The 70,216-nt window shown below is 55.4% G+C and overlaps 2 protein-coding genes across 2 annotated transcripts; both read left to right on the top strand.

Moving 5' to 3' along the window:
- Positions 1–24,321: 24,321 nt before the first annotated feature.
- CTSD (cathepsin D) lies at positions 24,322–34,610 on the top strand. The gene is made up of 9 exons (XM_060158187.1): positions 24,322–24,484; positions 26,559–26,718; positions 28,799–28,922; positions 29,386–29,504; positions 30,927–31,153; positions 32,798–32,920; positions 33,293–33,437; positions 33,532–33,630; positions 33,710–34,610. The coding sequence occupies exons 1-9, from the start codon at positions 24,414–24,416 to the stop codon at positions 33,875–33,877; spliced, it is 1,236 nt and encodes a 411-aa protein (XP_060014170.1). The 5' UTR covers positions 24,322–24,413; the 3' UTR covers positions 33,878–34,610.
- A 4,184-nt stretch (positions 34,611–38,794) lies between these two features.
- Positions 38,795–52,373, top strand: IFITM10 (interferon induced transmembrane protein 10). Its single transcript, XM_060160919.1, has 3 exons — positions 38,795–38,872; positions 39,370–39,822; positions 52,224–52,373. The coding sequence occupies exons 1-3, from the start codon at positions 38,795–38,797 to the stop codon at positions 52,371–52,373; spliced, it is 681 nt and encodes a 226-aa protein (XP_060016902.1).
- Positions 52,374–70,216: the final 17,843 nt, after the last annotated feature.

Genomic DNA, 70,216 nt, shown 5'->3' with positions numbered 1-70,216 from the left:
ACAAGCACATTAAAGAGAGATGGGGAGACGTGGAAAAGGTCCAAAGATGTCTAGAGATGAAACGACAGTGTCCGAGACAAAAATCACACTGAATAGGGTCAACGGCAGATTAGTGAACTGAGTATCCAAATGAAAGTCAGAGAGAGAAAAGACTGAAAAATAAAAAAAGGCACAGCATCCCTGAGCTGCGAGAAAACTCCGAGCAGGACAACGAGCACAGAATCAGAATCCGCCAAGGAGGGAGGACACAAAGATTATCTGAAGAAATACCGACTGGAATGTTTCCAAATTTCATAAATCCACAGATTCAAACATTTTAATGACCCCCAAGCAAATAAACACAAACAAACTGCACCAAGATACATCATGCTTAAATTGCTTAAAGCCAGCAATCAGTAATAGAGGGAAATTTTTTAAAGCATCTGTTAAAAAAAAAAAAAGGCATGTTGCCTATAGAGGAATAAAATAAGAATGACAGTAGACATTATCAGAGACAATTCAATTTAGAATACAAGAGAGCAAGTTCTGAAAGAAGCTGTAAACCTGAATTTCTATATTCAGCAAGAATTTATTTTAAAATGAAGGCAAAGGAAAAACATTTTCAGACATCAAAGAGCTGAAAGGATTACTAAGCAGAGACCTGCACATTAAGAAATTCTTAAAGGACATCCTTCAGGCAGGAAGAATGTAACACCAGATGGAAATCTGGATCTACACAAAGCAATGACGTGTACCAGAGATGATATACATGGAGATAAACAAAAAAGAAAAAATTCTATTGAAAACTATCTTTAAAAGGGAATTGGTTGTTCAAAGCAAAAGCTGGAACAATATATTGTAAGGTCTATAATGTGATCTAAGTAAAATGCGTAACAGTAGCACTAAAGCTGGGAGGGGCAAGGAGAAGTATATTATTGTGAAGCTCTTATACTCTACATGAAGTAGCATAATGTTACTTGCAGGTATACAGAGAAAAGTTAAAGATATGCACTATAAGTCCTGAATTCACCAGCAAAATAACAAAACAAAGAGTTATAACTAAGAAATCATTGAAGGAAATAAAATGGAATCAACTGAAAAAAAAAAGAGAGAGAGAGAAAAAGAACAAAGAACATACAGGACAAATAGGAAACCAATAGCAAGATGACAGACTTAAATTCAACCATATCAATAATCACATTAAATGTAAATGACCTAAAAATCTTAATTAAAAGGTAGACATTGTCAGACTGGTTAAAAAAAGAAAAGCAAGACTCAACTATATACTACATATAAGAAACTTGTTTAAAACATAAAGACACTAGTAGGTTAAAAGTAAATGACTGGGAAAGTATACACCATGTTAACAGTTATCAGAAGAAAACAGAAGTGGTGGTGGTTGGGGGGGTGGCATGATGAATTGGGAGATTGGGGTTGACATATACACACTAATATGTATAAAGTAGATAACTAATAAGACCCTGCTGTTTAAAAAAATAAATTTAATTTAATTTAAAAAAAAAGAAAGAAAGAAAAGAAGGCTTCCCTGGTGGCGCAGTGGTTGGGAGTCCACCTGCCGATGCAGGGGACGCGGGTTCGTGCCCCGGTCTGGGAAGATCCCACATGCCGCGGAGCGGCTAGGCCCGTGAGCCATGGCCGCTGAGCCTGCGCGTCCGGAGCCTGTGCTCCGCAACGGGAGAGGCCACAACAGTGAGAGGCCCGTGTACCGCAAAAAAAAAAAAAAAAAACCATAGAAAAAGAAAAACATGTTAAATTTAAAGTAAGCAGAAGAAAAGAAGAACAAAAAAAAGAGCAGAAATCTATGAAATACGAAACAGAAAATCAATGAGACCGAAGCTGATATTTTTAGAAGATTTTTTTAAAAATGGATAAAATTCTATGCAGGCATATTGATCCAGAAAAGGAGAGAAGATACAAATTATCAGGAATATCAGGAATGAGCAGTGATTACAAGGGATCCTCCAAAAATGAAAAGAATAATAAGTACCTGAAAAACTGTGTTTGCCTGTTGGTGAGTGTTGGGTCAAAAGACACAGCCAAGCCACAGATCCGGAAAGGAAGGGTTTATTTCTTGCTGCAAGTAAGGGGAACACTGGGGATCTTCTCCAAAGCAGTGTCTCCCCGCAGAGTCCTGGGTTCATTTGATTGAAGTCAGGAGGGTCAGAAAAGGTCATCTTCACCCCTTAGATTCCGGTAGGTCTGGTGGTTGCAGGCTAATCGTCACCATTGAAACAGAACCGGCAGTCTTTGCAGCTGGTACACTATCTTTGCTATTGCTACTTCTATTCTCTGATTACAGTTTGTTCTTTTGTTCCCTTAAGACCATTAAGTATTACTGAGACCTGTTCAGGGGCAAGCACTGTGGCCAGGCTAAGGCCAAAAATGGCTTCTCTTATGTCAAAAAGCTCTATCTGATTCTTTTCCTTGAGGGACCCCCTACCCTATCTGTTTACAAGGGGACACAACAAACAACTTTATGCCAATATGTTCAGCCACTAAGATGAAATGAACCAACCACCAAAGCTCGCTGAAGGAGACAGATATGCCTCATGGCCCCTTATCTGTCAAAGAAATTGAAACTGTAGTTTAAAACCTTCCCTCAAAGAAAGTTCTGGAACCAGATGTCTTCACTGGTGGGTTCTACCAAACCTTAAAAGAAGAAATAATACTACACCAACTATACACGAGAACTGAAGAGAAGAAAGCACTTCCTGGCTCATCGTCTGAGGCCAGCGTTGCCCTGACACCATAAACCCGGCAAAGATTTTAGAAGAAAAGAAAACAACAGATCGTGAACATGACAGCAAAAATTCTTAACAGAAGTTTAGCAAATCAAATCCCAAAATATATAAAAAGGATAATATATTATGACCAAGTCAGGTATATCCCAGGAATGCCAGGTTCTTTAAACATTTGAAAATCAATGGGTTTAACTCACCATATTAACAGACTAACAGGAAAAATCACACAACCATCTCCAAAAGTGCAGAAGAGGCATTTCACAAAATCCAACTTCCATTCCTGATAAAAAGCTTCCAGAAAACAGAATAAAAGGGAATTTCCACCACAGAATTATGGAATTTCCATACAAGGCATCTATGAAAAACTTACAGGGAATTCCCTAGTGGTCCAGTGGTTAGGACTTGGCTCTTTCACTGCGGTGGCTGGGTTCAATCCCTGGTCAGGGACTAAGATCCCTCAAGCTGCGTGGCCCAAAAATGTAAACTGAATGCTTTTCTCCCGAGGTCAGGAGGAAGGTGAGGATGCTTTTCTCCTGAGGTCAGGAGGAAGGTGAGGATGCCTGCTCTCACCACTGCTGATCACCACCGGTTTCAGCCAGTGCAGTTAGGGAGAGGAGAAAAATGCATCCAGATTGGAAAGGAAATAAAACTGGCTTTATCTGGGGAAGACATGACCATCCTTGTGGAAATCCTACAAAACTTATAGAAGAGTTACTGGAACTAATGTGAGAATTTAGCAGGGTCATAGGACAGAAAGTCACTAGACAAAAGTCAACTGTATTTCCATTCTCTAGTAGTGAACACTTGGAAACCAAAGTTTTTAAAACACCATTTACAAGGGAATAAAAATGGGAATTATTTAGATACAATTTGACAAAAGATGCCTAAGACTTGAACTCTGAAACTGTAAAATATTACTAAGAGAAAGTACAAAATGAACAAATGGAGAGATATACAGTGTTCATGGATAGAAAAAAAAAATCTATGTTGTTCCCCAAGTGGCCTATAGATTCAAACAATCTGAGTCAAAACTCCAGGAGAATTTTTTTGTAGAAAATGACAAGCCGATTGCAAAATTTAGATGAAAATGCAAAGGACCAAAGATAACTAAAATAACTCTGAAAAAGAAGAATGTTGATGAACAGCTTACCCCACCTGACTTATTATAAAGCTGCAGTAAAGACCAAGCTTGTGTGGTATTGGTGTAAAAATAGACAGATAGATAGATGGGTCGGAATAATGTCCAGAACCAAACCCAAACACACATGGCCAACAAGGCAATACGATGGAGAATGGATTCTCTTGTAAACAAAAGGTATTGGAACCACTGAATAACCATAAAGATGGACATCGACCTTACCTCACATCGTAAACAAAAATTAATCCAAAAGGGGTCACAGACCTAAAATAAGAGAGAAAATGGTAAAACTTGTAGGAAAAAAGCATAGGTGAAAACCTTACTGACCTTGAGGTTAGCAAAGATTTATTAAATAGAGCATTTAAAAAACAGAAAATCAATAAATTTGACTTCATCAATGTTTTTTAAACTTCTCTTTGAAAGACATTGTCCAAAAATGAAAAGACAAGCCACAGGCAGGGAAAAAATATTTGCAAAGCATGTGTTTTTTGCAAAAACACAAAGGACTTGTATCTAGAATATATAAAGAAGTCTTTCCACTCAGTAATAAGACAACCTAATAGAGAAACAGGGAAAAGATTTTTTTTTTTTTTTTTTTTTTTTTTTGCGTTATGTGGGCCTCTCACTGTCGTGGCCTCTCTCGTTGCAGAGCACAGGCTCCGGACGTGCTGGCTCAGCGGCCATGGCTTATGGGCCTAGCCGCTCCGCGGCATGTGGGATCTTCCCGGACCAGGGCACGAACCCGTGTCCCCTGCATCGGCAGGTGGACTCTCAACCACTGCGCCACCAGGGAAGCCCGTAGGGAAAAGATTTGAATGAATACCTCACAGAGAAGAAATGGTCAATGAGCACATGAAAAGATGCCCTAGTTCCTAAGTCATCAGGGAAATGCAAATTAGAACCACGTGAGAAAACACAAACACCTATTTGAATGGCTAAAATGAAGACTGCCAACCATAGTAAGTGCTGGTGAGGGCATGGAGCCATGGGACTCCTCAGGCACTGCCAGTGGGAGTGGAAAATGAAACAAGCACTTTGCAAACACCGTTTGGATACATCCTTAAAACGTACCCACCCCTCTACCGTATGACCCAGCAATCCCACTCCTAGATATTTACACAGGAGGATCAAAAGTGCACATCCCCACAAAGACTTGCACACAAACATTCCAGCCGGCTTTAGGCGGAATGGCTCAAAGCTGGAGGCCACCCAAATGTCCATCAACACGCAAATGAATAGACAAGTAGTGGCACACGTGCATTATGGGACAGTACACGTCAATAAAAACTAGGAATCCTCCTACACGGTTGGTGGGAATGTAACTTTGTGCAGCCACTATGGAGAACAGTATGGAGGTTCCTTTAAAAACTATAAATAGAGTTACCATATGATCCAGCAATCCCACTCCTGGGCATATATCTGGACAAAACTCTAATTTGAAAAGATATGTGCACCCCAATTTTAATAGCAGCACTATTTACAACAGTCAAGACATGGAAGCAAACTAAGTGTCCATCAAGAGATGAATGGATAAAGAAGATGTGGTGCAAATACACAATGGAATACTACTCAGCCATAAAAAAGAGTGAAATAATGCCATTTGCAGCAACGTGGATGGACCTAGAGATTATTATACTAAGTGAAGTAAGTCAGACAAAGACAAATATACGATATCTCTTATATGTGGAATCTAAAAAAATGAAACAAGTGAACTTATTTACCAAACAGAAACAGACTCACAGTCATGGAAAACAAACTTATGGTTACCAAAGGGGAAAGGGTGGGGGAGAGATTAATTAGGGTTTGGTATTAAAATATAGACACTGGGCTTCCCTGGTGGTGCAGTGGTTAAGAATCCACCTGCTAATGCAGGGGATATGGGTTCCCGCCCTGGTCTGGGAAGATCCCACATGCTGCGGAGCAACTAAGCCCGTGCGCCACAACTACTGAAGCCTGCGCTCTAGAGCCCGTGAGCCACAACTACTGAGCCCGTGTGCCACAACCACTGAAGCCCGCGCGACTAGAGCCCGTGCTCCGCGACAAGAGATGCCACGGCAATGAGAAGCCCGTGCACCGCAATGAAGAGTAGCCCCTGCTCACCACAACTAGAGAAAGCCCGCATGCAGCAGTGAAGACCCAACACAGCCAAAAATAAATGTTTATTAATTAATTTAAAAAAATATTCACACCACTATATATAAAATAGATAACCAACAAAGACCTACTGTACAGCACAAGGAACTATTCTCAATATCTTGTAATAACCTATAATGGAAAAGGATTTGTATAACGGAATCACTTTGCTGTACACTTGAAACTAACACAACACTGTAAGTCAACTATGTTTCAATAAACATTAATAAAATCAATAAAAATTTAAAAATAATCAATAAAAATTCAATAAAAATCAAAAAAAATTTTTTAAAAACTAATGAGATCAATTGTGGGGGGCAGAACAATGCTCCCTAAAGACGCACACGTGCTACCCCCGGAACCCGTGATTAGGTTCGGTTACAAAGGGGAATTAGGTTCACTGGGCAGCTGACCTTAAAATGGGGGGATTATCTGGATTACCCGAGGGAGCAAGATCATCACGAGGTGTTTCAAAGGGGGAGAGGGAGGGAAGAGGAGAGTCTGGGGGGCGTGTGATGCCCCTGAAGGGCGGGGGACTGACCACCGCTGTCGGTGGCTTTGGCTCTGCAGGTGGGCCACGAGCCAAGGAATGGGGGTCTCTGGCAGCCGCTAAGTGTCAGGACCCGGGTGTTCCCCGGGAGTCCCCGGAGGGAGCGAGGTCCCTCGACACCTGGATTCGGGCCCAGTGAAAGCCGTTTCAGGCCTCTGACCTCCAGAATTATAAAATGCTAGATCTGGGTTGTTTCAAGCCACTAAGCGTGCGGGACTCTTACAGCAGCAGCAGGAACGTCACGCCTTGATTCAGGCAGGAGCGTGGCTAACTCTCCAAGTGACGATGCCGTGTGACAGAGACCCGATGAAGACAGGCACCTGCTGATTCCAGCCCTGCCAGCCTCTAGGGACGTGAGCTCGGCTGCAGGGCCAGGAAGCCGGTCCAGGGATGCCTGGGACTGGCGGGGGTGGAGGAACGGGGGACACTGGGCAATGGAACCTTTGCGCTGGCTAAGCTTGCCTGTGACGCGGAGATGTGTCCACGGCGCAGCCATGGATAGAAACATTCAGGTGTGCACTTTAAAGACGTGTGGTTCATTGCAGGTCACGTGTGCACCAGATAAAATGGTGAAAAAATGGTGCAGCCTGTTGAAAGGTCACGGAGCAGGGGCAGTGGAGGTGCGTCCGATGGTTCAAAAGAAATGCGGGCGGTAGATTTGGGCTGAGGGTAGACCAACCTCGTTAAGGGTTAGGAGAGCAGCACACTGGAGGTAGGACCTGAGGACAGGAGACCGGGGCGGGGGGCAGGGTGTCAGCACCCACAGGGCCCAAGGGGAAGGCACAGGGGCTTCTTGGGGAAGGGTCCCTGGGGTGGGCGGGGTCAGCAGGGATAGGCCGCGTGGGGCCTTAAGGCCTGGGGAGAACGAAGTGGAACTTGGTCCTGTTTCCAAGTGCGCCTGGAGTCATTGGGGAGTCTCCGGCGGAGACCAAAGGGGTTAGCTGCACCCTTGACAAGCCCCTGGGTCTGGGGGCTCCAGGGAGAAAAGGAGACGGCACCGGCGGCCCAGGGTGGGCCTCGGAGAAGGGGTTTGGGAGAATGGGGGCTGGGAAGGGATGAACGCTGGGCTGAGGAAGCACGTGCCGTCTCCGTCTTCCATACTGGGAAGTCAGCAGATGTCAGAGACAGGAATAGCACGGAACAGCGCGCTACTTAGAAAGAGCTGCTGTTGAGAAATAAGGCATTTATTTAGAAATACGGAGGTGAGCGTAGGAAGAAGCTGCGGAAAGACAGAAGGGGGTGTCGAGGGATGGCAAAACGGAGGGAGAGCAGAGGGGTGCTGCCTACGACCGGCTGAACTGTGTCCCCAAAATTCACACTTTGAAGTCCTGACCCCCAGCCCCTCAGAATGTGGCTGTGTCTGGAGCTGGGCCTTTAACGAGGTGATGACGGTAAAATGAGGTCACTGGGGTGACCCTAACCCCACAGGACTGGGGTCCTTATGAGAAGAGGAGGTCAGGACACAGACACACACGGAGGGACGACCCCGTGAGGACACAGGGAGGAGACGGCCGTCTACACGCCGCCGAGGAGAGAGGCCTCAGGAGGACCAGCCCTGCCCACACCTGGATCTGGGATTCCAGCCTCCGGGACTGGGGACATAAACATCTGCTGTTTAAGCCGCCAGGGCTATGGTTTTGTTACAGCGACCTGACCTCGGCTGACCCACACTCTGCTTTTCTGAACAAACCTCTGAGTGTTCTTGGCCTCCTTCACCGAGGGGTATAAAGCTGATAAAACAAAAACGTGGGTCTGTCCAGTAAGGCGTGGGAAGGGCCCGCCGACCCTGGGAGGCTGCTTCTGATGCGGGACGGTGGCAGGAGGGGGATGGTGCCCCCCCGCTTTGTCCCTGGCCTGCAGCGGGAGGGGAGGGCGGGGAGGCCAGGCAGACTGCTGGGGCCATCCTGCCTGTACCCCTCGGGTGGTGGGTGGGAGCTCAGTCTTGGGAGCCAGACCCTGGCGTTAAAAGTCTGACTCCACTTCTTAGCTGCTCGCTCGACCTGTCCAAGCCGCTGTCTTGTCTCCTGGAGTGCGGTCAGGCCACCCAAGGTGGCTGCTCTCTGTACATCCCTGCTGGACCAGTCCCCGCCTCACCTACACCCCACTCACCTGACTCACCTTCCCTCTTAGTCATAGAGCCTAATCTATGCCCACATACTTGCCTACATACTTGCCCCCTGGGCCGCAGCTAGTGATGACTGTTACAATCTTCAGGTCAGAGCTATCTCCACTATGACAGTTTATCAGAGGGGCAGTGAGGGGCACGCCCCTCTGTTGGTTTCCCTGTAATCCATGAGCCAAACTGACGTCAGTCTCTCCCACAGCCAGTAACCTCCCCACCACGTCCTGCCCGCCGCCGTCTGCCACGCACGGTGGGGTGTCGCTCCAGGACCCCACTTCGGATGTGGAAGATCCCCCGTCCATTAAACCGTCGCTGTCTCTGTCGCTGACTCCGGGCTCTTTCTTGGGTCTCGAGGCCGTGCAAGTACAGGGCTTGCAGGCCTGCGGGGTGAAATTTCCAACACCTGTGAAATGGAATCGCAGCTCCGCCTCTCGGAGCGAGGTGAGAGGATGCCCCTCTTCAGAGGTGGCAGCGTCGAGTCTTCCAGACTCTCTCGGACTCTGGCCCTCCCGCCTCCCTCTCGTCAGGACCCTCGTGACCACATTTGGGGGCCACCCAATAATCCAGGGGAATCGTCCCAGCTTGAGATCCTTCCCTTAACTATATCCGCAAAGTCCCTTTGCCACGTGAAGTCACATATCCACACGTTCTGGGAGCTCTCCAGAGAAACAGGACCAACAGGATGTCTAGCTACCGTACCCCACCTTCCTGTCTTATGAGGTGTTGATCCCGTGATTATGGAGGCTAAGTCCCAGCATCCGCTTTACCGAGTCCGCCAATTCGGACGTTCATCTCATCCAGAAACACCCTCCCAGACACGCCCAGACTCGTGTTTGACCGAACATCTGGGACCCCCATGGCCCAGTCAGGTTGACACATGAAATTAACCCTCACAGACGTGGATCTCCCTGGGGGATACTATTCAACCTAGCACGAGGATAAAGGGATTCAGTGGCAGGAGGGGGTGGAGGAAGGTGGGAAAGAGGTGGGGCAGAGCCCCCAGAGCCGGGACGGGGCACAGCGGCAGTCTCGCTGGAGCTCGAAGCCTGGGCTCTGCTCACCACCTGGCAGGTCTGTCCGGAGCTTGGGGTAACGCTTCCTCTCCTGGGGGGCAGCGGGAGGGTCAGTAGTGTGTAGCTGAGGGCTCCATGGTGTGCTCAGGTTTCTGCTGCCTCAGACCTGGAAGCCGAGGGAGGGGTCTTCGCCGGCCCAGATGTGAGCCATTGGCCGGTTGAGAGTGGGGGTGAAGGGGGTGGAGGGTGGGCTGGAAGAGTATCCTGCCATCGGGGAGCTCGGAGTGGGCACCCAAGCCCTCTGCCCGTCAGGGACCCTGTCCAGGCCACAGAGGAGGGGGCTCTTTTCCCGTGGACACGGGAAGGAGGGGCTACAGTTTCTGGGGGGCGACCCAGACTGTCACCCCGACAGGGTGAGGAAGGGCTTGTGGGTGAAGCCAGGTGCAGGGATGTGCGGGCTGCTGGTGCTGGACACCAGTCTGCAGGCAGATGCTTCTGGGACCCCCGCACCTCCCCGCCATGTGCTGGGACCCCATTCTCAGCTTGGTCTCCTGACGGCCCTCCCTCGTGCCCTCAGGCTTCCCGTGTTGTCAGCATGAGTCCCCGGCAGGAGTCCCACCCCCTGGAAACCACCGGCCTGCTGCCCCCCCGCCCCCAGGGTAATAACAGCTCCCGTGTCTGGGCGCCCACGTGTTGTCTGCACCCCAGGAGGGGGACGCTCCAGGCCGAGGTGCTGCCCCTGACGTGGTCTAAGCCGGGGGAGGAGGGGCACCACATGCAGGGCAGGGGGGCCTGGCAGGGGCTGCAGGACCCACGGGAAGTGGCCGCTTTGGAAGGGCCTCCAAGAGCCTCTGTCCACCCGAGAGACCAGGCCTGTGTGCTGGGTGGGCAGCTGCGCTGAGAAGCGGGGCGGCCTCCCCTGGGGATGGAGTGGACGGAACCTGAGGCCAAGGCAGCTTCCCGCGGCTCCTGACACAGACAGCAAGAACCCCAGCCAGAAAGGGAAGGAAGCTGCCGGCGGGGCCGATCCTCGTGCAAAAAGCCTCCCGCCACTGTCATGTGCCCAGGGTTAGCAGGCCTGGGGCCCCGAGGGCACTCGGTGCAGGCTCTGGGGGGGAGTGGCCTCCAGCTGCCTGTGGCCAAGCCGGCAGAGAGGCCGTCGTCCCTGAAAGGCTCTCCCAGAGGACACTTCCTGGCCATGGCCCCCTCCCCTCCCTTGTAGCCACTCTCCCCGGGATGGACCACAACCTCAGCATCTCCTCTCCCCACCGGACCACTCGAGCTGCCCCCGGCAAGTCCCCAGGGCCACAAGGGCTGCCTCTGGTGGAGGGTCCCAGCCTCCCCCTCTGGAGGCATCAGAGCATCGCTCAGGCCACCGGCCGGCTCCATGGTGGCCACCTCCTGCTCTTGGCTTCCAGACCCTGTATCCTGCTGCCCTTCAGCCCCGCTGGGGTCCTAGCAGCGTCTCAGCCTGCCCCTCGCACGTGCTCCTCTTGTGGCCGCGTCTTCTTGGAGGTGTCCTTGGCCCCTTCTCCCTTCCCCTCGGCCAGCCCATCCACTGCCTCCCAGTCCCATGCCAGCCTCTGCCCTCCTCTCCCCGCTGACCCCCCCGGGCTGCACCCAGTCCCCTCTGCTTCTCGGCCCTGCGGAGTCCCCACAACACTGGAGCCCTGCCTCGGAGGCCCTGAGCACTCCAGCCCAGGCCCCACGCCCCTCCCACCTCTGCGGTCCTTCCTTCAGCCTGGGGGTCTGTGACCAGAGAAGGCAAAGCCCCTGGGGCTTCTGCAGCGGCAGCTGAGCAGCCCAGCGGGGACAGAGAGGGGGCAGGCTGCACCTGAGCACTGGCCGCCCTGCCCCACACACCTGCCCCTGTGCTCTCTCCCTGCAGGAGAGATTCCACAGCATGACCCCATCTTACAGACAAGAGACTGAGGCATGGGGCAGCTGAAGAACCCACCCCAGAGGGCTGAGGGCTCGCCACTGGGGAGAAGTCTGCTCCAGGGCCATGCTCCCTGCTGGCAGGGAATGGGGGAAGTGCAGGGGACAGCCCTGGGTCACTCACAGAGTCGGGGGGGGAGGGGCGGGGGGTGTCTGAGTCCGTGGCTCCCGGTCCCTCCAGGATTGAAAGTCGAGGCCTCAGTATTTGCCTCCAGGTGGGCCGAGGCCCATCCCTCCCGCCCCTCAGCTCGTGCACTGGCTACGACAGAATCCAAGCCGGGTCTCAGAAGAATCAGGGCATTGTTCACGGGACACAGGCCTCCCCCTACCCCACCTTCCCTGCTCTGCTGAGTCACTGCTCCAAAGACAGTGGGTGTTGCAGCCCCAGACCCGTCTTTCAGGCTGCCTGGGAGGGGCTGGGTGCTGCAGAGAAGCTGGTGTCCCGAGAGCAGGCTGGCATTGACCGCCAGCCACCTGCCCACCCCTGGGAACCGGCCCTGCACTGCCGGCTGTGGGCGGAGGGTGGGCGGGAGCTGCGGGAAGAGCGATCAGGTCTGTTCCGGAAGAAGGACCGGCCCTGGGACTGGACGGTGAGCCGATGCCTGGGCTCCACTGCAATGGGCTCCCACCCACCTGTGCACCCACACCTGGGAGGTCATGACGGGGTCACCGTGGCCCTGCCCTCAGGAGGACAGCCATGTGGGCACGCCCCTTGCTCTGCTCTAAGGACATCTCGGGGTGGATTGGGGCGCATCGAGGCAAGACGGCCTGGGCCCCCTTCTTGTCGGGAAGCGCGCCTTCCCTGGGAGCAGCTGGCCCGGCACGTGGCTGTAGATGGAGGTCAGCTGCCTGGCGGCGGGTCCCTGGCCACATCTGGGGGTGGATGTGAACGCAGCTTTGGGTGGCGCGCCTCTGCTCCGTCGGCCTCCAGCCGCCAAGGCACAAGTCACACCTTCGCTCTGCAGGCATGTGGAGGACCCGAGAGTGCTCCGGGGAAGCCGCAGACAGTTCTTCCCGACACTCACAAAGCCGGCGCCGAAAAACAAGCAAGCCGGCCGGCCCAGCCCGGCCCAGCAGACCTGGGCAGAGCAGCGCGACCACCATCCCAGCTGCACCAACCCGCCCCACAGCCCTGCAAGCCTCCCAGGTCCAGCCACCCGCCCATCCCACTTAGCCTCTCCGGGGCATCCGTCCCGCACCCCCTCACCTGCCCGCTTACTCTCACTGTCCTGCTCCACCAGCTCCCCCGCCGGCTGACCGCCGCAACTCCACGCCTCTCCCGGCCTTGCTCTGAACTTGCCCCACATGTCCACGAGCCTTGGGGACGCCTGTCCTGGCAGGACCAGCCCACCGGCACCGCACACCCTCTGGGCCCCAAACTGAACTCCTCGTCACCACTTTAACGTTCCCATTTTCTTTCTTCCTTCCTTCCTTCCTTCCTCTCTTCCTTTCTTTCTTTTTTTTTTTTTCGGCCACCACGTGGCATGTGGAATCTTGGTTCACAGACCAGGGATCAAACCCTCACCCCCTGCATTGGGAGTGCGGAGTCTTAACCACTGGACCACCAGGGAAGCCCGAGGTTCCCCTTTTCAACAAATGACAGTGTGGGGGGTAGAATAACGCCCCCTCCCAGTCCCCCAAACCCGTGAATGCGTGACCTTCCACGGCAAAGGAGACTCCGCAGGTTGTGAGCGAGCGAAAGATCTTGAGATGCGACATGGTCCTGGGGTCCCCAGGTGGGCCCAGTGTCATCACGGGGGTCTTCATAAGAGAGAGAAGGGAGAGGCTGCACCAGTGGCTCTGAGGATGGAGGAAGGACCACGAGTCCAGGATGCGGCGTCTCCAGAAGCTGGAAGAGGCAGGAACAGATTCTCCCCTGGATTCTCCAGAAGGAACCAGCCCTGCACCACTCTGACTTTCGCCCATCGTGGCTGAGTTCAGACGTCAGGTCTTGCGAGCGGTGGGGAATGACTGTGCTGTCTGTGCGGCTGTCACGGCAGCCACCGGACACTGACAGGGAACACTTCCCCAGGGCCTCTCGCCAGAACCAGGGGTGCCCTTATTTTCAGGAGGAGCAGACAGGGCAACAGTCCGTGCAGCCTGCCCCCTCTTCCTCACCCTCCTGCGTCCACCACTCCCGGTATCTGTTGTCAGTCCCTTTGTCCCATTCCTAAGGCCACCATCCTAGTCAGGTCCATCCCCTCCGCCTGGAGAACCCCCAGGCCACCGTCACATGCAGGAGCTGGTGGTCAGGTCACTCCCGGGCCCTCTGCTCTTTGCACGTCCTCACTGCTCTCACGGCTTCAGGCCCGTCCCGGGAGCCGGCCTCATGGGGTCTGCACGGCAGATTCCCACTGTTCCATGGGTGCTCGTTGCCCCGTGAGTGAAGGCAAGGCTCTTGCTCCGGGGCCTCCCACAGTCTGGCCGAGCTCCCACTGGGAACACCGCCTGACCAGACAGCCCATCAGCCCTCTGTCCACACCCCCACTCTCCCCGCCTCCCATCGGGGGCTTCTCTGCATCCCTGGAGCTCACTGCTCTCCATCCCACCCAGGCTTTCCCCCCCCACCACCGCTATGTTGGGTCTTTGCTACTGCGTGCGGGCTTTTCTCTAGTTGTGGCGAGCGGGGGCTACTCTTAGTTGCGGTACGTGGGCTTCTCACTGTGGAGGCTTCTCTTGTTGTGGAGCACGGGCTCTAGGCGCACGGGCTTCAGTAGTTGTGGCTCATGGGCTCAGTAGTTGTGGCTTGCAGGCTCAGTAGTTGTGGGTCGCAGGCTGTAGAGTGCAGGCTCAGTAGTTGTGGCTCACGGGCTCAGTAGTTGTGGCTTGCGGGCTGTAGAGTGCAGGCTCAGTAGTTGTGGCTCACGGGCTCAGTAGTTGTGGCTCGTGGGCTCAGTAGTTGTGGCTCACGGGCTCAGTTGTGGCTCGTGGGCTCAGTAGTTGTGGCTCACGGGCTCAGTAGTTGTGGCTCGTGGGCTCAGTAGTTGTGGCTCACGGGCTCAGTAGTTGTGGCTCGTGGGCTCAGTAGTTGTGGCTCACGGGCTCAGTAGTTGTGGCTCGTGGGCTTAGTTGCTCCGCGGCATGTGGGATCCTCCTGGACCAGGGCTCGAGCCCATGTCCCGTGCACTGGCAGGTGGATTCTTAACCACTGCGCCACCAGGGAAGCCCCCCACCCAGGCTCCTTGCACATGCTGCTCCCCAAGCTCCAAAGGCCCTCTTCCCCCGCAACCCGCGGCCCACATTGTCCCGGTCCAGCTCCCATTCACCGTTCAGGAGGGCATATGGTGGTCGCCACCTTACTGCAGCCATCCTCTCAGTACCAGCCTTAGCCTGTGACCAGGCCATGCACTGCTTGAGGACTTGGTTTGGGTCTAGCTGCCCCAGGAAGACAGGTCTGCTTCTGTCTTGTTTGTTCCCAGCGTGCAGCTCAGAGGCTGGCACCTGGGAGTGAGGTGGGTTCTGTTAGAGAACGAGGGGAGGGGTCCCTGACCAAACGGGGTCGGGGGGGACACGGAGGAGGTGAGTCAGCACGCCATCACTCCAGACGCCGGCCACAGCAGGCTCTGCACTCTGCCCAGGCAGGTCCCTAACATGTTGGCTCCTGGGGTCCCACGGGCCCCATGTGGCTACCAGCCCCCGCCCCATCCCACCTCCCCAGAGAAACCATGATGGAGGAAGGCCATGGCTCAGGGCTCAACCCTTGGGGCTCGGATGCCTGCTCCAGAGGGCTTGTGAGCCACTGGGACCCTGGTCTCCTTTTCACCAGTGCCTGGACTGAGGCCCTGCGAGACCACTGGGTATTGTCTCCATCTCAGAAGCTGGGACTTCGCAAAGCTCAGCACAGTCAACCAACCAGCGTTCACGCACACACGATCCTTGGTAGCACGGGCCCATCTGGACACCCCAAGACACCTGCCTATGCAGCCAGGCCTCACCCACAGCTCCTTGCTGGTCTAGAACCAGGCCCCGTGCTGGGCTCAGAACTGGGGGATGCTCATGGCTGGGGTGCGGGCCGTAGCAGGAGCCCACTGGGAGGGGACTCACAGGGTAACGTTTAGCCACTGTGGGCCCTGGAAGCTGTTTCTCCCCGTCGTGCGGAGAACTGGACTAAGGTGCAGGGGGCAGAGGCCAGGGAAGGAGGCACTGAATGACCCTGTCCAGGCGTCAGGGTGGACGAGAGCACTTCAGCCATGCCAGCTCCCTGCCCTGCAGGGCACCCAGGATTCCTAGGCCCTGGACCAGGGGTGAATGTGAGCACCTGTGCCCAAGCATGTACCCACCCATCCTCCACCCGTGCCTGGGCATGGACCCCCCCCATCCTCCACCTGTGCCCGGGCATGGACCCCCCCCATCCTCCACCTGGGCATGGACCCCCCCTTCCTCCACCTGTGCCTGGGCATGGACCCCCGCCATCCTCCACCTGGGCATGGACCCCCCCATCCTCCACCTGTGCCCAAGCATGGACCCACCCATCCTCCACCCATGCCTGGGCATGGACCCCCCATCCTCCAACTGTGCCTGGGCATGGACCCCCCCATCCTCCACCCGTGCCTGGGCATGGACCCACCCAACCTCCACCTGTGCCCAAGCATGTACCCCCCCATCCTCCACCTGTGCCTGGGCATGGACCCCCCCCGTCCTCCACCTGTGCCTGGGCATGGACCCCCCCCCATCCTCCACCTGTTCCTGGGCATGGACCCACCCCCATCCTCCACCCGTGCCTGGGCATGGACCCCCCCATCCTCCACCCGTGCCTGGGCATGGACCCACCCATCCTCCACCCGTGCCTGGGCATGGACGCCCCCATCCTCCACCTGTGCCCAAGCATGTACCCCCCCATCCTCCACCTGTGCCTGGGCATGGACCCCCCCCCATCCTCCACCTGTTCCTGGGCATGGACCCTCCCCATCCTCCACCTGTTCCTGGGCATGGACCCCCCCATCCTCCACCTGTGCCTGGGAATGGACCGCCCCCCACATCCTCCACCTGTGCCTGGGCATGGACCCCCCCATCCTCCACCTGTGCCTGGGCATGGACCCCCCCATCCTCCACCTGTGCCTGGACCCCCCCCATCCTCCACTTGTGCCTGGACCCCCCCCATCCTCCACCTGTGCCTGGGCATGGACCCCCCCCATCCTCCACCTGTTCCTGGGCATGGACCCCCCCCCATCCTCCACCTGTGCCTGGGCATGGACCCCCCTTGATCCTCTACCTGTGCCTGGGCATGGACCCCCCCCCATCCTCCACCTGTGCCTGGGCATGGACCCCCCCCATCCTCCACCTGTGCCTGGGCATGGACCCCCCCCATCCTCCACCTGTGCCTGGGCATGGACCCCCCCATCCTCCACCTGTGCCTGGGCATGGACCCCCCCCCATCCTCCACCTGTGCCTGGGCATGGACCCCCCCCATCCTCCACCTGTTCCTGGGCATGGACCCACCCCCATCCTCCACCTGTGCCTGGGCATGGACCCCCCCATCCTCCACCTGTGCCTGGGCATGGACCCACCCCCATCCTCCACCTGTGCCTGGGCATGGACCCCCCCATCCTCCACCTGTGCCTGGGCATGGACCCCCCCATCCTCCACCTGTGCCTGGACCCCCCCCATCCTCCACTTGTGCCTGGACCCCCCCCATCCTCCACCTGTGCCTGGGCATGGACCCCCCCCATCCTCCACCTGTTCCTGGGCATGGACCCCCCCCCATCCTCCACCTGTGCCTGGGCATGGACCCCCCTTGATCCTCTACCTGTGCCTGGGCATGGACCCCCCCCCATCCTCCACCTGTGCCTGGGCATGGACCCCCCCCATCCTCCACCTGTGCCTGGGCATGGACCCCCCCCATCCTCCACCTGTGCCTGGGCATGGACCCCCCCATCCTCCACCTGTGCCTGGGCATGGACCCCCCCCCATCCTCCACCTGTGCCTGGGCATGGACCCCCCCCATCCTCCACCTGTTCCTGGGCATGGACCCACCCCCATCCTCCACCTGTGCCTGGGCATGGACCCCCCCATCCTCCACCTGTGCCTGGGCATGGACCCACCCCCATCCTCCACCTGTGCCTGGGCATGGACCCCCCTTGATCCTCTACCTGTGCCTGGGCATGGACCCCCCTTGATCCTCTACCTGTGCCTGGGCATGGACCCCCCCCCATCCTCCACCTGTGCCTGGGCATGGACCCCCCTCCATCCTCCACCCGTGCCTGGGCATGGACCCACCCATCCTCCACCTGTTCCCGGGCATGGACCCCCCCATCCTCCACCTGTGCCTGGGCATGGACCCCCCCATCCTCCACCCGTGCCTGGGCATGGACCCCCCTTGATCCTCTACCTGTGCCTGGGCATGGACCCCCCCCATCCTCCACCTGTGCCTGGGCATGGACCCCCCCATCCTCCACCTGTGCCTGGGCATGGACCCCCCCCATCCTCCACCTGTGCCTGGGCATGGACCCCCCCACATCCTCCACCTGTGCCTGGGCATGGACCCCCCTTGATCCTGTACCTGTGCCCAAGCATGTACCCCCCCATCCTCCACCTGTGCCCGGGTACCCCCTCCTCTGCCCTAACTTTGCCAACCACTCACAGCTCCCACCCTTCCCCCACCAGTGGGTCCCTGTCCAAGATCAGCGGATCTGAAGCTAATTCCCTCCCTCCGGCAGCACTACTAGCCGGAGCCTATGGCTGGGGCCCCAGGGGCTGCACCCTCCCCTTCCTCCTGGGGCCAGGGTGGCCCAGCTCTGGGGGCCTGAGGGCAGGGTGACTCAGGCCCTAGAGGTGGGCGGGGCAGTGAGAACAGGGAGAGGCGTGACCCAGCAGCCCAGCCGCACCTCCACCCACCTAAGGGAGGACCTGGTGACAAACCACTTCTGGCTGCATCCGGGAGCACCTTGCCCACTCTGCCCTTCACCGTCCCTCTCAGCTGCTGGGCTCACAGGGGCCTCATCCCTCCTTCCCTCCAGGCGCCAGGGAGCAGCAGGCTCAGAGCTTCACACAGGGCTGGGGGATCCAAGCCTCGGGCCAGACCCGAACCTGGGGCAGGGAGACCAGGGCAGAGAGAGCCCACTGCCCGTCTGCAGCCCCCACCCTTCACCTTGCAAACTGATGGGAGGGAGGTGAGGACAGCAGGACCAGGGGCCCTGCCGCAGCCCCACCCCGCATCTGCAGGGTCCACCGCGTGGCCTGTGGTTACCGTTCGCCCTGCAGGCTGTGTGGCCCCCGGGCGTGTAGCTGTGCCGTGGGGCGCCCACCCCCTCCAGTCTCGGGGACGAAGCTTCCACGGGCCGCGGGGCTTTCCTCGTGGGGCTATGGTGTCACGTTCTCCACCTGCCTCGATAGCCAGGATGTGCACCGCTGACCAGGACAGCTGGGGACCAGCTCCAGTGGACGGGATTACATGGCCCTCCAAGGGCCGGTCCCCGTTCCCTGGCACGTCCGTCTGCCCCACGTCTCAGCCACGCTTAGCTAATCCGGTGTTTCCACTGGAGCCACTCTGGGGGGTGTGTAAGGTCCCTACCTGGGATCTGACTGGCACCTTCCTGATGACAAAGGAAGATAAGCACTTTTCCCGCCTCTTGGGCCCCTGGTTCCCTGTGCCTATGTGCGAAGCGTCTAGCAAATCATTCTCCTGGTTTGCGTTGCTCTGTTAGGTTTTGCCTTTTTATGGGTTTGCTGCTCCTTTTATATTTCAGATGCTAGTTGCTCGTCAGATTTGTGCAATGAAAACGGTTTTTCCCTCTCTGTGGCTTTGCCTCTTCACTCTCTTAACACGGTGTTTTTTGAGAAACCGAAGTTATCAATCTTGATATAGACTAATTTATCACTTTTCCCCTGAGAGAGATTGATGCCCTTTTTTCTATTAATACTTTATTTTTTAGAACAGTTTTACATACACAGAAAAATTGCAGAGAGTACAGAGTTCCCATAAACTCACCTCCCCCACACACACGCACACACACACACACGCACACACACACACGTGTCCACTATTATTAACATCTTGCATTAGTGATACATTTGCTAAAATCAATGAGCCAGTATTGATACATTATTATTATACATTATTGATATTGATACATTGTTATTAACATTAATGTCACAAGGAGGGACATTAAGGTTCACTCCTTGTGTTGTACATTCTATGGGTTTTGAGAAACCCATCATGTCCTGTATCTACACTTGAAGCATCGTACGCAGAGTCTCTTAACTGCTGTAATAATGGCTCTACTGAGTCTGCCCATTGACCCTCCTCCTCTCCTCCGCTCCTCCCCTCCTCCAACCCCCGGTTCTTTTACTACTGATTCTTTTACTGTCTCCATGATTTTGCCTTTTCCAGAATGTCATACAGTTGGAATCACAAGAGTGTGTGGCCTTTTCAGATTATCTCCTTTCACTTACAGATATGCCTCTATGTTTCCTCTGCGTCTTTTCGTGGCTTGATAGCTCATTTCTCTTTAGCGCTGAACAATATTCCATTGTCTGGATGGACCACAGTGTATCGATCCATCCACCTACCGAAGGGCATTTTGGTTGTTTCCAGATTTGGCAATTACGCAAAAAGCTGCTATAAACATCTGTGTGCGGGGTTTTGTGTGGACAGAAGTTTTTAGCTCCTCTGTGTAAATACCAAGGAGCGCAGCTGCTGGATCATATAGTAAGAGCAGGTTTAGTTTTTAAGAAACCACCAAACCGTCTTCCTTTAAAATGACGGCACCATCTGCGTTCCCACCAGTGATGGATACGGGTTCCCGCTGTTTCACACCCTCACCGGTACCTGGTGCCGTCAGTGTCCAGGTTTTGGCCGCTCTGATGGTGTGTAGAGGTATCTGGTTGACGGCTTTCTGTTTGGTTTTTTAAATTAATTTATTTATTTGGCTGCATCGGGTCTTAGTGGCAGCGCATGGGTTTCTCTCTAGTTGTGGCGCGTGGGCTCTAGCGCACATGGGCTTAGTCGCGGCGTGTGAGATCTTAGTTCCCGGACCAGAGATTGAACCTGACCCCTGCATCTGAAGGCGGATTCTTAACCACTGGACCACCAGGGAAGTCCCTCCGGTTGCCATTTTAACGTGCGTTTCCCTGCTGACGTGAATGTCTCTCCACGGGCTTCTCTGTCCTCTGGACGTCTCCTTTGCTGGGGCGTCTGATCCTGCGCACTTGCCGACTGTTGGGTTTCAAGAGTTTCCACGTATTTTGGATGCCTTCTCTTCTCATTCTCCTTCTCTTCTCGTTCTCCTAATCCTGTCTGTCTTTTTCACAGATTTGGTGGGGTTTGTGCATTTCCTATTTAAAACACAAATCTTTGTTGGTTTCAAGATCATGAAGGCGGCCTCCTTTGTTGTTTTCCCCCTGATGCATTTACCGTGGATCTAACTGACCTAAGGAATTGACCATCTTCCTAACCCACCTGGGATTTTGACAGCTGTGAGTGGTGTGAGGGAGGGATCGAGGCCCTCCCATCCCGCTGCACGTCCATTGAGAAGAGAGCCTTCCCCACTGCAGGAGTGCAGGGCTCTCCTTCGTTCAGCTCCCCCATCTATTTGCCTGTCTTTGCATCAACACCACACTGTCTCGATCACCGGGTCTTTACAAGAGCTGCTCTCTCTTAAACATCACTGCGGCCACTTCAGTGAAACTGCTCTCCTCCAGGCCAAGTCACTAAGTCCCGTGGTCGGTGCAGAGTCCCATCCTGCCCCTGGCCCATAGGCGGGCCACAACCCTCCTTGGGCACTCCTCCTGTCCCCAGCTGCTCCTGCTGTCTCCTTTGCTGGTTCCCCCTCAATTCTCTAACCACATAAAGCTGGGAGCCCCCAGGCAACTCTCCTAGCATCTGATCTCACCGTTTAGAAAGTGCTGAGTATTGATGACGCTCAAGTTTCTGTCTCAGCTTGGATCTCTCGCCTCAACTCCCAAGCCCAGTAGCTGCAGCCACTCAGCAGCGCCACTGCATGTCCCCCGGGCATCATGCCAATGTCACAAACATCTGAAACGGAGCTCCCCGTCTCCCTCCCCGTCCCTCCTCCCGCATCCGTCCCCATCTTGGCCGCTAACTGCCATCCTTCTGGCCACTGTGCACACACCTGCGTCAGTGTTAATCCCTCCACTGCACACCATTTCCCCGCTCCATCAGCATAGCCCACAGGCTCTGCCTCAAAAGTGCATCCCGAATCTAGCTGCTTCTCACAGCCTCCTTGGCCACCGCCCCAGTACAGGCCACCTCAGCCCCCACGTGGATGGTGGCCCCAGCCTGCAAGCTCGTCTACGGTCGCCCTTCCTCCCTCGCCTTGCTCTGCAGGGCGGCCAGCGTGTGGTGCTCAGAACCCTCAGCTCATCCCACCCGGGGTCCTCTCGGTGGCTGGACGTCCGAGTGACCTGGCAGGGAAGCTCCGCTCTGACCCCTGATCTCATCTCTTCCGCCCCCTCTGCCTGTGCTCAGCTGACTTAACGTGCTTGCACGAGGCTTCTCCAATTGCAACACCCGCTTCCTGTCACTTGCCGTCCCTCCCCTGCCCCGACTTTCCCTTCATCATCTCCTTACAGTGACCTGTGTGAGCAGCCTTTTTATCTTCTGTCTCCCCTGCCTGGAGTATAAACTCCACAAAGGCAGGGATCCTGTTTTGTTCCCATGATTTCCACGGCGCCCAGAGCTCGCCTGGCATGCGGCTGGTGCCCCACAGTCACATGTTGGGAGGGGAAAACGGATGCACAGGGTCCCAGAGGGCCTGACCCACGAGATGCCGAGCGGAGGTCAAAGGGAGGTGGAGGTCAAAGGGAGGAGCCCCCAGAAGGGGCTACTCTTCTCGACTCACCTGGGCAGGACACCCCCCCTCCACACACACATCTGGGCCTGGGCTCTCCCTCCTGGAGCATCAAGGGTTGGGCTGGGGACCAGCACAGAGAGCATCTCTGCTCTGTAATAAATGGACAGACGGCCTCCGCAGTGGGTGAGGGCCTCTCCACCCTTTGGGCCAGCAGAGGGTCCCTTCTCAGCAGCCCCCTGCCGCCTTCAGGGAAAACCAAGGATGTCAGCTTGGCTCCCACCAGCTCGGGCCAGACACAACTGGCTGCCGTGTCAAGCTTCTGGCCCCTCCGATCACCCACGCTGCCTCCTGCCCAGACCCCCCAGGGGCCTCAGAAATGCCTCTGAAGAAGCAGCAGGTAGGACACTCTGAACGTGTGTTTTCTCAGACGTCTGTCTCTGAGCACCACAGGTACACGCTATCATGTCCCCACCAGACATCAGGACCAGCACGGTGACCCAGGAGACACCAGCTGGGACCCCTTCCACTGTATGGCAGACTCCAGCCCACCCAGGACTTGGCTGACCTCTCCAAGATACTGGCCTGCCGGGAGGGAGGGGATAACGCCTGGTGCAAGGGCCCCACTTCTGGGCCTGCACGGAGGACAGCCTTGGACCCGAGGGCGCGGGGCCAGATTCCGAGGGCAAGGATGTGTGCCTGCTTTGCTCCCGGCTTCAGTCCTCACATCTAGAACCACAGCAGGGAACCCAGTATTTATGTGATGGCTGGGTACGGAGGTAGGGCGAGGCGGGGGTCACTCACCTGTAGCCATCAGGCTGACCAGCGTGGAGGCTGTGATGGTGGCCGAGGTCAGGGTTCTGGTTTATTTAGTGGTTACAGAAAAGACGGGAATTCTAACCCTGCCTCTGTGAGCCACAGAACCTGTTTGCCCCCCTTTAAGTGGGGGAGCTGGGAGGACCACTCACGAAAAAGTGCCCTGGGCAAGTCCCCTTGTGAAGGTTCCTCACTGTTCACATCCTGCACAAATGTCACCTCCTCAGGGAGGCCCGCCCCCCACAGCGGTCACTTCCTAGCACATTCTCCTGCTTAATTTCCTTCTTGACATGACGTTCTCTGAAATGACCTGTCCAAATTCTTTCCTCCTCTGGCTGGGACTGAGGGTGGAGGGATGGAGCTGGCCCTCTCCTTGGGGAGCAGGCTGGGCAGGAAGGAATGGTTGCTGACCAGGTCACTGTGGCTTCAGTCAGGGCTGAGCACTGGCCAGAGCAAGGGGCTCTCCTACCCCTGAGGCCCGTAAAAACTGATCGGGAGTACCTGCGGCCGAGACCTCCCTCCCTTCCCGCCCCCTCCCCCCGCCACAGCATCCTTTGAGATTTGGGGCCTGGTGGGGACGGTGAGGTGCCGGGTTACACAGGAAGGAGGGCCCAGGGTGACCCGGGCAGGGCCAGGCCAGGTGCTGCTCTGGGGAGGGGTACTGGGGGGTGGGAGGGCTGTGGACACCTGGAGAGGGAGGATGAGGGTGGCTGGAGCTTCCAGAGGGGGTACCTGGGAGATTCCCAGGGTGAAGGAAGAGTGGGAGGGACAGGGGCGCCCCTGGAGGGAGCAGGGGGAGGGGGAGGATGGAGCAGGGCGCCCTGCACAACCGCGCGCCTGGGGCGGGGAAGGACCCGCGGCTCCGGGGACGTCACCCGGCTAAGGTGTCCAGGGGGTGGTCCCAGGCCCCGTCCCCTTCTGCCCCGGCCGGGTCTCGGTAATTCTCGGGGGGTCAGGGCAGGGCCCGACTGGGACGGGCGGCGAGCGCATCCCCGCCCGCCGTGCGCGGGCCCGAGCCGGAGAGTCTGTTCCGAGCCCGGGGTCGCCCCGCCCCGGCCCCGCCCCGGCCCCGCCCCCGCGCCGCCGCCGGCGGCCCACGTGATCAGCCGGGGTGCAAACAAGCCAGTCAGCTGACCCGTCCCGACTTGCGCCGTCATCCCGGCTATAAGCGCGCGACCTCTCGGAGTGTCCGCTCCGACCGGGTCGCCGCCGCCATGCAGACCCCCTGCCTGCTGCTGCTGCTCGCCCTCGGCCTGCTGGCCGCGCCCGCCGCCGCGCTCGTCAGGTGAGCCCCGCAGCTCGCGCGCCCCGGTGACTCCCGGGCACCGCCTGAGCGCCTCGCGCGGCATGCGGCTCTGCCGCCCCCGCGGACTACTGCAGGGTCCACCCTCGGTCGGGGCGGGGGGACCTCTGCAGGTGCGGGGCTCGCCCAGAGCCCCCGTCAGCCCCGCGACCCTTCCTCTCTACCACCATGGGGTCGGCCTTGGGGGGACCGGAGGAAGCAGGAGGGAGGGCGGCTGTGACTGGGAGCCGACCCAGCGTCCCCAGGACAGGTAGGGTGGGAGCCTGTACTCAGGGCCCGCTCTCGGGTGGAAGTCGGGAAACCGAGGGGTAGGCCCAGGAGCCCGCTGAGCCTGGGCAAGTCATTTTCCTGCCTGGGGTCCCCTTTACTAGATGTGAACTGGTTGTGGTCCCACCTGGTGTGTCCCATGAGATCTTACCATAGGTCCTGGGCCGGCTGGGAGACCCTCTGGACACCAGGAGACCCACACGTCCCGGAGTCCAGAGGGAGTCGGCCTAAGGAGTGGGTCTGGGAGAACGGCCCAGCCAGCACCAGGCTGTGGGCGGCTCCCCCCACCCTGGGGCTGGGGCTTTGTCGCAGCAACACCAGCCGCCCCCAGTGAGGACCATGCCCTCCTCAGGCCTGGGGGGCTCCACTGGGCCCAGTGACTCCACGGACTGTCGGGCCTGGTCCAGGCTGTGCCGTGCTGTGTCAGCTAGGCGGAGGGTCCCCCACCCTCCCGGCCTCGCAAGGCAGCCTGCTCGCCCAGCAGGGGAGGGGTGCGGTGCGCCCACCCCTTCCTGCCCCCACCCTTGCCCCCCCACCCCCCGCGGGGCCTTTGTGCTCGGCTGGGGCAGGCATGCTTCCACCTCTGTTGTGGGCCTTTGCCTGTGGGCAGGTGGGTGAGGTCTCAGGGCTGCAGGAGCTGGCTGGGGCCAGAGCGGACAGAGCCTTGCCGAAGGGCTGGCTTGTGTGGGCTCTTGAGTGGGCGCCTTTGTGCGCTGTGGCCTGGGGGCGAGTAGTCCCAGCTGGAGCAGTTGTGGCGGAGCTCCTGCAGGCTTGAGCCTGCTCTGGCCTCAGCCCCAGGCCCTACCCCGGGGGTGGACGGCAGTGGGGAAGGAAGCCTGGGGCCTCTTGGGGCAGCTGAACCCCAGCCCTTCATATCTCGCAATCCTATGGGACCGCAGGCACCTGTTTCCTTAGTTGCTGGAGGGCGTGTCCCTCCCTCCCCCCAGGCAAGAACCTCAGGCTTTTCCAGTCTCTCTGGTCTTGGGCAAGAGGTGAAAGGCCCATCTTCCTGGAGCACGCCCTTGGCCTGCGAGGAAGAGCCAGCTGTGACCTTGAACTCGAAGGTCCCCAGAGCTGGGAAGACATTTCATCCAGTAGCTCTGTTTGGTCCGGTGGCTCTCCTCTCCCACCTCCTGGGGTGGGTTCAGACCCCTGGGGAGCTGGGGATGGAGAAGGGCCCCTCACTGTGCTCCCTCCTGCTGGGTGGGCCACCCAGGCTGGCGTGTGTGCTGGGAAGGGTGCTCCAGGCGGGGCACTGGGGCTTGCGTGGAGGAAGGCAGGCCTGGAAGCCCCCGCCTCCAGGGTCCAGGCGCCAACCTTGCCCCTCTTCGGCCTGTGTGGGGAGAGAGCCGCTGGGCTCAGTGTGGCCTGGGGTGAGGACTGCAAGGAAACGGGGTCATGTGAGGGGGACTGGGGGGTGGGCAAGGAGGGCTTCTCGGAGGGGGTGACCTGGAAGTCCCATCTGACAGGCAGGAGGTGGCCACCCCATAACTCAGATGGGTAAACTGGGACCATCTCAACGTGGGGTCTGCGTGGAGAGTGGCGGGTTTGGCCAGAGGGCCAGGCAAATGGGACTCCGCGGAGGGCTTTGGGCAGACGTGACAGGTGACCACCGACACCCTCATAGCCCGCACTGGTCAGAAGAGACCAGAACGGGCCCAGAGTAGGGACAGTGGGGTGCAGGTGTCTGGGGGGGCGGTTGGGCCTCCAGCTTGGATGTGGGTGTGGGAGCCTCCAGGTGGGGTGGCAGCCAGCCAGCCCTGACGAGCCCGGACCCCTGTCTTGACAGGATTCCACTGCACAAGTTCACATCCATCCGCCGGACCATGTCGGAAATGGGGGGCCCCATGGAAGACCTGATCGCCAAGGGCCCCATTTCAAAATACTCCCAGGGGGTGCCCACTGTGACCCAGGGGCCCATTCCTGAGATTCTCAAGAACTACATGGATGTGAGTTTTGGTGGGGGCGGGGGGGTTGCGACCAGGGGCTGGGGGAGCGGGTTGACTACGGACACAGTTGTAGACAGGGGCTGGCTCTTAAGACAAGTTCTGCGAGCCAGCGCAGATTTGGGTGAAATACTCGTGTTCTCAGCCCCAGTGGTTTTGGGGGCTTCAGCTGCATGGTATGGGGGAGGGGCTTCTGAGCCATGCCCTTCGCCATGGCCGTTGCCCGCAACCCCCTCCAGACTGAGGGCTCTGACCTCCCGCATCCTCCCCAGCTCCCCTGCCCGCCCTGGTCCTCGTCCCGGGGGGCTGAGAGGGTTGACTTGCGCGGCCCTGGCACCTCCCTGGCGTCTCCCCCACGTACCGCCCCCGTCAGCTCAGAGCTGGGCCGGCGTCTTCATCCTGGCGGTCAGCCTGGGGGGAGCTGTGTCAGCCCCTACGGATGAGGGCGCTGGGCACGGCACGGAGGAGCCCAGGATCGGGCCCAGGACTGCCCGAGAGTCTGTGGGTGGGGGCCTGGGGGTCCCTGAGCTTGGATCGCCTGTGTGCCCAGGCGGCACTGACTGCCCTGGAGCTTCTGTGCTCTTGCCCATTCTGCTGGAAGGCCTGGGGCAACCTGTGGCCCAGTCCCTGGGCCCTACCTTCCTCTTCGGTCAGCGGCCAGCCCTTATGCCCACTGCCCGTTGAGGGGGAAACAGGCTCAGACGTGGAACATTCTGGAAGCCAAACAGCAAGCTGGGGCCAGGTCCTGGGCCCCAGCCTGGTACCTCTGGGGCTGCCCAGGTGACATCCTCTTTGCGCCCCCCGCCCCCGGGGTCTTGGGGAGCCAGCTCCTTGCTGCCATCCATCCTCTGGTCCACTTAGGGTTGGGATGGGTGGCCTTGCCCTCTGTCCTGCCTGGTTGGAGCCCCAGCCGTGCCAGGAAGCTGTGGCCTCACAGGCATGTGATCAGGCTGGTCAGAGGGGCCGTCTGCCTGGGGCCTGACGGACCAGTTCCTGGTGCCGTCCCCACAGCGCGCATGCGCGCACGCACACACACGCACGCACGCACACATACACACACACACACACAGACATATACACATATTCACATTCACACACATACATACACATGTGCACACACATACACACGCGCGGACACACGCATACACACACATACACATACATTCACACACACACATACACACACACACACACACACACACACACAACGGAGATTTGCTGAGTCATTCTCTGACCCCCGTCCCCCCCCTCCCCCAAGTCTGGCCACTTCTGTCGGGTCATGAGTCAGCGGCTGCCGAAGTGGCCGGCAAGAGGTGACTGGAGGGGTTGGAGCCAGAATCCTGCAGCAACTGGTGGCCCAGCCTCCCTCCCTCCCTGGGGAAGGGAGTGCCCGGGAGGCAAGGCCCAGATGACTCCAGACAAAAACGCCCACGTCCTCTGACCTGCCAGAGGGCCAAAGACGGGGTTTCCCTGGGAGGCTCCAAGGGTCACGTGCCCCCTTCATGCTCACCTGAGCCCTTGGTCAGCACCTGGGCCTCCTCCCCCGGGGCAGCCTCTGCTGCCCTGTATGCAGGTGGGAACACTGAGGCCCAGAGCAGTGAAGGCAGCATGGCTGGCAGTGAGGGATTCAGCCTGCACCCTCGGCCACCTGAGTCCCTCTGCCTGGGGGCCCTCCAGGCTTGGCCCCGTGGAACCTGAGGCCCCAGAGTCAGGCCCTGACTTGACCCTCACGCTGGGAGGAGGTCTTCCCTCCTGGGGCCCTGGACCCGTGAATCACAGGGTCTTCAGGCAGGCGTTTCAACCCTCTCGCGACACTGACTCCACTGCTGGCTTTGGGTCTTTCACATGGGGTGGTCGTCCCCCAGCTCACATGCAGGCAGGGGCGGGGTGGCCCCCAGGGGCCCTGGAACCCGAAGTGCCCATGGGTACCAGGACCGAGGGCTCGGGGGGGCAGGTGGGGGTGGGCAGCCGAGGCAGCAGATCTGACCCTGGGCCCCTCCCCTGGCCCGGGCCTTCTCTGGGCCCCGTGGGGAGGTGAGGGTGCCCCTTGCCCTAGCCCTGACAGACCCTACCTCCCACCCAGGCCCAGTACTATGGGGAGATCGGCATCGGGACGCCCCCGCAGTGCTTCACGGTGGTCTTCGACACCGGCTCTTCCAATCTGTGGGTCCCGTCTATCCACTGCAAGCTGCTGGACATCGCCTGCTGTAAGTCAGCCTGTCCCACGCCTCTCCCTGGTGGCCAGAGGGAGACCGAGGGCCGGGCCCAGCCCCTGCCTGCCATGGACGCAGGAGGGTAGCGGCCCTGGGGAGGGGCATGCAGCCCTCCATCCCTCTCCCGCATGCGCTGTCCCCGCGGGCGCTGGGGCTCAGCTGTCCAGCCTCGGCCCACCTCCTCAGTCCTGGGGCGTAGCGGTGGGCAGGCGCAGACCTCTGGTGGCCCTGTCCTGGCACTTGTGGGCAGCTCGCAGCTCCCACCTCTCGGCCACACCAGACAGGCTTTCCTCCCTGGGGTCTCCACCCTTGCTTGCATCTGGGCTGGGACCGTGGGAGCCAAGGATGGAGCGAGTTGGGAGGGTGGTTGGTGGACGGGCTGCAGCAGGCGGCGGGGGTGCCCAGCGGGTCTGGTCGTGGCCCGGCGGGCAGCCTGACGGGCTCCCGGCCGGTGCAGGGACCCACCACAAGTACAACAGTGGCAAGTCCAGCACGTACGTGAAGAACGGCACATCCTTCGACATCCACTACGGCTCAGGCAGCCTGTCCGGGTACCTGAGCCAGGACACCGTGTCGGTGAGTCCGTCTCTGGGCCACTCCCCATGGAGGGGGTTTGCCCTCAACCCCAGGGCAGGGGTCTGAGCCAGCTCCCCAGAGGAGCTCTTTAGTTCGGGAGGCGAGCAGTGGTCAGCTGAGCGAGGGGCCTGGGGGTTCAGCTTGAGCAAAGGCCCAGAGGTGGGGCAGCTCAGTGTGCTTGGTGGTGAGGAAGTGGTAGTGGGACGGGGACGGGGTGGACGTGGTCGCGCGTGCGGGCTGGGTGACAGCTGGGAGATCGGAAGGGGAAGTGGGCAGAGAGCCATTGAGGCACAGGGGTAAGAGCGCCGGTCAGGGCTCTGGGACCAGGACCCCCGTGGGTGATTAGTGGTGAGGCCCCTGACCACAGAGCTGGGTGGAAGAGCCAGTGGGAAGATGGGGTCCCGTGCTGACGTGTTGGCTTTGAGATGCCGTTGGGTGATGGGGTCAGGCATGGCCGGGGTTCCTTGCAGCTGGAGGTGCTGGCAGAGGGGCACCTGCAGAGGATGCTGGGCGGGAGTGGGCAGCAGCCGGGGTTGCTGGGGGGCAGGGGGCGCCTGCAGGATGTGCCCACCTGCCCCGGGGAGGGCTGAGGGGCCCTTGTGGGCTCTGCCCGTGCCCCTGCGCCTCTCACGAGCTCTGGGGTGGAGCTGCTGGGGCCAGGCCACAGGAGGGGCCCGGGTTGGGACTTGTAGAGGAAGAGGAACAAAGCAGAAGATGGTCCCCTCGCAGCCCCCAGCCCCGGGAAGGCCGCGTACTGCAGTACTTGGATGGGGGAATGGCAGAGGCGTGGGGGGAGGGGCAGGGGCACTGTGGTTCCCTGTGGGCCACCCCTCCCCCTCCTTATCTGCCTGCCCAGGTTTATCTGCAGGGGTCCCTCCGCCACGTTCTCTCTGGGCCTGAGATGGGATGTCACCCAGCACGTTCCCCTCCTAGGTTCAGCCCCAAACAGCCATTTCTTCCCACATCCTGTGCTGTCTTTATCTGCAGCTCCTGGTGGCGGGGGCGGGGGGGGCAGGGGTGGGGCGGGGGGGCTGTGTGGCCTTGAGTCCTGGGTCGGGTCACGGGTTCCCCAAGGGCAGGAACAGGCCAGAAGGGAGAGCTGTGGGTGGGAAAGCCTGAGCTCACAACCCCACCCTCCCTCCTCCCTCCGTTTGCATCTATCCTTGAAATATTCCTGGCAGGGTGTGGGCCCCGCACCCCTGTTGTCCCCACCTGTGTCCGGCCGGGGTTGCCAGCCCTTTCTTCTGGGTCCTCTGCCCTTCTTGAGTCTCCTGTGGGCTACCTGACAGGCACCGACTGAGCTGGGCTTTGTAGCCGTGGCTGCCCTCGCAGGGACGGGAGGTGATGGGCTGCCCAGGGTCCAGCGTTGGGCTTGGCGGGCCACGTGGCCCACTGACTCCTCCCCGCCGCCGTGGCCCTCAGGTGCCCTGCAAATCAGGGCTGTCGAGCCTGGGCAGCATCAAGGTGGAGAGGCAGACCTTCGGGGAGGCCACCAAGCAGCCGGGCATCACCTTCATCGCAGCCAAGTTTGACGGCATCCTGGGCATGGCCTACCCCCGCATCTCCGTGAACAGCGTGGTGCCTGTCTTTGACAACCTGATGCAGCAGAAGCTGGTGGACAAGAACATCTTCTCCTTCTACCTGAACAGGTGGGTTAGGGCGAGTCCCTGTCATGCTGGCCCTTCCCGTGGCCCCCGGCCAGGCGCTGGGTCACAGCTCCTGACCTCCGACTGCAGGATGGGTTGGCGCCCTCTCACAGACGGACAGGCAGCCCCTCCAGAAGGCTGTGTCTCACCGGGGTCTGGGATCTTGGAGAGCCAGAGCTGGGCCGGGGTCTTCGCAGGGTTCCCCCCCACGTCAGTCTGCCCACCATTCCCGGGCCTGGTGATGGGCAGATGTGGTCTTAGCCCCCGGGTCATTTTCGGCCCACAGGGGACCAGGCCACGAGCCTCAATCTGTGACAGGAGTTCTGGAGGCAAGAGGGCCAGGGTTTTTCTGCGGGGGTGACCTCGGGGAGGGCTTGGGGCGATGTCATGTGGGAGGCCTCCCCGGGGGTGCTGCTGGGGAGGGGGTCCTTGGGGAGGGGTCTCACTCTTCCAGTTCCCGGCCTCTTCCCAGGACGACAGTGCTGCGGGCCTCGAGAGGGAGCCCAGACGGGAGGGGGATGCAGCTGTGCTGAGGGTGAGGCTGCGGCAGGGCGTGGGCCGGGTGGCCGCTGCCCTGAGCTCTGCTCATGGTCACCGAGCCCTACGTGCCCCCCCCGGGGTCTGACCCCGGGCATTACTGGCGGAATTCCAGCCCAGAGCCCTCGGCCTGGCCTCTGTGGGAACTGCCTTCTGTCCTTTGCTAGGTCAGTGGCAAATACTCAGCAGCTGCTTGGGGCCAGGCCACCTGCTAGATGCTGGGGTGCAGGTGAACAGTGGGGCCGTTCCCCCTGAGTTCTTGGGTCCAGGGGAGGCAGACGAGGTGCAGTGGACCCGGGAGATTGGCCGGGCCTGGCACTGGGGACGGGTGGCCCAGCGCTATGACTCCCCGGGTGATGGGCTGAGGCAGGAAGTGGGCTAGCAAGGGCAGGGCTGAGGGTGCGGAGGGGCACTGGAGGTGAGATCTGCTCTCCACACAGTGGGTTTTGGAGGTGACAGGAGGTGGAGGCCACAGTGGTGGCGGAAGGACGAGCTCAGCAAGGCGCTCTGCGTGCTGGGCACAGCCGGGCAGACGCGCTGAGCTCAGAGCATTAATATAAGTGTAAATAAGAGGTGGGGAGAGTCAAAAGCTGAGATCTGAAGGGGGAGCGAGTCATGGAAGGATCTGGATGGAGGTCATCCTCGGGAGCAGCAGGTAGGTGCAAAGGGCCTGGGGCAGGAACGGCTGGCTCAGCTTCTCTCAGGGTTGCCGGCACCTCCTGGAAGCCCTTGGTTTTTCTTCCAGGCAGGTAAGGTCCCTGCTCCTGGAGCTGTTAGCATTCATGTTCCCGTCTGCCTGCTGGCCTGACCCTGGCCGTCCTCAGCTGGCAGACCAGGAGCCCAGAGGCCCAAGCAGGATCTCTTCTGCTCAGGATGGGGCTTGGCCTGCGGTCCACACTGGTTGTAGGATCACAGCCCCTCCCCCCTTCTGGATACTTCCACCCCTGCCCGCCCAGGAAGAGTCCTGCTCTGGGGCACCTGCTGAGATCGATCCTCCCATTCCTGACTTCTGACCTGGTCCCAGCCTGTGCCTGTCCACCCAGTCCTCGGGCTGGACGCCTGGTGCAGGGGTGGGCAGGGCAGCAGACTCCCTCCCTCCTTCCCCCCCAGGGACCCAAATGCACAGCCCGGGGGTGAGCTGATGCTGGGCGGCACCGACCCCAAGTACTACAAGGGCTCGCTCATCTACCACAACGTCACACGCATGGCCTACTGGCAGGTCCACATGGACCAGTGAGTACTAGGTGGGGCCCCTCCCTTGGCTCCCCAGGGGGCGTGGCTTGTGGGGACCCCGCCCCCGGCCTCGCACTCAGCAGGGCCTTGTTGCGGTGGAGGGGGGCCGGGCAGGGTGGGCCTGGACCCTGTGTCCCGCCAGCCCTAGGTGCTCTGGCCACCTTCTGGTGCCCAGCCGAGCTCTCGTACCCGGGCTCCAGCCAGTGTCCCCTCGTCCACAGGCTGCCTAGGGGACTGTTAACCCTGCTCTTGGCTTCTCCAGCCGCCTCCCCTCCCCTCCCCTCCCACCCAACTCTGCTTGGGCTGAGTCCTGCAGTGGGGGCGGGGTCTCCAGGTGGCCCTGGGAGGGGACTCACACCACCTCCGCTGCAGGGTAGATGTGGGCAGCAGCCTGACCTTGTGTAAGGGGGGCTGTGAGGCCATCGTGGACACGGGCACCTCCCTCATCGTGGGCCCCGTGGAGGAGGTGCGGGAGCTGCAGAAAGCCATTGGGGCCGTGCCGCTGATCCAGGGCGAGGTGAGCAGGCGGCGGGGCCGGGTGGGGAGGACGGGCACCCCGGGCCGCCGTGCCCCTCCCCCCGCACATGCAGCGTCTCCTCGTCCCCCCTTAGTACATGATCCCCTGCGAGAAGGTGTCCAGCCTGCCCAAGGTCACCGTGAAGCTGGGGGCTAAAGACTACACGCTGTCCCCGGAGGACTACACGCTCAAGGTGAGCTGGGGGCTGGGGGCGTGGGGCGGAGCACACCCAAGGGCGCGGCCTGGGTGCTGACCTCCGTTGGCCGTCCCAGGTGTCGCAGGCTGGGAGGACCATGTGCCTAAGCGGCTTCATGGGCATGGACATCCCCCCGCCCGGCGGGCCGCTCTGGATCCTGGGCGACGTGTTCATCGGCCGCTACTACGCCGTGTTCGACCGGGACCAGAACCGGGTGGGCCTGGCCGAGGCTGCCAGGCCATAGCTGGCTCCCCGCCCGCTGGCAGAGTCCGGAGGAGGGTCGAGGAGGAGAAGGCCTCACCCCTGCCCTCCCGGCCACCCCACCCCGCCACACACTCACACTCACACTCGCACTCGCACTCACAGCACAGCTCTCTGGAGGCCGCCCGGGTTCCCTTCTGTGGTTTCCCCCTCCCTGGTTTCGGAAAAGCTGCCTGCTCGTCCGTCTGTCTGTCTGTCTCCTGGAGGGGCGGGTGGGGGGCGGAGCCAGTGGGTGGCTGTGGTGCAGAGGCTCCATTCTCTAACCTGGAAGACCCAGCTCGCTGGGCGCTGTGCATCCTAGGACCCCCAGCCCCGGGGTAGTTCCCTCCCCAGCCTGCACCTGGGGGCCTGGCCACCCGGTGCCGCCCAGCGCCAGGCTGCCTCTCAGTCGCCCCTCCCTGCAGCTTGGGGCCCGGCGCCCTGCACTGCGGCCCCCACCCGTCTGCCCTAGACCCGGCAAGGAAGGGGCCAGCTGAGGCCTTAGGATGAGCTGGAAGGAGCTGGCAGGGGTGGCAAGGGACAAAAGCTAGTCCTGTGAGGCCTCGGTGGGGTCATCCTGGGGCTTGACTCCGTTGTGGAGGACATTGAGGGTGTTCTCTGGCCTGGGGATGGGGTAGGAGGGGAGGGGGCTGGTGCCGGCCTTCCCTGCGGCTGCCCCCTTCTTGAGTTGCCGGGAGCGAAGTTGGCATGAAAATAAAATCCGTCTAGGCCTCTTACTGTGTGTCGGCGTGTTTTGTGCTTGGTGGGGAGGGTGGTGGGGAAGGAGCTGGTGTGGCAGATGCCCTGCTGTCACTTCAGAGGGAGGGCTGACCCAGCTACCCTGGGGTGCACCTCTGGGGTTGCCCCGGGCCTGGCTCACAGACCCAGACCCCAAGACTTTCGCCCCCTGCCCAGCCTCGTGGCCAAGACGCCACTGGTGGGGGACTGGCTTGTATGGGGGCCTGGAGCAGTGATCGGCAGGGTGGGGCACAGCACAGGGCTTCTTATGTGAGTACCTTCATAGAGGCATGGTTTTCAGGTCCAGGTGAGTGTCCTCCATGTTTCCTTGGAAGATGTTCCACCAGCAGTGGGGCCCCGCAGTGTTCCCTGATCCCCCTGCACACATGATTCCGGCCTAGGAAAGAGGCCTGATGGGGCTGGTGCCACCTGGGCAGCCTACCTCTCATCTGGGCCTCCTCACCAGCCCCTGGAAGCCGTATCTCTGTGTGTGAGCCGTGCCGATGCTAGAGCAGGCCAGCCTGGAGTCCTGGGGTTGCAGGGATTGAAGTTAGGAATCCCCTCAGGCCACAGTGGCTTCCTGGCTGGTCTGGCCTGTTTGGTGGGGGTAGGCGGGAGTGGTCAGAAGCAGCTGCACAGCCAGGGGGGTTTGAGGGATGAATAGGAGTTTGTGAACACTTGGTGGTGGGCAGATTCTTCAGGAATGGGTAACTCTGGACGACTCCTTGGAACCCACCCCCTGCAGGTGTAGGGGTCTGGCTGATGTGACATTTGTCGCTATCCTGGTGCCTTCTCTGCCAGCAGGGCTGTGTCTGTCACCTGGCCCCAGGGGGCCCGGGGACTGCACCCCAGAGCTGAGCCCTCAGCAAGCGCCTTCCAGAATTACGAGAGTCGTGAACACGTGCCCGGTGTTCTCTGCACCTGAAACTCGAGCTGGGAGCTGGCAGAGCTCTGCAGGGCTGTAGGACAGGGCTGCCAGGGAGGACGCACCCCTCCCCGCACCCCCTGCCCGTTGACCATCCCGGGCCTGCTCTCCACTCTGTCCCCCTCAGCCTCCCACCACCCGAGGCCAGCAGGGGCTCACCGACTCACGGGCCCCTGCTCCACCCGCCCTGCTCACCGCGACCCTCGGCTGGAGGGTTCTCCCTTCTGGAACACGGGGACGAGCGTGGCAGGACGCCCCAGACCCCTGGACACTGTGTGGGTTAGTGCAGGCCGAGCCCCCAGCCCCTAGCCCAGACCATCAGGGCGTTGATGTCCTGCCCAGGGTCGGGCCAGTGCAGCCGCCCTGCGCTGCCCCCCAGAGGACCCATTCAGCCGGCCGGGATTCTCCGGACCCTGCAGTCTGATTCTGGGCTCAGATCCAGCTTCTGTGACCCGATCCTGAGCCTGGAGTCTCTGTCCAGGGAAGGAGGGTGACAACAGGGACCTCTTCGCGCTGGGCCTGATGAACACGATGAGGACCCCAGCACAGGGCCTGGCGTTCGGACGCTCCAAACACGGGCTCTCGTCCTGGCTGGCTCAGCCCTGCTCGGCACCAGCCCAATGGGCCCCGGTGGGCGCTTCCCGCCTGGAGGACACCCAGCCTCGGGCTGAGCTCTCCGGAGCCCACCTGAGTCCGGCCCCTTCCCAGCGGCCTGCAGCAGGCTCCTGTGGGCCAGGCGCCCTCTCCTGCTGCCTGAGGGCCAGCTGGACGCGGGGGCAGACCAGCCCGTGGGCCGCTTACAGCAGCCTGTACAGCCCGAGGCAGCGCCTGGCCCAGGGGACACCAGGTGGCCTAGTTCACAGGCCACTCACAAGCCTGGGAGGGCCCCTTAGGTCAGACTCAGCCCGACCGAGGTCTGGTGCCCGCAGGCCAGGCCCTTGGGAAAGGGGCAGTGGGGTTTGGATGAGGGAGACTGAGCCCCGGTTCCCCGCAGTCCCCATCTGCCCTGAGAGACCTGTGGGCCCTGGGCCTGGGCCCCGCTGCGGGTGTGGTCAGGGCGGGGCCGGCTTTGCTTGGGAACCCCGCCTGCTTGAAGACGGTTTTATCCACATCCTTAAAGCCAGCTCTTGCGCTGCGGGGTTCCTGACCAGCCCCGAAAGAGGCTGTACCAGGGTCAGCCAGGGGGTGGGGGCGGGGCAGGGGAGGGGCCTGGAGCGGGGGTGGGACGTGTCCAGGGACTGGGGTGCAGAGAAGGGCTCAGGCTCAGAGCGCACAGAGACTGGGGAGAGAAGTGTTCAGAGAGGGCCCGGCACAGGCAGGCGAGCACTCCGAGGAGAAGGGGTCCCTGAGAAGGACCCAGGCTGGGAGGAGAGAGGGTCGTGGAGGGAAGGGAGGCCGGTTGAGAGGGTCAGAGCAGAGCCGGGCTTCACGGGAGGAAGGGCTCAGAGCACAGCCTGGGGGGAGAACAGGGGTTCAAGGGAGGAGAGGGAGGGAACAGGCTGCCACACAGAAGGGCAGCTTCAGGGGTGGCGGGGTTGGAGGTTCTGGGCTCCATGGGGGCCGGCAGATGGGTGAAGAGGACCCAACTCAGAGAGGGCCACTGCGCAGTGAAGTGGGGACTCAGGGCACAGCAGGGGGGCTGGGGTTTCTACTTCGCAGAGGGTATCCTTGGGACTCTTGCAGGAAGGGGAAGCCACTTGGGGGCAAGTGTCAAAGAGATAATGAAAGCAAGGTGGGGTAGACGGGGGCTAGCAGGCTGAGGCCGGGGGTGGGGGAGGGACTTGGGGGACAGATCCACAGGGTGAGACGGGCCGGGCTTGCAGAGAGGCGTGGGCAGGTGAGTGGCCTGGACTCCAAGGAGACCGGTGTCACAGGGGCTTGGCGAGGGACACCTGGTCCCAGGGGCAAAGGGTTCCAACAGGTGACGGGTCACAGCCTTCAACACTGCACTTTGGCGGGCAGCCACGTTATCGAGCGTGGAGCTCAGGGGCTCTGAGCTGGGCGCCCGTGAGTCCGATTTGGGGAAAATATGGGGGCAGGAACTCCAACGGGGGTGGGCTCAGGAAGGACAGGGCTGTGAGGGCGGCCTGGGGGCGGGGCCTCAGCCAGGGATGGGATTGCGCAGAGCTGGGCACTCCGGTGGGGGCCTGGGGAGGTGCACCCTGCTCAGGGAGAGACTGCAGCTGGGGTCTGGGGGCTGGGAGGGGCCAGAGACTCAAGGAGGACAGAGGCCCTGGAGGGGGCTCGGATAGGGTCTAGGGTCGTGCGGGGACAGGAGAGCAGACAGGGGCCGGGCTAGGCATGAGGACCCGCTTGGTGAGGACAGGCTGGAGGCACCTGGGCTCTGTGGGTGGAGGGGCTTGGGGAGGCCCAGACACCCACCGGGCCTGGCACTGCGGGGTGGGTGGAGGGCCAGGACTGAGGTGCGGACAGAGCCGGGGGGAGCAGGAAACTCAACAGGCGGAGAAGGGGCAGCACCCAGGGGGAAGGGGCTCTGACACGGTCCTGGGAGCTGCGGGGGGAGCGGAGGGGGAGCACAGAAGGAGGAAGGGGCTCTCCCCTGGGGAGACAGATGCGAAGACTCAGCGAGGGGCTGGGGGCTCAGCAAGAGGGAGGGCGCAGGGGGCGGTGTCCAGGAGACGCGGGTGGCGCGGGCACCGGGGTCTGGCGCTGCAGCGGAACCCGTGCCTGGTCGGCTCTGCCACCCCGAGGGTCGCCGCTTCCGGCCGGCGCCCGCTGCCCCCACCCAGCCGGCGGGAGGGGGCGGGGAGGTGGCTGCGCCCGCCGCCGCCGCCGCCGCCAACGTGAGTCAGGCTTGGGCTGCAGCCGGCGGCCGGCCTGGCGCTGCGGAGGCAGCGCCGCCACCCCGCGCCCCTCCCCACAGCCACCCCGCGCGCTTCCCGCGCCGAGGTCGGGCCGCTGGGACGCGGAGCGGCGGGACAGCCAGACACCCGCGGGACGGCGGAAGGACGCGCGGAGCGCGGCGCTGGGTCGGGCCAGGCCGCCGAGGATTCGCCAGTAGGTGAGGGCGCGCCGTCCGGGCGGCTGCGGCAGACCCGGGTCAGGCTGGGGGCCTGCGGGGCCGCGGGGCCTCGGCTGCGGACCCCCGGGGCGGCGCGGGCCGCGGGTGCCTCGTCGGAGAGTGTTCGTTTCGCAGAGTGTCATTGTGCGTCCGTTCCCGGCACGGGGCGAGTGGCCCGCGGCGAGTGCGCGCTCTTGGGGTCCGGGCGCCGCTCGGGGCCGGGGTGTGAGGGGGCGATGCGCGCGGGTTCGGAGCCCCAGCGGCCGCCGTGTTCATCCTCGGGGGATCGTGTCGGGGCCTGTGTCGCGGTGTGTGTGAGTGTCACAGTGCGGGGTTGTTTACCTGGCGGCGTCTCTGAGCGCTCGGCGTGTGCCGGGGTCTGGGGAGCCGGGTGGTGGTGTTGGCGTTTGTGTCCGGTGTGACAGCGGGAGCCAGCGCGCAGGTGCTCCGGGGAGCTCTCCTCCTTCCGCCAAAGAGTGACTGAGGCTGTGTCACTGTGGGTCTGCGTGCCCTGTGTGTGCCGGGCTGTCTGCGGGTGCCGGTCGCTCTGTTTACCGCAGGAGTGTGGCAGTCGGGATGCTGGGGGGCGCTGCTGTTGTGTGTCAGTGGGTGACTGTGCGCAGATGGCGAAGTGACGAAAAGCCCCCGACGTCCCTGCCAAGGCTGCTGTGAGGGCTCCGGCATCTGCGGCGGGTGGGGATTGTCCTGGGGGGCTGTTTATGGGGCCAAAGGGGAGACACCGCAGGGTGCCAGGGAGGGCCCAATAGGGTGGTCCGGACCCGGCTCATCCTTCCTCTCCCCCTCCCTGCAGGCCCAGGGCTCCAGCCAGTGCCCAGCCCCGCTGGGAGCCCCGGCCAGCACCACGGACGGCACCCAGGAAGCCCGAGTTCCCCTGGACGGGGCCTTCTGGATCCCGAGGCCCCCGGCGGGGTCGCCCAAGGGCTGCTTCGCCTGCGTGTCCAAGCCCCCCGCCCTGCAGGCTCCAGTGGCCCCCGGGCCTGAGCCCTCAGCCTCACCCCCCATGGCACCCACCCTGTTCCCCATGGAGTCTAAGAGCAGCAGGACAGACAGCGTGCGGGCCACCAGCGCCCCCCAGGCCTGCAAGCACCTAGCAGAGAAGAAGACCGTGACGAACCCCACGGCGGTCATCGAGGTCTATCCCGACACCGCGGAGGTGAACGACTACTACCTGTGGTCCATCTTCAACTTCGTCTACCTCAACTTCTGCTGCCTGGGTTTCATCGCCCTGGCCTACTCCCTCAAAGTGAGCGGGGGGCGGGGATGGAGGAGGGGGGCAGGGGGAGCAGGAGACGTGGGTGCCGGCTGCATCGCTCTGCCCCCTCCCTCGCAGAGAAGCCCATGGGTGCAGCAGGTGCGGCGGAGCGGCTGAGGGATAGAAGGATGGTGGGGGACCCAGCGAGACACGGACGGCAGCCAGCTCGGGGCTGGCAGGGAGAGCCAGCCCATCCTGACCTGAGCTGGGGAACCTTCCAGGGTGTCTTGTCGGGGCTCGGGGTCCTCAGGGCCAGGGTCTGTGCACAGCGAGTTTGGTCTGTGGGGTGGGGACCTGGGACTCGGTGTCCTGTCCCCTGGGCGGGGGACGGGGGAATTAGGCCTGGGTGAAGCTGTCCCTAGGCATAGGGATGGAGCCAGCAGGGAGATGAAGAGGCCTTGGAATCCTTCCCCTGTTGACAGGAGGAGGGGTGACATCACTGCTGGAGACCTTCTTGTCCAAGCCCCTTGCAGGGAACCTGATGCCAGGCAGTCACTCAGAGGGAGGCCGTGACAGACAGACGGGGGTGCTGACCCCCAGCCACTGCTCTGCCTCCCCTCACACACGGTTTCTAGATGGTCCGTCCCGGGGGAGGCTCTATGGGAGCCAGGAGCCCGGGGGAGGGAGGTGTGAGGGTGTCCCATACACCCTGACTCCACGCCCTGAGTGTATACAGCTTCCAGAAGCCCCTTGCTGCTGTGAGAGGAGCTGGCTGGGAGCACAGCAGTGTCCCAGGCAGACAGGACCCCATCCCCCCCGGGGTGGGGGCAAAGTGGAGAGAAATGGACTGAGATGACAGGAGGGGAGCTGTGATTGACTCGCACTTGGGGTCTTGGGGTCGGGAGATGTGTAAGGACCCGAGAACCCGGGGCTGCTGGAGCCCAACCAGCAGGAAGGGAGGGGTAGACTCAGGGCCTCGCTCCCTTCCCGCCACCCCGGAAGGCCCTGGCTCACGTCTCGCCAGATCATCACTTTTCCCGAGCCCTGATCTGAGTGTCCAAGGCCAGGCGCATTTCACTGATTGCAGCTGCCCAGCGGGGCAGGAGCAGAACACGGGGCGGGGTGGGGGGGTTGCTGGAGGTCGAGGAGGGGCTGGGCCCGAGAGGCTAGCCTGGGGGAAGGTGCTGGGACTGCTCTGCCTCTGTGCGTCTCTGAGCACGGAGCCCCCTGCCCTGGCATCACAAGCTCGGCCACCTGGTCTTCTTGTCCTCCTGACTCATCATTGGCCACGATCACCCACCGCCTTCAAATCCAGGCCTGTGTACCCAGCCCTGGGCTCCACCACATGGACACCGTGTCCACTGAGTGTGCGTGAGTGTGGGCACATGTGTGAGTGTGCACGAGTGTGTGTGCATATAGGTGTGAATGTGTTGCATTGTGTGCGTGTGTGCCTGGATATAGGTGTGAGCGTGTGTGTGTGTGTGTGTGCATGAGTTGTGGAGGCATGAGAGTGCATTTGTAAGTGTATGAGTGTGTGTCGGTGTGAGTGTGCACGTGTGTAATTATGTGTGTGAGCATGAATATAGGGGTGTGGGCGTGCCTGTGTATAATTGTGCGTATTGTGTGTGCGTGCCTATAGGTGTCAGCATGCACGTGTGTAATTGTGGGAGTGTGAATGCATGGGTGTGCACATGTGAGTGTGTGGCACGTGTGTGCACGAGTGTGTGCCTGGATATAGGTGTGAGCGTGTGTGTGTGTGTGCGTGCACGAACTGTGTAGGCATAAGAGTGCACTTGTAACTGAGTGTGTGTGGGTGAGTGTGCATGTGTGTATAATTGTGTGTGTGGGAGTAGGAATGCATGAGTGTGCATGTGTGTTGCATGGGTGTGCACGAGCATATGCCTGCATATGGGTGTGAGAATGCATTGTGGATGTGTGTGCCTGTGTGTGCATGTGTGTATTGTGTGTGCGTGCAGGGGTCCCTGGGAATTGGGGGTGAAGCCCCCAGGCCAGCCTCAGCTCTGCCTCCCTGGGCCCTCTTGCCTGGCCCCACGAGTAGCCTGTGGACCTGGGGCCGGCCGCGTGTGCTCCTGTGGGCAGCTGGCTGGCATAGGGCAGGCCCATCTGCTGCGGGTTGTAGGTAGGTCACAGATTTCTGAATGGTTCAGGATCCGCTCTGCAGTGCGGGGTGGGAGTTGCTGCTTCTAGAGGCAGAAGGGGATTCGCTGCGCCTGCAGCCCGGCTGCTCCCTCACATCCTTCCTGGGCGTTAGCGAGGGCAGAAAGGCTTGGGGCTTCCCTGGGAGGGGTGAGCAAGGCGAGCTGCCTCTGTCCAGGGCAGAGGGGAGGACAGACCTGGCTGGCACAGGCTCCCACGCCTGGGAATTCGTCCATCTGTCCGTCCAGCTGTCCGTCTCCTGGGCTGCTGCATCCTACATCGTTTGTAGCCGTCCTGGGCACTTCCAAGGGCACCTGATGGCCTTGGGGTCAGGAGGCCTTGGCTAACTCCCCGCGTGGCCTCTTAAAAGCAGTGCTCTCGCTTCACTGAGCCCATTTCCTCATCCGTTCACAAAACACAGCAAAACAAAACAACATTCAAATAAGCACAGAAGCAGGGCGGAGGCTGGCCTTCGGTGGGTGAGAAAGAAGCGCTGTGTCCCTAGCTGTCCCCGTCTGTCCCCGCACGCCCCGCCCCCAGGGGCACCCTCGTGGGCTCGGCCTGGTGTCTGGGGATGGCTCAGATGCAGAAGGCCAGGTCTCCGTCCGTGCAGTCTGTACGAGGTGCTCACCATGGCCCCCGGCTCCCCTTTCTTGGCCTGGAGAAGTCCAGCCTCCTCATCTTGGCATTCAGGGCCCTGCATGACCCACTTTTAACCCCTTCCCTAAGCGAGCTCCCTGGGTGCGCCTGGCTGCCCCCAGCCTGGGGCCTTTGTGAGGCCCGGGTTGCCCCCACCCCCAAAGGCTCTGCTGCCTCCCTCTGGCCGAACCTTCCTCCCCATCAGAGAGCCCCCGCTCTGACCACAGCTGCCCACCCCTGACCCAAGGCAGGGCTGACCAAGTTGGGGGGCAAAGGATGCTGGAGGAATGGGTGGATGGACACCAAACGTTTCAGGAGAAGAACACTTCACTCCCAGCTTGGGCGTGAGGTTGGGGTCAGCCCCGGACACTTCTGGGGGAGGCAGCATTTACCCGGGCCTTGAAGCGTGGGTCAGGGGACAGGAGTTCATAAACTAAGACACGAGGGTTGGGCAGTCGGGAGCAGCAGGGCCCCATCCTCTGTGGGGAGCAGAAGAAGGTGCAGGAAAGGCAGACTGAGGCCGTGCAGTGAAAGACTTGGAGTTCCATGGGAAGGGTATGGGGGACACGGAAGGGAAAGGTGATCAGAGCTGTGAACTCTGCAGCCAGGGTGGAGGGAGGGGATGAGACAAGCCCAGAGGCAGGGAGGAGTGAGGGTCCGGTGTGGTGGTCCAGGCGAGAGGGCACATGGCTTGAACCAGGGCCGGGATGGTGGCAGAGAGGAGCAGCAGATTGCAATGAGGACACAGGCTGTGAGACTTCTCGGTGACAGGGCAGTCAGAAAGAATAGATTAGGGGGAAGGATACTGTGTTTCTGTATATACATACTTGCCCACTCCCTCCTTTCTGAATATCACCCATCCATCCATTCATACATATGTACCTACATCTATCCATCCATCCATCATCCATCCATCCACCCGCCCACCACCCATCCATCCATCCACTCATCCTCACATCCATCCATCCATCCACCCACCCATCCACTCATCCTCACATACATACATACATCCACCCGCCCGTCCATCCATCCATCCACCCGCCCATCCATCCACCCACCCATCCATCCATCCATCCACCCACCCACCCATCCACTCATCCTCACATACATACATACATCCACCCGCCCGTCCATCCATCCATCCATCCATCCACCTGCCCATCCATCCACCCATCCTTTCATCTATCTGTGCTCACTATATCCGTTGATTTCATTCATCCATCCACCTACGTGCTAACACACCCATTTCCTCACCATGAATCTATTCATACTTTCACCTATCTTTCCATTCATTTATTCACTTAACTTTTCTCCCACCCTCACTCCTGATCCCCTTTACTTTCTCAGTTCATCCCAGAATACTGTCCATCAACACACCAAGTCATTCATCCATACCCAACACATCCACCTACCCATTCATCTTTCCACCCTCCCACTGGTCTTTTTATATATATCTTCTTCATCCCTTCTTCCCTTCTCCCCTCTTCTTCCAATTATTTCCTCTCCAGTGGTTCATCCATCTAACTACCCACCTACTCTGTTTATCCATTCTTCTATCTTCTCTCCCTCCTGCCCACCTCTTCCACCCTCTGTGTATACCACATAGCCATACGCCCAGTGTTCATGGTTGCTCTGGTGTACAGCATAGGTTTGAGTCCTGGGACCTTAAGTTGGTATTACATCTATCCGCGCCTTATTTTCCTCCTCATAAAAATGGGGTTGTACCTACCTCAGAGTGTTGTTGGGAGGATTAACTGAGTTAATGCCATGTAATGCTGTTAGCATAGCGCCGTACCCATAGTCGTTTCTTTTATTATTTTTATTGTTCTTTCCTACATCCATCCTCCATGTCCATCCTTACCTCCCATTACTTCTACGCATCCACTGCCCTGTGTATGACTTTACCCAGTCATCTGTCCATCAATACACATATCCACCAACTTTATTTAAACATCCATCCTTTTCCCGTTATACATCTCTCTAACCATCTTCCCACCTTCTATTTCCTGTTGCCTCCTTTCTTCCCTTACTCACTTTAATTACCCGTCCATCAATTAATCTAGTGATTCATGAAGATAATTCATCTCCCCTCTCTTCTTCTCAACTTTCTCATTCTTTTTCTTTTACCCAACTGTCTATCTCCTACTCCATGTACCCCATATACCCTGTTTCCTCCTTGTATCCACTCATTCCTTCTTCCATCAATTTTACCCATCAATATACGTTACTAATTAGTTCATCCAAGCATCCATCCATTCATCCATACAGACACATCCTCACCTTTCCTTTTCCCTTTTTTCTTTTCTTCTACCCATTTGCTCACCCCACACATACTTCTAGCCTCCTATCAATTCCTCTATCCACACTCTGTAACCCAATTCCTTCAGCTATCCCCTCCCACACACCTATCCGCTGAATCCATCCATCCATCTCTTTCTATCTGGTTTACCCACACACCTTTGTGGATTTGTTTAATCTCCTCTTTTCTTCCCTCCTGTCTTTCCTCACCTACATCCATCCATCAGTTTCCCCTCCATCTGTATATTCATTGTCTTCCCTCACTTTGATTATCATGCCCGTCGCCTCTTCCTCTCCTTCCCTCCCTTCCTTGTATGTAACCATCATATCTATTCATTAAACTCTCTAGTCAATGACCTAGTCTTCAGTTCATTCAAACTTCCCAACATCCTTCCACTCTTCACGCATTTGTCTCACACGCAATTCTAATGCCTAGTCAGTAACGAGGAACACAGGGCCCCTGCCCATGAGGCGCTTACACTTTGGTGGGGTGTCAGACAATAATAAAAGCAACACTTATGCATGTCAGATGGTGACATCAGCTCTGAAGAGCACATGAAGCAGGTGAGGGAGACGTGCGGTGCTCTTTATGTAGAGGCAAGGAAGCCTCTTTGTTGAGATGCTATTTGAGTGTAAACCTGGATTAATTCGCGCAGTAGCCATAAGTGCATCTTTCTGAGAAAGCGTATTCCAGGAAAAGGGATCAGATATTGCAAAAGCCCTGCGGCAAAGTCAGGTTCAGGGACCAATGTGGCTAGAATGGGGGTGAGCACGGGAGATGGGTCCAGAGAGGTGGGGGAGGGGCCAGACCACATACATCTTGTCTGCCACAGTTAGGATCTTGTTTTGCTTTAAGTGAAAACTTTGAGGAATGTTAAACGAAGAGTTAATATTATGTGACTTACTTTTTTTCTTCTTTTTTTTTGGCCATGCCATGCGGCATGCGGGATCTTAGTCCCCCGACCAGGGGTTGAACCCACGCCCGCTGCAGTGGAAGCATGGAGTCCTAACCACTGGACCTCCAGGGAAGTCCCCATGTGACTTACATTTTAAAAGATTGCTCTTGCTACTGGTGAAGAATTGGCTATAAGGATGCAAGGGGTTGGGGGGTTGGGAGACAAACCGAAAGCGGTTCACTGAGTCGAGTCTTGGATCAGAGGGTGGGAGTGGAGAGCTAAAACTGGTCCTATATTTTGAAAGAAAAGTCAACAGGGTATCCTGTTGGACTGGACATAAGGTGAGGGAAAATAGAGAAGATCCAAAGAGTACTCCAGGGATACTCATCTGAGCAGCTGAAAGAAGGGAGGTGGCATTTATAGGTGAGGAAGGAGGCTGCAGGAGGGGCGGGTTTGTGAGGAAAAGACCCTCGCTCACCTTGTCCACCCACCAACGCATGCACTCATGGTTCCACCCTTTCAGCTACCCGCCCATCCACTTTGTCTCCAAAAATTCATCTGTTCATCTTCTTTCTTCCGGAATTTCACTTCCTTACTGTCAGCCGTCCCTTTATTCACTCTTTCACTTATTTACTAAATTCATGTTTCTACTCGTTTCATCATCTGTCTTTTTTCTTTCTTTCTTTCTTTTGCGTTACGCGGGCCTCTCACTGTTGTGGCCTCTCCCGTTGCGGCGCAGGCTCAGCGGCCATGGCTCACGGGCCCAGCCGCTCCGCGGCATGTGGGATCTTCCCAGACCGGGGCACGAACCCGTGTCCCCTGAATCGGCAGGCGAGCTCTCAACCACTGCGCCACCAGGGAAGCCCCTATCTGTCTTTTTTTTTTCTTCCTCTCCTTCCACGGTTTATCCACCAACCTCATCCATTACTCTGTTCATCTATCCATCCACCCAGCTCTCCATCTAGTCTTTTTTTCTCCCTGGATTCATCTGTTTCCCCCCTTTTACTCATTCATAGTAATAGCAATAGTAACAAGCCAGCAAATAACAATAAAACAATTAATTATTGAGCTCTTAATTAACTAATTATTGAGTATATTCTAGGCACCTTTCTAAGAACTTCTAATTATTTAATTAGATGTAGCATTTTATTTAATGATAACAAAACCCTATGAATAGGTGCAATTAATATCCTGGTTTTACAGATGAGGAAACGGAGGCACAGTGACACAAAGTAACTGCCTTGAGGTCAGCATCAGGTTCCTTTCTCGGACCCTTTTTGAATCACTGCACTCTTCTTCCTGTGGTCATCACCCTCTGTCCATTCATCCTCTCACCTCTTCCTCTCTCTGTCCATTTTCCTGCACTTTCTGTCCATCTCGGTTTATTCATTCATCCACCCAACCATACAGGCTTCCTTTGCACTATTCTCCATTCTTCTGCCAACTCCTATCTATATAGCTAATCAATCATTCATTAAAACTTCTCTTCATCAGCCCTTCTCTCTTGCCTTTCTCCTTCTCACAACCATGTATCCACCCACCCACCATCCAGCCAGTCATCCGTCAACCATCAATACATTTCCGTCTCCATCTTTTCCTTTCATTTATTCCTGCTTCCCCTTCATTCACCTCTAAATTAAGTTGCCCATTCATCCATTTATATATTATCCCTCCCTTTCTTCCCTCTACCCCGTTCTTCCAATTATTTATTATATCCATTCGTGTAATCAGGTGTTGAGCTGGTATCCATTCATCTATACACCCATCGACCCATCCTCCCTCCCTTTCCTTCACACACTATCAATCTATCATCCCATGAAGATACACATTCATAAAAGAACTGTCCATCCATTGATCCGTCTGCACATCCTCCCATTTTTCTTCCTTTCCTTTCTTTGACTGACTCACCCAACTATCCAACCATCAGTCTGTTCACTCACCTGTCTTCCTCCTTTTCCTTTCTTTCCACCCAACATCACTCATCCACCTCTTCACCCACCTGCGCTGCATCCATTTATCCATTCCATTCCTCCATGTTTACTCCTCCTCCTTTCATGTCATTTCACCCCCACCCACCATTCTTTCCTTCCCTTTGCCTTCCTTCTGCTTTTCAGACTGCCCTTCTCAGCCTCCTTTCCTGGATACCTCTTGCTTCCCAGATCTTTCAACGTTGGGATGCTCTGGGGCTCAGTCCCTAGTCCTCTTCATCTCTTGCCTACACTCTCTCCCTTGGTGCTCTCACCCAGCCTCATGGCTCCAAGTAGCATCTTTATGTTCATATGCTCCTCCAATTTGTATCTCTGCCCTAGACCTCATCCCTGAACTCTAGACTCGTAGAAAACCTACCTGCTCAAAATGTCCAGCTCTACGTCTAGAAGACATTTCTAGCTAAAAATGTCAGAAACCCAACTACTGAACCATGAACAAACTTACTCCCCCTGGAGTCTCCTACAGCTCCCTGATTTCAGTAGATCAAATCAAAAAGCCTTGAACTCATCTCAAATTCCTTTCTTTTTTTATCACACTCCACATCTGATCCCAGTAAATACTGTCAGCTGTATCTTCAAAATAGATCCAGAAAAAGGTCAGTTCCTACCACCTTCACGACCACTGCCCTGATGCAACCCACCGTGACCACTCACCTGGACTGCCGGCCTCTTCTCTGCTTTGTCCAGCCTCTGCCCCTTCCACCTATTCTCTACACAGCATCCAGAATTACCAGGTTAAAACACGCCGGAGCCTCTGCCCTTGTATTTTCTGCTAAAAAGCGCCTACAAAGTCCCACGCAACCTGCTTCTTGCCTATTTCCTCTCTGACCGTAAGTCGCACTCCCCTTCCCCTCTGGGTTCTGCTCTCCCCACACTGGCCTCTGGTTATTCCTCAGAACACAGGTTCATCCCCACCTCAGAGCTTCGTGCTCTGAGACGTGCTTTCCCTGCAGATAAACACATGCAGATAAACACCGAGTCTGTCACACTCTTCTGGGCTTTACTCAAATGTCCGTGCTCCATGTGTTCCTTCCTGAGCACCCAGCTAGAGTCATACCTCCCACAGTGCTCTCCGCTCTCTGTCCTCTTCAGCTTTCTTTTTAGCACATTTAACACCCTATACATTTTACTTATTTATTGCGTTTACTTTCCATGTCCTCTCCCTTAAATGTGTCCTTAAATGTAAGCTCCATGAGGACACGGGACTTTGTTTTTTTCCCTGCTGTATACTTGGGACCTAGAAGAGCAACTACACAGAGCAGGCACTGAATATTGCTTGACTGGGTTAATGAACCTATTCACCTACCCTGCATTGGTCTATACTATAATCTACCCAACAACCCTTCCTCCTCTCCAATTATCTACCCATCCCATTCACCCAGCACACATTCGTATATCCATCTATCCTCCATTCCATCCATTTGACACACTTTTATACGTCCCTATACGCACCTTTCCCACCACCTCAGTGCACATTCACACATCCATCTTACCTGCCTATCCCAACAATTCAGCATTTATTTCTAAACCCATCTAGCCACCTGTCCTACCCATCCAACACATACTCATGTATCCATCTAGCCACCTGTCCAGGTTATCCAGCGTATATTCATAAATTCATCTACCAGCCTGTCCCACCCATCCAGTATACCTTCCTGTGACCACCTAGGTACCTGTTCCCATCATGCAATGTAATTTCGTATATCCATCTGTCTACCTGTCCTGCCCACCTGGCATACCTTCATGTGTCCATCTAGCCTGCTCCATCCACTCGGCACCCATTCTCAGATATTGATCTACTTGCCTGGCCTGCCTGTGGAGCACGTTTCACGTATCCATCTGTGTACCAGTCCTTCGCTTCTGGCAAACACCCGTGTATCCATCCAACCATCCCTTCCATCCAGCATCCACTCCTATGTCCGTATCTCTGTGTGTCCCATGCATCCAGCACGGGACGTTCATATCTCCCTCCTTCTCATCACCCACCTGCCTTCCCATCATCAAATCACCTGTCCAGTTCTCCTCTTCCCTGATCTCCTTTACAACTGAATGGATGGGTTACTCAGCCATCCACTTCCAACATCCATCTCTATCCTTCCTTTCCTCATTCCAATATCCAACAAGGGAGTCATGACCAATTGTTTATTTTTAAATAGATCAGCCTCGTTTCAACATGAGGGAAAAAAATCAATGAATATAATTTACTAGTTAATGAATTACAGAAAAAATATGTTTATCTCATGGGGATTTTTAAAAATACAGCAATCTACCTCTAATAATACAATGAACATCATTCTCAGTCGTGAGGTTTACAATTAAGACTGAGAGTGGGCTGCCTGTTACATCATTGCTAGTCAGCATCGTTCCGAAGCCTTTGCTTCCATTATATGAGAGCTTGCTTTGGACCAGACACTATGCTAATGCTTTGTGTCCACCAACTCGTTAATTCCTTTCAACAACCCTATGCCGTAGGTACTATTGTTATCTTCCTATTACAGATGAGAATACTTGCTAAGGTTATGCAGTGATTGGCAAAACTGGGATTCAAATCCAGGCATCTGTACTCTTAACCACTGTGCTACAGAGTCTGAGAATAAAGACCTGAAGGAAGAACTAGAAATGTTATTTACAGTAGATGTGATCCATTACATAGAAAACTTGGTCTGTTATCATAATTAATACGATAGTTTAGCTGGATACAAAATCAATCTATAGAAGTTGAACTTTTATACACCAGCAAAAATCAGTTAGCAATGCAATCTTAGACATCACTTACAATATGACAACCAAAATAAACAGACTAAGTCTAACAGAAGATGCAATAGCTCTTTCTTCTGGAGAGAATTATGAAATTTTATTTTAATGCCGACGTCAAATAAGACCTAAATAAGTGGGTGATACATCATGTTCTCACAACGGAAGATAAAACTCAGTGAAGATGTGGGCTCTCTCCAAAATCACTAGAATAAAAGTTCCACAAGGGCATAGACTTTTCTTCTTTTCTCCTTCCCTTCCCTAGTTCCTCAAGGCCAGCTTCTTTTCCTCCCTCTACCTCTCCATTCTATACAATCTGCCTTAAGTCACCCAATCTTCCACCCCTTCCCCAGTCCCTCCAACTTGTCCCCCAGCTCCACTCCACTCCATCTCCTCCTTCCCTTCCTCAGCCCCTTCATCCACTGCCAGACAGTCACCTCTGTCTTCTTTCTTCTCTCCTCTCCCTCTGTTCCTTCCACCATTCGCCTCGTCCACCCATCCACCCAGCCACACTCCCACCCCATCTGTGTCCCCACCGCGTTAACTACCCATCTATTCTCCCGTCCATCTGCGTAACCCACCCTCCGGGCAGCCAGACATCAGTGTCCTCTATCTGCCCAACCCAGCCCCCTGCCTTTTGTCCACACATCCATCCGTACATCCATTTACCCACCAGTCTGCTGATGCAGAGACTTTCTCTCCCCGCCTCTCTCATCTCTCGGCTTCCTCTTTCTCCTCCTCCTCCCAGGCTTTGCTCTCTGCTTGCAGCATGCTCAGACCTGCTCTTCTCTGGACTCTGTGGAGGGAGAGGGGACTCCTCAGACCTAGCCTGGATGAGGGGACATGCTCCCCAGGGACACCTCTTCACAGCCAGAGGATCTTGGAAATGGGTCCACCGCTGTCCACCATCTCCCCAGGACTTACTGGGCTCCAACCGCTCCCTTCACTTTAATATCCCGTTGCAGGGACCCCAGGGCTGCCTCCCATCCAAGCACAGTGTGTATTCTCAGGGAATCCCAGTCAATTTTAAATGAGGTGGGACCAATCAGATTAGGACACACGTGTATTGCCCCATCGTCCAATCACGTAACTCTCTGAGACCGGCTTCCTCTCTTATTTTATTTATTTATTTTCCCAGCGTTATTGAGATATAATCAACCTACAACATTGTATATGCTTAAGGTGTACCACGAAATGATTTCCACAATGGGGTTAGTTAATACTCATCATCTTATATAACTATCTTTTTTTTTTTTTGGTGGTAAGAACACCGAAGATGCACTCTCTTAGCAACTTTCAAGTATATAATACAGTATTAATGATCCATTTTATTTTATATAGTTTTAGATTTATAGAAAAGTTGCAAAAAAAAAAGATACAAAGAATTCCTATATACCCTTCACCCGGACATCCCCATGTTAACAGTGTACCGTATTCACTCTTCTTCCCTCTCTCTCTAAATACATATTATTTATTTTGTAAACTGTTTGAAAGTAAGTTTCCGACCTGATGCCCCATAATCCAGGGCACGTTTCCACCCAGCAGGGACATCGTTGTGCGGCAGCCCCGCACGGTTGTCAGGAATCAGGAATCGGCCACTGACACGGGCTTGGGGCTACAGTCTCAGGGGCCCTCTGCCCTCATGCCCTCTCGCCTGGCGCCTGCCTGTGTCCACCCCTCGGCGCCGACTGCCGGTCTCACCTCCTCCTTCTGGCTTCAGGTTCGGGACAAGAAACTTCTCAACGACCTGAACGGGGCAGTGGAGGACGCCAAGACTGCTCGGCTGTTCAACATCACCAGCTCTGCCCTGGCGGCCTCCTGCATCATCCTCGTCTTCATCTTCCTGCGGTACCCGCTCACCGACTACTGAGGCCCCGACAGGCACCGCCAGCCTGGAGATGAAGCTCTGAGATGGGTTCATTTCGTGGCTGAGGAAAGCCGGATGCCCTGCGGTGGGGGCGGAGCCGGAGCCCCCCTGCAGCTGGGAACCCGGCAGCGAGGCAGGGGGACAGTGAGTTCCCTGCCAGCCCACCCTCTCTGCCTCCCGGCCCTCCTCCTGTTTCGGGGGGGCCCGTGGGTTTCTTCCTGTGCTGCTGCACCTTGGCTTCCAGTGGCTGCCCTCCCTGCCTGCCTGTGCCCCCGCCCAGGCTCCTGGGGCCCCTCAGACCTGACACCCAGCAAGAAGGGCTTTTGTGGGAGCTTCCCAGGATCCGGTGGCCGCCAGCATCTGGGGACTGACTCTCTCCTCCCTGACGCCACCTCCTCCAAGCTGTGACCCTGCTCAGAGCTCTTGTATCTGTGAACTTCCAATAAAATACCTGCCCAGCTCTGGCCCAGCCTCCTGTCCCCCACTTGGGCAGGGCTCGGGGTGGAGGGCGTGTGGGGGGCGGGATTTGGGAAGCCCACTCAATCCCTGCCTGGGGATCCTGGGCCCCGAGTGCTGCATGCAGCTGGCTTTTCCAGGGGAAGTTCGCCCCATGATCCAGGTGGTCTCTTCTGTTCACTGTGCATTACGGGACCGAGGGGGCTTTTGGTGAAGTGTGCTCCTAACACGCGTCCCCACGAGGATCAGGCAGCCTCCTTGGAGAGGAGGGAAGGGGGGGCGGGCACCAGGAGGGTGCCCCAGGCGGCCGTGGCGGTGCCCTGGCCAATCCCAGTCTACCTTGGGGACCTGGGACCTGGGCAGCTTCCTCCGTTTCCTCATCCGCGAAGTAGGGGATGTGGCTTTCCCATTTCTCAGAGGCGCCATGAGGTTCACCAGAGGGGAAAACGAGGCATCCGCTGGAGGTTGCTGTTTCAGTATCAAGATCGGTGCAGGCGGCACGTGCGGGGAACCAGGGCAGCGATGCTCCCACAGAGATGGGCTCTGCTCACAGCCCGGCAGGGTGCGTCAGCCTCTGAGAGCAAGTCTGAAGAGTCCTAGGACAGGAGAAGTGCAGGCCCTGTGGGACCTGACGGAGGAGGCCCGATTCAGCCCAGGAGCTGCAGGGAGGGCAGCAGGTGGAGGAACCCCAGAGCCAGCCGAGGCCTCACCATGAGGGATGCAGCCGGTCTAGGAAGCAGAGGAGGTTGTGTGCAGACAGACCTCTTCCATCGCTACGGCGATGGTTGTGGTCGTGTGGATGTGGGGGCAGGAGTTGGGGGCTCCCCTCGGACCTCCTGGGAGAGAGGGGCCCTCCCCTGGAGTCCTCTGGGAAGGCAAATCTTCGGGATGGGCCATGGGTCTCTAGAGAGCTGTGGGCCAGCTGGGTTGGGTGGCTGCCCATCTAATGGCACAAGTGGTGGGCTCAGTGGCCTTCTCACGTGGCGCCCAGCTGCACAGACTAGAGAGAGGGAGCCCCGTGCAGGGGGCTGGGAGAGGTGTCCAGGAGGTGGGTGTTGGAACAGGACACAGGCTGGTGTTTGGTTGGGGAGGAAGGAGCAGGCTGAGGGGCTCAGGGACTAGAATCCTGGGGGGTCCACTGCCGGGAGGGATGGGGACTCAAGGCGGGGGGCGGGTCACAGGAGCAGCGGTTCTGGGTGTTATGACCACTGGGCCTGGAGAAGTGTTTCCCAGGTGAGAATATCAAGAGCCTGGGTGTTGGCTGCACGCCCGTGGATATGGCCCAGGGCTCAGAGTGGAGACTCGAGCTGGGTCAGGAAGCTTCAAGCAAAGCGGGTGCAGCCTGGGTGGATGGGGGCAGAGATGGGGTGAGTGAGTGGGACTCACGAACTCCCCCCAAGACAGGGGAGAAGGCAGGGACCCGGTGCTGCTGACCCCTGACCCCGGGCAGTGGTGGATTGGGGTAGAAGGGGCAGTCAGGGGCCCTGCAAGGTCGTAGGGAGTTGAATCGCGGCCACCCCGTGGGAGGGAGCAGCCAGCCTTCCAGGTGGCCTCCATGGAGGGCTGGAGCCGCGAGGGCAGTTGGCGGTGGGACTGAGCAACCGGACGCCGTGACAGACCACTGCATCTCAGTCATGGGCGCTCTCAACACTTCCGCAGTCAGGCCCAGGTAGGCGCCCACCACAGCCCGTGGGTCCCTGGAGGAGCCGGGAATGGGACGAGGAGTGATGGGAGGGGCTGCGGCCGGTCGCGGGAGAGAGTCCTCGCCCCGCACCCCGACGGGCTCCCCAGGCACCTGGGGTTCAGCCTGGGCCACCCTGGCGTCCTAGCGCTTTATGGTGCCTGGCGGGGGTGCTGAAAGTGGAGGGGAAATGTTTCCTTTGCTCATCCTCCCTCCACCTTCGATGCCCGCGGCTGGCTGGCTGCGGGGGACGGCTCCCCCGAGGAAGGGCACCCACATTGTCTGCCTCCGCCAGCTTCTCCCTGGTGGTGCCCTTGCAGCGGAGGCGTCGGGCTCCTGTTGGAGAAACGGCACAGTCGCCCTGCAGCCAGCAAAGGCGCCCTCGGCTCACGGATGCTCGTATCCGGTCCTGGGCAGCGTGGGGCACGCGGCCCCCAAAGGTGCCGGCCTCGCACCATCAGGCTCCGGCGGGGGCGGGCATCCCCGGCACCACGACCGTGGTGGGTCACGTGGACCCCTCGCCCTCACAGGCAACAGGCCGCATGGGCTGTGCCTTGGTCTCTGGCTTCCAGGCCTGTGTCTCTGCCTCTCTGGTCTCTTCCCTGACCTTCCTTCCGGCCCCGTGCCCCCTGCGCTCTCCCCTCCCCATTTTTATTTGATTTTCAGTTTGCAGTAAATAATAAATACGTATGAATGAATCGTCCTCGCTCACTCTCTTCCCGTCCCTCCTGGACGTGCCCCCTAGTTTTCTGCATCTTTGGGGGCATCAGGTGACATTCCCTGCCCTCCCCTCTCCCTCGTGCTGCCCTGGCTGGTCTGGCCACTGTCCTTGTGACACCCCCCCAGCCCAGAGTCCAATCTAAAAGGATCGGGACCAAGTAGCTGGATGGGGAGCGGGTCTAAAGGGCGAGACTGGCCGTGTGTGCGTGCATCTGAGTGTGCACATGTGGGCACGTTTGCATGTGTGCGTGTGTGTTTGTGCCTCTGCCTGCAGGCATGTGTGTGCTGGGGTGGGGGGTGCCGCTGTGCAGCCAGCACAGCCCCTTGCCTTGACCACAGCCCCCCCAGAATTCCCCAGGGCCCATCCACTTGCAAAGCCACTGCCCACTCCAGCCTGACTCTGCAGACTTTGGAAACCCACAGAATATTCTTTCTCAGTCGTGTGCTCTCATCTCCCCCGCAGGGGTGCAGAGCTCAGGGTGTCACCCGACTGCTCCCCCTCCCACAGAATAGTGACCACCGGCTCAGATGGGGGCACAAGGGGAGGAGCAGGTCCCTGACTGCCCACGAGACTTGGTCCTCTGCACGTGACCTGTGGGTGGGAGGACAGCGGGGACAGGTATGGGGGGCTTTTCTGAGTCAGAAGAGGCACAGCATCCCCTCCCCCACCCCCTGCCACCTAATGCCACCTGATGAGGCTGGGACCCCTAAAGGGAGGCTCAAGGCTGATTTCCAGGACAGAAAGACGTGCTCCTGAGAGGGCTGCCAGAGGGGCGTGGAGAAAAGAAGATGGAATCAATTAGGCCACAGATTCAAGACCATTGAAGCCCAAATACTGACAAATCCCCACACATCACAGTAGGGGTAGCAAATCAATAAAATAAGAAATGAAAAAGGAAAAGTTATAACCGACACCACAGAAATACATAACATCATAAGAGACAGCTAAGAGGAAGTATATGCCAGTCAAATGGACAACCTGGAAGAAATGGACAAATTCTTAGGTACAATCTCCCAAGACTGAACCAGGAAGAAACAGAAAATATGAACAGACCAATCACAAGTACTGAATGGAATCTGTGATTTCAAAACTCCCAACAACAAAAGTCCAGGACCTGATAGCTTCACAGGCAAATTCTATCAAACATTTAGAGAAGAGTTAACACCTCTCCTTCTGAAACTACTCCAAAAAATCGCAAAGGAAGTAATATTCCCAAACTCATTCTACAAGGCCACCATCACCCTGATACCAAAACCAGACAAAGAGATCACACAAAAAAAGAGAAAATTACAGGCCAATATCACTGATTAACACAGAAACAAAAAAATCCTCAACAAAATATTAGCAAACTGAATTCAACAATAAGTAAAAGGATCATACACAGTAATCAAGTGGGATTTATCCCAGGGATGCAAGGATTTTTCAATATCCTCAAATCAATCAATGTGATACACCACATTAACAGAATGAAGGATAAAATCATATGATCACCTCAGTAGATGCAGGAAAGGCTTTTGACAAAATTCAACATTCATTTATAATAAAAACTCTCCACAGAGTAGGTATAGAGGGACCATACCTCAACATAATAAAGGTCATATATGACAAGACCATAGCTAACATCATATCCAATGGCGAAAAGCTGAAAGCTTTCCCTCTAAGATCAGGAACAAGACAAGGATGCCCACTCTCACCACTTTTATTCAACATAGTATTGGAAGACTTAGACACAGCAATCAGAAAAGAGAAAGAAATTAAAGGAGTCCAAGTTGGAAAGGAAGAAGTAAAACTGTCATTGTCTGCAGATGACATGATGCTATACAGAGAAAATCCTAAAGATGCTGCCAGAAAACTGCTAGAGCTCATCAGTGAATTCAGTAAAGTTGAAGGGTACAAAATTAATATACAGAAATCTGTGGCATTTCTATACACTAACAATGAAAGATCAGAAAGAGAAATTAAGGAAATAATTTGCTTTTGTTTCCCTTGCCTAAGGAGACAGATCCAAAAACATATTGCTATGATTTATGTCAAAGAATGTTCTGCCTTGTAATTTACTATCATGTCAAAAAGAATAAAATACCTAGGAATAAACCTACCTAAGGAGGTAAAAGACCTGTAATCAGAAAACTGTAAGACACTGAAGACAGAAATTGAAGATGACACAAGTAGATGGAAAGATATACCATGCTCATAAATTGTAAGAATTAATACAGTTAAAATGACCATACTACCCAAGGCAATCTACAGATTCAATACAATGGCATTTTTCACAGAACTAGAACAAATAATTTTAAAATTTGTATGGAAACACAAAAGACTCTGAATAGCCAAAACAATCTTGAGAAAGAACAGAGCTGGAGGAATCACACTCCCTGACTTCAGACTATAGTACAAAGCTATACTCATCAAAACAATGTGGTACTTACACAAAAACAGACACATAAATCAATGGCACAGAATAAAGAGCCCCCAAATAAACCTACACTTGCATAGTCAATTGATCTACGACAAAGGAGGCAAGAATATACAATGGAGAAAAGATAGTCTCTTCAATAAGTGGTGTTGGGAAAACTGGACAGCTTCATGTAAAAGAATGAAATTAGAATATTTTCTCACACCATATACAAAAGTACATTTAAAATGGATTAAGGACCTAAATGTAAGACCAGAAACCATAAAACACCTAGAAGAAAACATAGGCAGAGCACGCTTTGATATAAATTGTAGCAATATGTTTTTGGATCTGTCTCCTCAGACAAGGGAAACAAAAGCAAAAATAAACAAATGGAACCTAATTAAACACAAGGGCTTTTGTACAATAAAGGAAACCATTGACAAAACAAAAAGACAACCTACAGACTGGGAAAAAAATATTCCAGTTGGTCACAAATGATGCTCCACAATGGGAGAGGCCACAACAGTGAGAGGCCTGCGTACCACAAAAACAAAAACAACAAAAAAAAGATAATGAACACTGCTGTACTTCATATACAAAAGCTAAGAAGTAAATCCTAAGAGTTCTCATCACAAGGAAAAATCTCTTTTTCTATTTCTTTAATGCTGCATCTACATGAGATGATGGATGTTGACCAAACTTTTGTGGTCATCATTTCATGATGTATGTAAGTTAAATTGTTGCAGTGTCCGTCTTAAAATTATAGAGTGCTGCATGCAATTATGTGTCAATAAAACTTGAAAGAAAACCACTTTGATACATTTGACAAGTCAAGGCACACATGGGTGACATCTGCGTGCTGAGAAGGTTCTACTGCTTTTTTTTTTTTCTTTTTTGTGCGGTACGTGGGCCCCTCACTGTTGTGGCCTCTCCCGTTGCGGAGCACAGGCTCCGGATGCGCAGGCTCAGCGGCCATGGGTCACGGGCCCAGCCGCTCCGCGGCATGTGAGATCCTCCCGGACCGGAGCACGAACCCGCGTCCCCTGCATTGGCAGGTGGACTCTCAACCACTGCGCCACCAGGGAAGCCCCTAAGGTTCTATTTCTTGATGCTGATGGTGGGTACACAAGTATATGCTTTATAAAAGATTGTACAACTATGCCTTATGAAGTTTTCTGTATGATATATATATTTATTTATAAGTATACATAATTTTTTCTGTATATTTATACGTATATATGTGTTTATACAAATGTATATTTATAGCAGTATTATTCATAAATGTCATCAGTGGGAAATAAATGTCTATTAACATATATTTTCATATACATATGAAAATAAAAAGAATAAAGGTGCACAGTTTTGTTTGGCCTCAAGCAATTCCCCTGGGGAGTTTAGCCTTGTATTTATTCACAAATAACCACAATGCATAGAACAGAGTGTCTCTGGAAGGAAAATGATAGTGGGAAGGGAAACAGGTGAGCAGGAGATTGTCCATTTTTACTGTGAATGAAAACACACAGAGAGAAGTAGGAGGGGCACCCAGCTGGGGGGTGTTGGGGAGGAGGGGGGCCAGCTCCAAGGTGGGTGAGGAAGGGACCACGTGGGGGGTTGAGAAGGGCATCTTCATGCGGAGGGACAGTAGTGATGACGGGAGGTTGGTGACAGACAAGGGAACTGGTCAGATTAGCAAAGATATCACAGCTGACCGGAGTCAGGTGTTGGTGAGGAGGGTGGGAAATGTGGAAAGGGATAAAATGGGGGTGCACCCGGGGTGCTCGGTGGCATTGGAGGAGGATGTGTGTCCTCTGGCTCTCTCCGCTGAGAGGGTCTGCAACGTCCCAGTAGCAAAAGCTCACCCAGTGCCCAGTGACACTTCACCACCTACAACAGGGGTCCCCAGCCCCCGGGCCACAGACCGGTACCAGTCCGTGGCCTGTTAGGAGCCAGGCCGCACGGCAGGCGAGCGAGCGAAGCTCCACCTGTATTTACGGCCGCTCCCCATCGCTCGCATTACCGCCTGAGCTCCACCTCCTGTCAGATCAGCGGCGGCATTAGATTCTCACAGGAGCGCGAGCCCTGCTGTGAACTGCGCATGCGAGGGATCTAGGCTGCGCGCTCCTTGTGAGAACCTAATGCCCGATGATCTGAGGTGGAGCTGAGGCGCTGATGCTGGCGCTGGGGAGCGGCTGCAAATACAGGTTCTCATTAGCAGAGAGGTTTGGCTGCACAGAGACCATAATAAATCAATTGCTTGCAGACTCACATCAAAACCCTATCAGTGAGTGGCGAGTGAAAACAAGCTCAGGGCTCCCAGTGATTCTGCATTATGGTGAGAGTATAATTATTTCATTTATATATTACAATGTAACAATAATAGAAATAAAGTGCACAATAAATGTAATGTGCTTGAATCATCCCGAAAACACCTCCACCCCCAGCCTGTGGAAAAATTGTCTGCCGCGAAACCAGTCCCTGGTGCCAGAAAGGTTGGGGACCGCTGACCTACAAGACCCAGGGCTCCCTGGGAAACGGCTGATTCCAGGGAACGCCCAGGGCTGACCTGGGCCAGCTTGCACCAGGAAGCAAGGGCTGAAGGTTCGAGGAGGATGTGTCCAAAGTGTGCAGGACCCCCTCCCAAATCCAGGACAATTTGAGGATCAAAGTAGACAATATTGGTAACAATTATAATCCTTTGAATAAAATAGGAAACCATGAGTCCATACTGAGGTTAGTAAATAAACCAGCTGGAGGTTTAATGGACACTGGGATCTTTGGTTTCAAAGAACCACCCTGAAGAATAATTATAATTACAGAGGGAAAACTGAGTGATGTCACGGGTGGAGAACTCTGCAGGTCCTACTCGATCTAATGACCCGGTGAACATCATTGGGAAGGGGATATATCAGAATTGTCTACCACCCGAGAGGATGCACCGGGAACAGCCTAACTCAGCCTCACTCGTGTGTATCCCTCCTGCTGTGGACTGTCTGAGCCTGTGCCTCCCAAATTGAAATGCCCCAACGTGATGAGAATCAGATGAGGTCCCGGGGGTGGGACCCCGTGGGGGACTAGTGCCCTTGTGAGAAAAGGAAGGGAGCAGGGCCCCCTCTCCTCCATGTGAGGACACAATGGGACAGGTCTTATCAGGAACCAAACTGGCGGCACCTTGATCCCAGACCACCAGCCTCCAGAACCGTGAGCGTAATTGTCCGCTGTTTAAGCTGCCCGGTCTGCAGTGTTCCTCTACTGCAGCCTGGAAGGAAAACCTGCACTTGTCCTGTGAGTCCCCTTTGCTTTCATACGATTCCCACACTCACAACACTCCTGACATGGGACGTGTGGGCGTTTTTCCCACATGAAGCAATTGCGCGGCACCGGCTGGGGGTCCGACACTTTAACTCACTTCTGACACTGTCTACACAGAGACAGCACCGATCCCACGGAGGAAGGGCTCAGTCCCACAAGACTGTCCCACTTCAGACACCCGTGGCAAACTCCAGTTGTCGTCTCTGCCTCTGACCGACTGGCTACAAATCAGAGGTTCCCATGAACCCCCTCCTTGGGTTCGGTTAGTTTGCTAGAGTGGCTCACGTCGTAACCCAAGAAACCAGTTTTCTGCTTACCAGTTTATTATGAAAGGGTGTGATAAAGGATACAGGCGAACCTCCTCATGGAGGGCTGCGCGAGGCAAGGTGTGGGGAAGAGGCGTGGCGCTCCCATGCCCTCTATGCGTGCACCACCCAACGAGCACCTACACCTGTTCACCAACCCAGCAGCTCTCCAAACCTCATCCTTCTGGGATTTTAGGGAGGCTTCACCACATGGCATGATCAATCATTAACTCAGTCCCCAGACTGCTCCCCTCTTAAAACTCCAAGCTTCTAATCACTGCTTGGTCTTTTGGTGACCAGCGCCACCCAGAAGCCCACCCAGAGTCACCTGTTACAACAAAGGACACTCCTGTCGCCCCCAGGAAATCCCAAGGGATTTAGAAGCTTGGTAATGGGGTCAAAACCACATGTTAGAACAAAAGAAGCTCCTGGGCTTGTATCTCTTAGGAAATCACAAGGGTTTCAGAAGCTCTGGGCCAGCCCGAGCTGACTGAAACACCGCCAGAAACACATAACCAAGCACCAGGCAGACCCAGATTAAAAATGTAGCTGTCCTGTGACCTTCAGAAGTATCAAGGTCATGGGAGTAACAGAAGACTGAGGAGCCGGGAGAACGAAGGAACAGATACAAATATTCGCACTTTGCAGCTTGCCTTGTCAACCTGAACATGATCTTTGATAAACCTAAGTTTTTTTTTGTTTTTTTTGCGGTACACGGGCCTCTCACTGCTGTGGCCTCTCCCGCTGCGGAGCACAGGCTCCGGACGCGCAGGTTCAGTGGCCATGGCTCACGGGCCCAGCCGCTCCGCGGCACGTGGGATCTTCCCGGACCGGGGCACGAACCTGCGTCCCCTGCATCGGCAGGCGGACTCTCAACCACTGCGCCACCAGGGAAGCCCGATAAACCTAAGTTATTATTTTTCAAGTCCCATTTATAATTTTTTTCTTGTAGGATTAATGTTTTTATCACTGTGATGAACGTCCTGCCGATTTTTAACTTTTCTTCACTCCAAAGTCCTGAAGTTTTTCTCTTTGTTTTGCTGTAATAGCTTCTTGTTCTTCTTTTGCTTGTGGGTCTAGGATCCGTCTTGAATTAATCTCTGTGGACAGTGTGAGGCTGGGGTCATGGGACTCCCTGGAGGTCCTCCCCTGACGCCCTTGCATCAGGGGCAAAGGGAGCGTTTCTTCCCATACAGAAAGAATGTCCTTTTTTCTGGCTACATTTAAGCTTCTGGTTTTCAGCAGGCTCTGACTGTCAGAGGTGCTGCCGCTGTGGCTCTAAATTTGTGGTGCCGGGTTCCCTCTTGGGTCTCGACACTGTGGTTTGAGGTCTTTCATCTGTTTTGGAAAAGACCCACCACCTCCTCTCCATCTCGCCTCTGCCCCAATCTCACTCCCCTCTGTTCTGGGACTTCAATCTCGTGCATGTTAAACATCGGATTTCTTCCCAATTCTACAGTCTGCTCTTTTCTGACTTTTACATTTTTCTCGCGGTGCCTTGTTTTTCTATATTCTATTCACCTTTTTGGAATTCACGAACTCTGTCTTCCGTTGTGTCCAGGCTGGGATTCAGCACATATGATGCATTTTTTTGGTTTCAGTTATAGTATTTTCAGTTCAAGAAGGTTTATTGGATTTTTTGTAGATTCCAGTTTTCTGGGGAGATTCTTTGTCTTCTCGTCCATTTCGTCATCTCCTCCTCTGTTCTCTCTCATGTGTTTACAGCAGTTGTTTTAACACGTGTCTGCGATCCCACCTAGTTCATTCCCAGTGCCCTGGCTTCAGTGCCTGGCCCATCATCGCTTGATTTTGGGGCGCATTTGCTCTTTGTTTTTTTTTTAAATATATTTATTTATATTTGGCTGTGTTGGGTCTTCGTTGCTGCACATGGGCTTTCTTTCTCTAGTTGCAGAGAGCAGGGGCTACTCTTCGTTGCAGTGTGAGGGCTTCTCATTGCGGTGGCTTCTCTTGCTGTGGAGCACAGGCTCTAGGCACGCGAGCTTCAGTAGTTGTGGTACGCAGACTCAGTAGTTGTGGCTCGCGGGCTCTAGAGCACAGGCTCAGTAGCTGTGGCACACGGGCTTAGCTGCTCTGAGGCATGTGGGATCTTCCCGGACCAGGGCTCGAACCTGTGTCCCCTGCATTGGCAGGCAGACTCTTAACCACTGCGCCACCAGGGAAGCCTCCAACTCCACAGTTTTCTGTGTAGAGGTCTTACACAGAATTTGTTAGATTTATTTCCAGATAATTGATTTTTGTTGTATATGTTACAGTTTGAAATCGTTTCTTTTCTAAGTGTTTATTGCTGATGTAAAGAAAGGCCGTTGACTTTTGTTTCTTGTGTTTTTGTTTTTGCAATTAACTTTTAAAGACGGATGGGCGTCCTTTTACCATAAGTGTTTTTATTTTCATGATGTTTTTGTTAAGTTCTGGATTTTCCACATACACAATCATAGCATGTGATCATTTGAATAATTACAGTTTTAATCCTTCCTTTCTAATCCGCATGCATTTTATTTGTTTTTCTTGACTTAACTACATTTTTCTGGGACTTCAATTACAATGGGAAATAGAGGCTCTGAGGGCAGGATTTCCTTCTGTAATCCTCATCTCAAAGATAAATCTTTCCGGCTGTATAATTTTGGATGACATTTGCTCTCAGTATTTGTAGAAATCTTTCATTAGTTTAAGGAGCTTCCCTGTGAGTCATAATATGCTAATATTGACATTTTGGCCATAATGCCATAAATATGAACAGCTTTGCCCTCTGCAAAAGCATATTTTTTAGAATAACCGAGCCAACAGGAAAGTGGATTCTGGGGGCAGACAACTCAAAACCTATGCGGCCTTGTGACCCGGCAAAGACTGAACAACACGAAGCCCGGTGCCCACCGTCACTGTCACCCAGCACCTCAGCTGCTTATCCGCTGGAAGCCGTCAGCTCTGGCCCAGTATACTTAGTTCAACAACTGGGTCCTTAAAGGCATTCACTCCAGATCTCACCAAATTCTAACACCTGGTCCAAAGCACAGGCGTTTTCAGCCTTTTTTCAACACAGGGGAAAGCGTCTTCCCAGATTTTTCATTTGTGCTTTGGCTTCTCCGGACAGTTTAACACTGTGGACGCTGCCCTGGCTCTCGGCAGTCAGCTCCTGTGTTAGGAGAATCTCCTCCAGGGCTGTCAGCTTTTCCTTCAGGCCTTCATATTTCCCAGGACTTCCTCTATGATTATGAAAATGAGACGAGCTGGGATCTGGGACCATTTGCTGCAGTGCTTGCACCTGAACAAATGTCTCCTTGCGCAACAGATACAAAGAAACTATAAGAGACTAAAAATAACTGCGTGCACGCCCAGCTGGGGCGTATTCTGGACAACAAGACACAAAAAGACCAGAGGCCCCAACTGCCACTTCTGAAGAGCCCAGAGCAAAAGCGGGGTACTGCGCATGCCCCCTGCACACAGCACCGCCAAAAGACTGGGCGAACCCCCTAAGTCACCCCGCCAGCCCGACCCCAGGACACACCCCTACGCGCCTCCCATATGAGGAGCCAGCTTGCCCGACCTAGGGGAGTGAGCCAGCAAGGGAAGCTGTTACTTGTTTGCTCTCCCCCCTGCTGCAGCAGGGACCCCAATAAAGCCTTGCCTGAATTTCTTGTCCGGCCTCTGATCAATTTCTATGGATTAAGGAGGCCAAGAACCTTGGTCAGTAACAAAAATGCCCGCCTCAATCATTTAAAATCGTTACTATGCTGGGGAAAATGGGTCTAAATAAGCATTCTTCTTTTTTTTTAAACATCTTTATTGGGGTATAATTGCTTTACAATGGTGTGTTAGTTTCTGCTTTATAACAAAGTGAATCAGCTATACATATACATACGTTCCCATATCTCTTCCCTCTTGCGTCTCCTTCCCTCCCACCCTCCCTACCCCACCCCTCCAGGCGGTCACAAAGCACCGAGCTGATCTCCCTGTGCTGTGCGGCTTTTAAATAAGCATTATTCTTGTGCCACGCTGACATTTCTTTATTTACTAAGTGCTTTTGAGCTAATTTGCATTTTATGAACCCACATTGTAACAGAAATGGCTCAAATTTATTACATTGATATTGAATGTTATCGAGTAATATTTCTCCTTTGATTTTTTTTGGCTGCGTTGGGTCTTCATTGCTGTGCACGGGTTTTCTCTAGTTGTGGCGAGCGGGGGCTACTCTTCGTTGCAGTGCGTGGGTTTCTCATTGCGGTGGCTTCTCTTGTTGCGGAGCACAGGCTCTAGGAGCGTAGGTTCCAATGGTTGCGGCAAGTGGGCTCAATAGTTGCAGCTCGCGGGCTCTAGAGCACAGGCTCAGTAGTTGTGGCGGACGGGCTTAGTTGCTCCGCAGCATGTGGGATCTTCCCAGACCAGGGTTCGAACCCGTGTCCCCTGCATCGGCAGGCGGATTCTTAACCACTGCACCACCAGAGAAGCCCTCTCCTTTGACTTGATTATGTGATTTTCCTCCTTTAATACCTTAATGTTGCAAATTACTTTATTTGGTGTTTCCCCCCAATAGTAAAGCAGGCTTGCCTGCCTGGAATAAATCTAAGATGTCCATTCTGTGTTATTACTTTAAAACGCTGCTTTGCTTGTCGTGATTTTTTTCTTTGCCTTCATGTTCAGGAGGGTGACAGACTTGCAAGTTCTCCTTCTCCACCATCCTTATTAGGTTTGGGTAGCAAAGCTCTGTTAGTCTTGAATTCTTTCAAGGGTTTTTTTATTTGTGTCGTCTTTGTGGCATGGCAGCTGGGGAAGCGACATGGCCCTAGAGTTTTTTAAGTAGGAAGGCTTCCTTTCAATTCCTTTAATAGTTACTATTTTATTTGCTGTCTTATTTATTTGTTCCTATCTCCAAAATCTCACACTAAATGCTTAACTTGTTAATTTTAGTTTAAAATTTTTTTATTGAAGTATAGTTGATTTGCAATGTTGTGCTAGTTTCAGATGCACAGCAAAGTGATTCACTTACATGTATACATATATTCTTTTTCAAATTCTTTTCCATTATAGGCTATTGTAAGTACTGAATATAGTTCCCTGTGCTATACAGTAGGTCCTCTTCATCTATTTTACATACAGTAATGTGTATCTGTTCATCTCAAACTCCTAATTAATCCCTCTCCCCCTTTCCCCTTTGGTAACCGTAAGTTTGTTTCTGTGTCTGTGTTAACTTGTTAATTTTGATCTTTCCTCGTTTCTTTTTTTCATTATTATTATTTTATCTTTTCTCGCTTTCAAATACAGATGTAACCACTGTTCAGTTTATGACGCTTTGCCATAAAGGCCGTGGAGAGCTTGTACAGCCTTTAGAACAACCTTTTCTTTTCATTCAGTGTAGTGACCTTCTTCTTCCCCAAATATGTTAAATAAATAAATATAAGAAGTGATATTTCGTCATCACGGTTTCAGATGAAGACACTTTTGTTTAACTCTCACACACAGTGGTGATCAGAGAATATCACCGTACAGTCTGAAGTGTGCGCCACATGTGGGTGAACCCACGATGTTTTGTTTTGGGCACAAATCACCAGGCAGGAGGCGGCACAGGGTAGGGTGCAGGCTCTATACCTCTCGCGTCTATTATATACGTGTTCAAAGATGCTCTCATGTTTACCTCCTATTTTGCCCTTCAGCTGTCTTCCTGGGCTATCATTTTATTTATTTATTTATTTATTTATTTTTGCAATACGCTTCCCTCTCGCTGTTGTGGCCTCTCCCGCTGCGGAGCACAGGCTCCGGACACACAGGCTCAGCGGCCATGGCTCATGGGCCCAGCCGCTCTGCGGCATGTGGGATCTTCCCGGACCGTGGCACGAAACCGTATCCCCTGCATCGGCAGGCGGACTCCCAACCACTGCGCCACCAGGGAAGCCCCCTCATTTTATTTTTAATAGCAGTTTGAGTGCAGGATAACTGTGACAAATTGGTTGAAACATTGCTGAAGAAAACGGTGCAGAAAAAATACAGGAAAATATGAACCTTCGTCATCTTTCATGCACAAACTGAATTCATTCCAGTTGTCTGCATTGTTCAATTAAACCAAGTTTCCTAAAGTAGTTTTGGTATCTTGGGTGATGATACCACACCCAAACGCATCATAGTTTTTCACATTAAAGTTGATGGAAATATCTTGTCTACTGATTTTGCACGAGTGGCAGAATTTTCAGGAAAAAATGCCTTGGGTCAGGTACCCTTGCATTTCAATCATACTTTTTTTTCTTTCGTTGCTTTACTGATCTCCTTGTCTTGTTTTCATTTTATTTCATTGAACCATTTGAAATTGCTGCTTTCATGGTGAAAACAGCTAAATATTAGCGATTTCCTACTTTCAGCCTACGAATGGATTAGTAACATTATTAGCTTCAGATAAAAATACTTCCCCTATAACGTTGTATTTTTATCCACCATAGTATATTTACAATACGTTTCTCAATATCCTATCAGTGAATATTCTAATTAAATTTCTTCCATGGAGTTCTAGCATAATTGAACTGTGGGCAGAGAATATTCTGTATATGATTTCAACCTTTGGAAGTGTCTACATACTTACTTTATGGTCAACCTTTTGTTAATGTATCATATGTCCTTGAAAAAATATTTATTTTACAGTCGGTGTCGGGCTCTTTATATGACTTGTAGGTAAAATTTCTTCATTATGATGTCAAATCCTGTGTGTACTTGCTGGCTTCGTTTGGGGGACTGTAATTGATCAAAGGCCCCAGCAGCTGTGCTCTGAAATCCAACACCCCATTTGCCCTGAAGCTACAGGCTGCCTTCGGCCATGACTGGGATTCCCAGGCAGGCTAGGTCCTGGGAGGCCTCGCTCTTCTTCCACAGAAGAAGGCGGCAGAAGGATTCCCCCAAGGCCTTGACCAACCTAGTCCAGTTGGGACACAGGGGGCCCAAGGCAGGAAAGACACTGCACACCTACAGAATCGCAAGAACTAGCTGGCAGGTCCTGGCAGGAGCCAGGGGAGTGCCCTTGGGATTGGACTTTTTTTTCCCCATTAACAAAAACTTGAGGTATAAGTAAGATGCAGTAAAATTCACAGTTTTTGAATTTTGACAAATGTATCATCATATAACCTCCACCAAGATCAAGATATAGAACAGTTCCACCATCACAATAAAATTCCCCCATGCGATTTTGCAGTCAAACTCTCTCTTCACCCCCCGAGCCCTGGCAACCCCTGATCTTTTTTCTGTTCCCATGATATTGCTATTTCCAGAACGCCACATACACGGAATCACATAACATGTATGCTTTCAAGTCTGCCTTCTTTCAGTGGTAATGGTGCATCTGAGATTCAGTACACTGTTCCATGTATGGGAGTTCGCTTCTTTGTATTGTTAAGCAGTGTTCCAATATGGAGATATACCCATTTGCCCATTCCCAAGATGAGGGTCAGTTTAGGCTCTTTCTGGCTTTTCATGATTACAAAAAAACATTTAGGGAGTTCCCTGGTTTCCCAGTGGTTAGCGCTCGGCACTTTCATTGCTGGGGCCCAGGTTCAATCCCTGGTTGGGGAACTAAGATCCCACAAGCCGCGTGGCCAGGTAAACCAAAAAGGAAAAGCATTTACCTACAGGTTTCTGTGTGAACACAGATTTTTTATTTCACTTGAGTAGATGACTTTGAGTAGAATTGCTGAGTTGAATGGTAAGTTCATGCTTAATTTATAAGAAATCACCAGGGACTTCCCTGGTGGCGCAGTGGTTAAGAATCCGCCTGCCAATGCAGGGACACAGGTTCGAGCCCTGGTCCAGGAATATCCCACATGCTGTGGAGCAACTAAGCCCGTACGCCACAACTACTGAGCCTGCACTCTAGAGCCCGCAAGCCACAACTACTGAGCCCACGTGCCACAACTACTGAAGCCCACACACCTAGAGCCCGTGCTCCACAACAAGAGAAGCCGCAGCAATGAGGAGCCCGCACACCGCAAGGAAGAGTAGTCCCCACTCGCTGCAATTAGAGAAAGCCTGTGCGTAGCAACAAAGACCCAACACAGCTAAAAATAAATAAATTAAATAAATTAAAAAAAAAAGAAATCACCAGACTCACTCCCCAAGGGCCTGCCCCATTGTGCATTGCAACCAGTAGTGTATAAGCTTCCGTTGCTACCATCTTCGTCAGCACCTGAGATGGTCCGTTATTGTTTTTTTTATTCTAGCCACTCTGAAAAGTGCGTAGTGTTATCTTACTGAGGTTTTAATTTGCGTTTCCCTGATGACGTGTGATGTGGAGCATCTTTTCATGTGCTTACTTGCTGTCTGTATATATCCTTTGGTGAAGTGTCTGTTTCAATCTTTTGTCCATTTTTGATATTTAATTCTTTTCTCAGCTTTGAGAATTCTTGATACATTCGGGATACTAGTCATTGATCAGACATGCGCGTTCAAATATTTTCTTCCTGGGGCTTCCCTGGTGGCGCAGTGGTTGAGAGTCCACCTGCCGATGCAGGGGACACGGGTTCGTGCCCCAGTCCGGGAAGATCCCACATGCCGCGGAGCGGCTGGGCCCGTGAGCCATGGCCGCCGAGCCTGCGCGTCCAGAGCCTGTGCTCCGCAACGGGAGGGGCCACAACAGTGAGAGGCCCGCGTACTTCTTCCCATCCTTGGATTATCTTCTCATTTATTCTCTTAACAATGACTTTCTGAATACAGAATCTCTTAATTTTGAGGAAATCCAACTTATCAATTTTTTTTCTTTTATTGATGTCATATCTAAGACATTTTTGCCCAACCCAAAGTCACAAATATTTTCGCTTATATCTTACATTTAGATCTAAGATTCATTTGGAAGTAATTGCTGTGTATGGAAGTATGAATCAAGTCCCCTGTTTCGGTGAGGGCCTCCAGTCGTTCCACCTGCTGAGAAGGTGTGATTAGCTGTCCACTTGTATGTGGGTCTATTTCTAGACTCTCTACTTCGTTTCCCTG

The sequence above is a fragment of the Lagenorhynchus albirostris genome, chromosome 9, assembly GCF_949774975.1.
Source record: "Lagenorhynchus albirostris chromosome 9, mLagAlb1.1, whole genome shotgun sequence".
NCBI lineage: Eukaryota > Metazoa > Chordata > Mammalia > Artiodactyla > Delphinidae > Lagenorhynchus > Lagenorhynchus albirostris.
The sequence above is the reverse complement of the archived record's forward strand: the minus strand, read 5'-3'. Positions and strand labels throughout refer to the sequence as shown.

Excerpts from the sequence above, each read along its gene's own strand:
- CTSD (XM_060158187.1), top strand. The coding sequence starts at position 24,414 with ATGCAGACCCCCTGCCTGCTGCTGCTGCTCGCCCTCGGCCTGCTGGCC. Across the intron at positions 29,505-30,926 it reads TGAGCCAGGACACCGTGTCG|GTGCCCTGCAAATCAGGGCT; the intron begins GTGAGTCCGTCT and ends CGTGGCCCTCAG. Across the intron at positions 31,154-32,797 it reads TTCTCCTTCTACCTGAACAG|GGACCCAAATGCACAGCCCG; the intron begins GTGGGTTAGGGC and ends CTTCCCCCCCAG.
- IFITM10 (XM_060160919.1), top strand. The coding sequence starts at position 38,795 with ATGCGCGCGGGTTCGGAGCCCCAGCGGCCGCCGTGTTCATCCTCGGGG. Across the intron at positions 38,873-39,369 it reads GGGCCTGTGTCGCGGTGTGT|GCCCAGGGCTCCAGCCAGTG; the intron begins GTGAGTGTCACA and ends CCCTCCCTGCAG. Across the intron at positions 39,823-52,223 it reads CCCTGGCCTACTCCCTCAAA|GTTCGGGACAAGAAACTTCT; the intron begins GTGAGCGGGGGG and ends TTCTGGCTTCAG.